General features: G+C 40.2%; 2 protein-coding genes across 2 annotated transcripts; one reads left to right on the forward strand and one right to left on the reverse strand.

The window, feature by feature from the left end:
• Positions 1-27,427: 27,427 nt before the first annotated feature.
• On the reverse strand, positions 27,428-37,210 carry DNAJB9 (DnaJ heat shock protein family (Hsp40) member B9). Its single transcript, XM_072861985.1, has 3 exons — positions 37,054-37,210; positions 32,965-33,192; positions 27,428-31,203 (listed from the first exon to the last, which is right to left on the reverse strand). The coding sequence occupies exons 2-3, from the start codon at positions 33,179-33,181 to the stop codon at positions 30,773-30,775; spliced, it is 648 nt and encodes a 215-aa protein (XP_072718086.1). The 5' UTR covers positions 33,182-33,192; positions 37,054-37,210; the 3' UTR covers positions 27,428-30,772.
• Positions 37,211-37,274: 64 nt separating this feature from the next.
• THAP5 (THAP domain containing 5) lies at positions 37,275-48,979 on the forward strand. The gene is made up of 3 exons (XM_072861981.1): positions 37,275-37,479; positions 41,394-41,583; positions 44,929-48,979. The coding sequence occupies exons 1-3, from the start codon at positions 37,397-37,399 to the stop codon at positions 45,895-45,897; spliced, it is 1,242 nt and encodes a 413-aa protein (XP_072718082.1). The 5' UTR covers positions 37,275-37,396; the 3' UTR covers positions 45,898-48,979.
• The last annotated feature ends 23,110 nt before the right edge of the window (positions 48,980-72,089 follow it).

A 72,089-nucleotide genomic window follows, 5' to 3' on the forward strand; every position in this document is an offset into this window, starting at 1 on the left:
GTTCTGATGCAGAGATTCAAGCAAAGATGTTTATCACAGAAGCTCATCACAGAAGCCTACTGTTTGCAATGGCAGCTAAAGGTGGTAAAATGTATCTAAATAACAAGAGTCAAAAGGTCCAAAGGAACAGAGTAACTAAATCATTCTCTCTTGACTAGTGAGACATGACTGCCACCCCTGCATTTTACCTCCACTTATCTCAGTCTCATTTTTTCTCCTTTATCCTAGTCACTAGAATAGAGGAGAATATTTCTTTCTGAAACTATTTGCTCACTTTAGTATACAACTACAAAAATATTCATAAAGAACAAAGACAAGGACAAGATTTTTGTTCAGACATTACTTATCAAAGTAATAGTCTTATGATATTAGTGGAAATAGGAGCAGTTTGACTCCAGAGATGACCCTATTCATTATATTGTGGTGCAGCCACCAAAACATAGCAAGCATATCTATTATCCTTAGTGCTATGATACTTAAAATTATAGGTAAGACATGTATAAATTAGTTCAATGGTAAATAAAATTGGAGCATTTGTATATTTCTTTTTTTATCCTCTGAAGGGGTCTTTTAGTACTTTACATTGAGAAAATTCAGCTCTGGAAAAAACTAAATCTATTGACCTAAAGGAAACCAGAAATTGTCATCTTTTGCTTTTAGTTGCTTTTCCTACTATAAAATCACTTACAGCAAATTCCACTATCTGATCTACCCAGAACAAGTGAACGCTGCTGGGAGTTCAGCATATTCAGGAGGAACAGAGTCAGTCAAAATTGGCTACGCAGACCTCAAAGGAGAACCTGACCACAAACAGTAATTGCAAAGTTTCGCTGGTTGGTTATTTTTATTGCTACTAAGTATATTACAGAAGATCATGTCAGAAAAGACAGCTTGAGCCATTCAGCCTATCCTCTGCATTCTAAACTTCTCCCTACATCATCCTCACTAACAGCTTGTTATCTAACCCAGGTACCTTCCCTGGCAGTGCTGCAGCCATCCTAGCTGTCGCCTGACTTCTTCCTTCATGCACGACTTCAATGGCACTCTCTGCAACCCCACAGCACCGCGACCGTGGGAAGGGGCAGCACATGTCCCTCGCCATACCTATGAGCCTATAAGCCCCACTTGGAGGTATAGTAAAAATGAAAATGAGACAGATCTCTGCCACGGGGCTCTGCAGTTTGATACCATCACACCCTGAGAGGTGATGCACAGTCCCTTGTGTCCTTCACCTTCTGCCCACACGCACGCTCTTCCCCCATATTCTCACCAGCTGAGCGGAGTAGCTGCCTTTTCCAAGTCAATCTACACATTTCTCCATCCACTAGCTTTAGATCATAGAACAAACATGCTGCCCCAACTGCGAGGATTCATGTTCAGTACATTACACACATGTTGATACAGGAGTTTTACACCACCAAAAATGCAGTTCCCCTTTCAGTACAACCTACAGCATTTGTTTTCCTGGGTGAAGTGAGTAAGCATCAATACATGAAAAGTTATTTAAATATTTTTAGAGATATTTTAAATACCTGTCAGGTTTTATTTTGCTCTTGTTCATTTTCTACAGGTAAAATCAGAGGAATTGAGTTAGCTAAAGTAATGGAAGAAAAGATGCAGAAAAGAATACTGCACATTTTTTAAAACAAACTGAACACTTACATGTCTTACAAAAGTTTTATTGGCCCTCAAATATAATGAAATTACAACTCAGTAATAGTTAATGATTGCTCTCTAATGCAAAACAGATGTGGAAGAGACCTCCAGAGGTTGTCTAGTGCATGTCCAGGCAAGATTAACAATACTCAATGTTTCTAACCCCTGTTTGCATCAAAAGGTTGTGGTGTCCAATACCTTCTTCTAAGGTCCACTGCTTAACAAGGCTAATTAGAGATTTTTTTTCCTGATGTACAGCCAGAAACCCCCTTCCTATCATTTAAAAACCACCACTTCTCCTCTTCATACTAACATACATGGAGACTGTTAATTCCTTTTTTCTTTGTAGTTTCCTTTGCATATTTGAGGAGTGTTACCATGTCACAATCTCTTCTCAGCTTTCTTAACTCTTCCCTCATGGGAATAGTTCCCTGTGAGGGGAACTGCCCCACATTTTCTGTTCTTATTGCTCTATCCTTGACTTATTTTATCCACATCAAGTCACACCTTGGGTATTTTTCAGGCAATGTAGCCAATTTGCCAGTTATTCTGAATTCTAAATACTGTCCACCACGCTTCTTCCAGCTGCTTCCAGTTTACCTTCTGCATATGAAATAAATATACTCTTTAATAATGTCATTGATGGAAGTAGTGACTGACACTGAAAAATTTGAAATATTTTGTCACTTTGACCAGGAACTTTTGGATGTATTTTGTGAGCACAGTTCCCCAGTCCCTTTTTTCATGTCACGGTAATTTTATCAAGACAGGTTTTGCCTAGGGTTTTTTAGAAGAACAGGATATGACAGAGACCCAACCAGCTTACTAAAGTCAGTTGTTTTTTTCTCTATCTCTGCCTTCATAGAAAGAAATTTAGTTGATGTGACATTATTTTTTTTCCAAATCTATTTTGGCTGTTATTTGTAATTTAGCTATTTTCCAAGCTTTTTGATTATTTCTTCTGTAGCCATTCTAGACATTAAAGTTGAGCTGACTGGTCTGTAATTTCCTTTTCTTTTTCACTATGTTTAAAGACAGGTAATATGTTTGCCCTTTCTGGAATGTCATCCTTTCTGAATAAGTTTACAGAATAATAGTTAATGGCTCTGACATTGTTTCTGTTTGTTCTTGAAGAACTCTTGAAGAAGTTTCAAGTCCATTCAGTGTGAAGACACTAACCTATCCAAACATTCAAACATATTGTTTCACCAGTCTGCTGTTCTGGGCTGTACCATCTCAAAGCTGCCCACTTTAAAAGAAATTTGGCCTCTCAGCCAATCTGGAAGTCTCTCCTGTCTAGCAGAGTAGAAGCAAACTGCATATCCAGTGAGCTCCTTCACCAAGACATGTGCAACTTTTACTTCTTGGAGAAACGTTATTTTTAGAAAAAAAGGACCAACTGCTTTACCTCTTTAAAATGATCATCACAGCTGACCCTTGTAAGGACTGTTGTCTTATTCTACTTCTATTGTTAGCAGAGACTTTCACTGGTGTTTATGTCTCCATCTGCTCTTTATATATTCTTAACTGTAAGGCAATATATTTTCCTCCTTTTATCAGCCCAAACTTCTTGAGCCAGCTCTACCCCTGTATATCAATATTGCAGTCATGTGAGTTATTCCCTAAAGCCTCTGCTATGCCAATTAAGTAATAATTTTAATTATGTGCTGCGATTTCTATGCCTGCTTTTCCTAGAGACTCAGTATTAAGCATGTGCATCAATAAAGCCTTCTGTACAGTTTTTCAATATATTAGCTTCTCTATTTTTATTACATTTTTGCATTGCCCTGGCCTGGATACCAGCATCTACACCATGCACTCGTTGGTCTGTTCTAGCTCTCTAAAAGTCCCTGAATGAGAAAACTATTCTGTAAATTCATAAAAATTACATTTTAAATTGAAGGTGGCAGTTACCATAAACTTTAAAGATATGTCAGCCCAATAAGATTTTTGTATTTGCTATAAATAACAGAACACAGACTCATATAGAAATATAGAATTTTGCTTATGCAAAATGAGTGGCATGTCTACTTTAATACAGCAGTCACTTGAACTGTTAAATTCATTTTCCTGAACAGAAAGCCACACTGTTGAGAGGTGGGGGGGGGGGGTGCTGATGCTCAATTTGTTATATTTCTTACTGGCTTCCACAGTGCTAAATCAATTTACACCAGTTCACGTTCTCTTCCTACGTCGCTATCCAATTTGCAGGCAGTCAGACATAAGGATTTTAAGGCATAATGCGTTCTTTACCCAGCAATCTCTTTAGTGTCCACTAGCGCCTGAATAAAAGATGATGTTGCAGGATAGGACACTGTTGTAATTCTATTTCACTTCTTTTTGTTTAATTTTTGACAAGCAATGGTTCCTGATAAAGGCATCCTCTCCACACATTTTTCCTTTAGATTTTAGCTGTAAGATTTTCACTTGAAATAAACCAGCATTATACCAAGGAAAATTCTATAAGTAGTAGCTACAAATGAAACACGGAAAATGAGAGTAAACATACAAAATACCTAGGGCCAAATTCTGCTATCAGTTCTCTTCAGTGAGGTTGGATCAGTACACCAAAAAAAAGATTTACAGCCTCAGGACAGGTTACAAAAAAGAGGCTATGTCAAATTGAAAAAGCTAAACAAAAAGATGAAGGGTTTGATGTTTCTGAAATGGTATTGAAAGTGTTATTGAAGCCATTGGAGTTGTAGGGGTGCTACTAAGAGAAGTGCAAGTCAGCAGCAATGTATTACATAGGCTGCACTGCCAGTATTTATTACATGAAAATACACATTCAAGCTACTTTTACTTGTGTGTCCTCTACACTGATTCCAACCTTATCTTATCAGAGGTCTCCTGTGATTCAACCTAACAACTTTATCCTGCTTTTCTAACTCTTTGTCTTAAGACATTGTGCAAATTATAATAACCCAGATTTTCATACAGCAAAATAATCTTCTTAGTTGATTCTCCACAGGGATTATTTATTCAGCCTTCTTTTCCAGGTCTTGAAATAATGTAGGCAGTAACCTTCTTTCCACTTCTCTTCCACTGAAAAAAATGGTATTTTTTTTAACAAGAGACACCGAGGTCAGTGCTGATCAGAGAAAAATCCTTTTAAAGATTGCATATTATTTATTCAATTTTCAGATTCAGCATACACGTAAGGTATGCAAATTGTGCTATTTAATACTGATCACTCCCTTTTAGAAGGCTCTCTAATCTGCACTGTTATTAAATATAATGGGATTTACTTCAACGAAGTCTAACACTAGGAAGGAAAGTACATGTGGTAAATCCTATTATAGCTAAAGAGATGAGTTGCATTTCCTTGTTTGTTTTTTAATCCTCCTTTGGCAGGAACCGCAAATGTTCAGGTGTTTGGGGTTTTTTTCCTTGATTGTCATTTTTACCACTTGAAAGGAGGGTGAAGGTTGAACATTTACCTTTGAAGTGGGCAAACAGGAATCTCACGACGTTCAACAAAAGGAAGTGCAAAGTCCTGTACCAGGGCATAAACAACCCCAGACACCAGTACAGGCTGGGGACCAACTGGAAAGCAGCTTTGCAGAAAAGGACCTGGGAGTCCTAGCGGGCACAAAGTTGAACATCAACCAGCACTGTAGCCTTGCGGCAAAGAAAGCCAACGGCAACTGGGGCTGCATTAGGAGAAGCATTGCCAGAAGAGTGAGGGAAGTGATCCTTCCCCTCTGCTCAGCACTGGTGAGACACATCTGGAGTACTGGGTCCAACTCGGGGCTCCCCAGTGCAAGAGAGACATGGACATACTGGAGCAAGTCCCGCAAAGGGCCAAGGAGATGATAAAGGGCTTAGAGCATCTGACATACACAAGAGGCTGACAGAGCTGGGACTGTTCAGCCTGAAGAAGGCTCAGGGAGATCCTATCCATGTATATAAATACCTGATGAGGGTAGCAAAGAAGATGGAACCCAGATCCTCCACAGTGGTGCCCAATGACAGGATGAGAGGCAATAGGCACAAAGTGAAATACAGGACATTCCATTTAAGCATAGAAAAAGAAGGGTTCAAGATGATGACAGATTTGATTGGAATATGCTAGAAAGAATTTATAGTGGTTATTGCTGTTTAGCTATTAATTGATAAGCTTCTGTGCTTGCCATGGGGTTTGCTTGCCTTACTGTGTATTAGAGCCTAGTGCTCATTAGTGGCTGCTTTTTGCTTTCATTGCTTGCCGTGCTGCTGTACTGCTGATCATCTTACTCTGCGGTGCCTGGGAATATTTTGATAACAGCAATGGCCATTTGCCTGGGCTGGCAGATGGCCAGGGCATCATGCTGTTTCTGTGCTGCTGTACTGGACAGGCTGGAACTCCAGTGTGAACTCAAGTCAAAGGGACTGTGACGCGTGGATGAGTCCACGTGGGAGCAGGACACCCCAAAGCATCTGTGGCCATGAATAAGTCCACACCAGGTACATCTCAAAGTGTCTGTGGCTGTGGTTATGTCTGTGCCACAGCAGGTATACCTCTGAAGGGATTGTGGCCCAAGGATAAGTCCAGGCTGGAGAGTGTATACCTCAAAGCATCTGTGGCTGTGGATAAGTCCATGCTGCAGCAGGTACACCTTGAAGCATCAGTGGCCGTGCATGAGGTCATTCTGGAGCACCTCAAAGCGTGTGGCCATGGATAAGCCCATGACAGAGCAGGTACACCCCTGGAGGGACTGCAGTCTGTGGATAAATCCAAGCTGGAGCAGGGGCAAGGGGAGGAGTTCATTGCAATGTTAAACCCTATAACCTGGCCCAAAGGGACCAGGGGTGGAGATTGTAATGGAAATACCTTTAAATTGTTGTAACCCACAATTTGAGTTTCATGCTATAGGAATTACTCCAGCAGGAACCACCTAAACTAATGGAGGACAAGCCTTACAAGAAGCAGTGCGAGTGCAGCAGTGACCCAGCCTGAGCTGGCTTTGGTGCCCAGTAAGTCCATGCAACACACCACCTCTCCTGTCCTGAGTGACTACCATAACAGATGGAGCCCAAAGTCATGGACTAAATGAAATCAATGGAAATTTTGTGGATATTTCTGGACATTTTATGGGGTGGTCGATAGTCTAAGGAAATTATATCTGTGTACTATACCAGAGGATGGGAAGGGCGGTGGTGGTTAATGAGGAAGTATTGGATAGTGGGGGACTTGAGCATGATGTAAATGGTGTGAAATAAGGGGTGGAGAATGTGTTGGTTTTGGCTGGGATAGAGTTAATTTTCTTCATAGTAGCTGGTATGGGGCTATGTTTTGGATTTGTGCAGAAAACAGTGTTGGTAATACAGGGATGTTTTAGTTACTGCTAAGCAGTGCTTACACACAGTCAAGGCCTTTTCTGCTTCTCACCCCACCCCACCAGCGAGTAGGCTGGGGGTGCATAAGGACTTGGGAGGGGACACAGCTGGGACAGCTGACCCCAACTGACCAAAGGGATATCCCACACCATATGACGTCATGCCCAGTACGTAAAGCTGGGGGAAGAAGAAGGAAGCGGGGGATGTTTGGAATGATGGCGTTTGTCTTCCCAAGTAACTGTTATGTGTGATGGAGCCCTGCTTTCCTGGAGATGGCTGAACACCTGCCTGCCCATGGGAAGTAGTGAATGAACTCCTTGCTTTGCTTTGCTTGCACATGCGGCTTTTGCTTTACTGATTAAACTGTCTTTATCTCAACCCATGAGTTTTCTTACTTTCACCTTTCTGATTCTCTCCTCCGTCCCACTGGGGGGTGGGAGAATGTGAGCGAGCAGCTGTGTGGTGCTTAGTTGCCAGCTAGAGTTAAACCACAACACCTCCTATTCATCAGATTTTGATCTGTGTAATTTTTCTTTCAGTATTTGGGGGGCTTGGCTCATGTAAGATTAAATCTGTATGATTTCAAACATTGTTGCTCCTAAGAGTGGTTTTTAGACAGTTGTCAAAAGTAGCCTTTATTAATCGTGTGCATACTATCACATACAATAGCTTCCCTGTGGCTTAATTTATAATACAACATATAATATAGCCTTTATATGGAAATCTTGAAACCTTCAAAAATTTTCCTATGTAAATATTAAATTAGGTAAAACATTGTTCCTAGATTATACTCGATACCTGGTATGGTTTCTCAAACAATTTTTGGAGAAGAAATTAATGGAAAATGCAATGCATACATGAATAATGGATACAAACGACTTTAGAAGTAACTCATTTTGCAAAGAAATCACTGGACTGTTGAAGTAGAAATTGATATTTGTATGCAGTACCACAGTATCAGGAGGAAAAAGGGGGGCTTTGGTTCCACTAGCAATACAATCAGAGGCAAAATACCACTTATTTCCCTCTTGGTGCCATTTGCTTCTGTGCTTCTGTCAGCTTCTCTCGAGTCCCTGCAAGCTAAGGGGCCCCCCACAAGTTGGAGCTTTTAGCAGAAGCTCTTGTTGAGTTGGGCGCCTGGGAATTCACCCCCCAGGAGGCACGGGGCACAGTCTCTGCCTCGTAGCACAGCCCACTGTAGCTCTCCACTTTCCACCTGAGAGCAGGAGTGCCCATCCATCTTGGCCCCAACCAGGCCATTTTGACATACCAAAATTTTTGTATGGCAAACATCATACACACTGGAGAACTGTGATGAGGGAAATTCCATGTGTGGCTTACCAGTGGGGGCGGCAATTACCCCCTTGAGGTCTCACTTGTGCTTTTCAGGACAAGGTGTGCAATTGAGTGATCTCAGCTGCCCCTTGAGTCAGGCTCACTCTAAAGCCAATGCTACTCTGGTGCTGATCATGTCACCTTGCCCCACTCTTAAATTGTTGAAAAGACATAGGTTAACCTTAACGTAAAAGCTCTAATGTCAGCTCCATGGTAGCAGGCCCTCTACAGAGGTTTAAAAAGGGACATCTTGCTCTGTTCTTAGTATGTAATAGAAAGAAGCGAATAGAAGAAAGGGGGTAAGACAAGGCAAAAATAAAATAGACATAATTAGTATAAAGAAAAGAAGTAAACTGTGCTGAACTGTGACTTTCTTTCCAGACAGCTCTTCCACCCTGCATTATTAGATCCTGCACAGGAATGATAAAACCAAATAATCCTGTCAGCATCTTCACATGGGAAACCATTCCGGTGTATTCTAAGGTATCAGCTTAATAGCACACACGTTCTCCACTGAGGATTATAACCTCCTGTTGCAAAGGGAATGAACTCTCTCTAATTGTTTTTTCCATGCCTAATTATTACATTCTGTGTGTCTGTGACCCATTAAACTATAGCCCTGGAGATGAAGCTGCTATATATGCATGACAGATGTGTATATACACATGCACACACACACACACATATATATATATGTGCACACAGTTCAGACACTCACATGTATGAAGACATATGATTATTTTACAGTATATACTATACAATGGGATCCCAATACCCCCAGTAGGAAAACTAGTGTTTTGCAAATTTTAATTATTTACCTTTTAAATTGGAACCAGAGAGACCATAGGAATGTATTGGTACCATTTCTATTGCAAACCTCAACGAGGTACCTACATTTTCCAAAATTAGCACTAACACCTGCAGTTTGGAATCTTAATTCCTGCTCTGTAAAGAAGAATCACTGAATTAAAGGCTGTGTTATTGTCATTATTTAGGAATTCATTTCACAAGATAATGTATGGAAAAGACAAAGCAAAAGAGAGCAGGGTGAGATGAGAAGCAGCAGCATTCCCTACGGCACTATTCTGTTCTACTTCTGTTGTCAGTATAGCACACCAGGAAGTTTTCCCTGTATTTGTATTCTCTGTATGTAGCTCCCCACTGATTATCTACCTGGCTTTGGCTAATTGTAACATTAGCAGAATAGAGTGCTTTACTTTGTGTATGTCAGTTGAGAATTACTTAAAAACAGTTTTTAACCAATGACTCATTTCTGAGTGGGCTTCATGATGAGTGGGCTCTGTCAGGAAAGGAGAGGGTGTCACCGTATCTGAAAAGATCCTCTTATCAGCCTGGGACTCTTTGAATACCAACATGCTTGGGCAGAGGCAAAATGACTGGTGAGCTTGGTGGTTTAATTCCTCTTCCTGCAGCAGAAATATGAGTCGCTAATACAGCAGGATCTTTTCCTCCTTTGCAACAATACCGCCATAATTTTGAGTGACAAGTGGAAACGATATTACTGCTACAAATCCCTCTGGGTTATTTAATGGCACTAATCAGAAAATAGCATTCAATAGCTGTTGCATTCCTAAAGTACTCTTTGCCGTTTACCCCAGGATCAGCTGTCATTAGCTCTTGTTAGCAGAAAGCCTACACAAAGAGGGTCTTTAAGGCAGCCAAGGTCCTGCTCAGTCTGATCTCTCTTCTGGCAGTCCCAGAGCTCTGTGTGTGTGCTGAGCACACCATACTCTTCTCACCTCTTCCCTTAGTATATTATTAACCACCCAGCTTCACTGAACAGGAATACTTCCTAGTAGATAAGTATTATCAAAGGGCCAGATGCTTTGCAACCGCTCTGTGGATGGGTCTGTTCCCATGCACTGGACCTGCACACAGGCTGCTCTTTTCCTTGCATTTCCCATATCACAGCAGGAGGCAATGACAACCAGTGAAATGTAACAACATAAAGCAAGCAAATAGGGCATCAGTAGAAATCCTACATCACACAACACAATGTGCCTACATTTTTACTTTGCATAGTTTTAGATAAAGTAGAGGAAAACCCCTATGTGATTAGCATTTTATATACAAGTAGAAGCATATTTAACAAATGAAATAATTTAATAGGTTCATTAAAAAAGCATGGGAATTTGCTGTGAGCCAGACTGAAACACTTTACAATAGTATTTATGATTCTTTTTATATATACTATTCTCTAGGTACAGTTCAAGATTTATCTCTCTTTTAATTTTAAATCCTTTATTTTAAGGGAGGCAAGTGACCACCCTAGGGAAAAAAAAAATAAAATCCCACCTGCTGCTTTGGGTTATATGCCTTCAACCCTGCAACTTGCTTCCTTACAAAAAATTTCCAGAATGTAGCTGTGTTCATAATTTGATATCAGCTTTTTTTAAGATAGACTTTTCACACAAAATTCCAATAAAATTGAATTGTATTTTCTTGCAAAGCTTCCAAGTCAGAGGAAAAAGTGGGTTTAGGAAAAATATTTTGGTAGTTTGAGACTCTCCAGTTTCTAGGGCCAATTCAAGGGACAATGACTATCTCACTTTGGAGGTTCATGGTCAACCCAAAATGTGTTACTTAAGCTTTGGGATGGCTCTAAAACCCAGTCAGGAGAGTAAGTTTGGCAAGTGCATCAAAACTATATTCCTGATTCAAATTGAAACAAAACCATATATTCACCCCTTGTGTACTAAAACTGGATTCTCAGGGATATTCACATAGGTGCCTTACTCTTTGGGCATCCAGATTCTCTATTGCTGCATCGTGGAGGTTCTCAAGAACCTTGTCCTGCTGTTACCATGTCACACAGGCCACTAGGCACAGCGAGGCCTATGTTTTCATCATTCATTGTAAGGAAAACTGTTGAAGTGATAACATTGCTTAATAAATTACTTGAAGATCCAGTGCAAGGCAAAGCAGGAGGGCCTTTAAGTAAGATAAAATCCCTGGATGTCATCAGTAGGACCTACCCTACTGTTTGGGAATGCTTTAAGCAGTAAGTTATTAGATATTACTGGGTCTCCCTCTCTCCCTTTCCACTACTGAGAGGAAAACTGGGCTTAAGTAGCTAGGTCCAACAGAGGATAAGAATAGAAAAGGCAGTTGGGAGTAATTGGTATGACTGCTCTGGAAAATGTTCATATGCTACAGCATTGTCTGCAAACTCATGATATTCTAGCTGTCCATACATGTGAATACATCCTAGGCTCTAAGAAAACCTGTGGTTAGCTTTCTGTGTGAAAATTTGTTGTGCCTTTTTTGGGTTTTTTTTCCCCTATCAGAGATTTTCCTGTTTGACATAGCAAGCCTCTTAATCAATCTGGGATGCTGCCTGGCTGAGACTGTTTGGAAGGTATGGGACAACCACAGATCTGGCAGATCTCTTCGTGGCTGTGGCCTGAGTGATTAATCATGTGGAGTGGTCATTTGGTGAGACTGGGAAGCTTTTCATGATTGATGGATCTGGGCCAGGCTGGAGGAAGCACAAGCTGAGGAGGAACCACATATGATTGATTTGAAATCCCACAATACGGGTTAGGAGATTATGATGCTAGTGACAAATTCCTCCTCCTCCTCAAGCATTTGCTAGCATTTCTACATCAGGAGAAAAAGCAGCGAATGGCAAGTTACCACTGTTTTATAGACATGGCCTCTGATCTTCCTTATGAGGAAGGAAACTTTCATAAGTCTATATGTGGCATTTGTACCAGTGCTACAGTACAGGGATAGATCAGCAAAGAAACCATACCTGTACGTAAGTACATGCTCTCCTCTACACAGATTGATTAGCCCAGAGTATTACTTGGCTCTGGCTAACCAGTTGCAAAACCAGTTGTCAGAGTGAAGGTTTGTGATGCTTGCCTGGCATGAAGGGACATCTAACAGCAGAGAACTGAGAGACCATTCAGCTCTGCCTTTGGCACCTGGGGGCTAATGGTGGAGTGCACACCCAGAGATATGCCAGGACATTGTGCCACAGTCACCTCAAAGCCTGCGTAGCAAAACCAGAGTGTTTGACCACTCTGTGGCACCCTGTGTGGTCCTGTGGAGCTGCAAGTTGCCGCATGAAGCAGAGTGCAAGAGGGCACTGATATATTGGTTGGTCAAGTCACACATACCCATAAAACAACCACAGAGGCAATATGGGAGCAGGAAGGAGGGATTAGGAAAATAAGACATGTCGAACATTCAAATCCATGCTAATTGTCACGGCTCATCACTCACAAGCTCCTAAGCTATTTTGCAGGTCATGTCTTGCCATCACCACGAGTTGAGCCTGTGCTGCTGTTCACTGCTCAGAGCCCTGACTTTGGTATTACCTCCACCAATCCTGCACATAATTTTTCTAATATATCTACAGCACATCTGCGCTCATCACCACTATAAGCACGTACTCTTGATGTTCCTGGCCTGCCTCTCCTTCCATTTCTCATGTCTAAATCTAGCCTCTTAATTCTATCCAGTAAATCTTCCTGCTCCCGTGTCAAGAACCTTGAGCAGATTTTGGCTTTTGACATACTTCTTTCCTCAGAGGGCTTCTCCTCTGAAACAAAGTCTATTACCCCTGACCAAAGCCACAGTCCATAATTTCACACCGACTGGCCATATAACAGCATACCCCCTCCCTGACCAGCTCCCACACCAGGGCTTTCCTCAAAAACAGAAAAAAAGGATGGTGGGCAGGAAAACTGAGTCTAGTTCCCTTTAATCTAAGCCTTCTGCAAGTCAGAGTGCTCCCACAACATAGTGAGGGAAAGCTAGTTTTCGAGACTTTCTCTATTCACCTCTTTCTGCAGACAACAGCATACCAGATGAGTAACAGAGGAGGTGGGTACATAACCAACAGCTGAGTAGCCAAATAAGTAAATAACAAGGCACATGCTTGCAAACATCTGTCTGTCACTGCAAACAAATCGTACTTGCAGAAGGTCAGCTCCCCTTAATGCCTAAACACTGCCTGTGCCTTCCTCTGTAGTAGTTTAGGACTCTGCTCATCAAACTGATCAACTTTCTCATCTCAGCACCAGACTTCTCCCTGGGAATCCTGGATGGTGAAGTTAGGCAGAGAATTTCACCCAGGAGTAGGACACCTAAATACCTTTAAGGATCCAGCCTTGAAGACTGACACCAACTTGGCTGCAGGCAAAGGAATTACACCTGAAACCTTGATTTCAGAGAAAATGAAGACATTTTCCTGTAAAACAGCATATAATTGATCCAACATATATTGTATTTGGGGAACAAAAGTGACAGGCATACATCAGCAGCTGTCACACACTCTTACGTTCAACCTCCCTTCCCCATGCCCTTTCCCCAAAGAGCTTCACTCCACTAACCACTATGCAATGTCAGAACTGTCTGAAACTACATTTCCTGAATATAACAAGCAGATACACGAAAAATCAGCCCCAGTGGATTTTGTTGTTGTTGCTGCTGCTTTTATTTGTGAAAATTCTCAGCATCTAAACTCTGTGCAGACTCTGTGACCTGGAGGCAGAGGAGAGATGGTAATGGAGTAGGTCAACTTTTCTGTTTGTTGCTTTTAAGAAAAAGTTCTAGTGATTATTGAATGGATGAAGTCTAGTTGCCTATGGTTTTTTGTCTTGTGGTTGATTGCAAACTCTGATTAAAGCTTCTCCCAGGGAAGGGGCACTGAGAAGAGCTCTCTCCAGAGTGGGTTCTCTAATATATGAACTCACGCTTCAGCCTTTCCTTTAGTCAGGGCACTTCAAGAGCCTCCAATCTATCTGGCTGCCTATTTCCACAAAATTTATAAGAACATAATTATCTTTGAATTAATCCAACAAATTCAAAAGTTATTGCTAGCAACAGAGAAGCACAGTGTGATTATATAAGGGGCTGGGCTAAACACCACCACAGGCCTTCCCTCCTTCCCTCTCTCATGCACGTACACATACACACATGCAAAGAGGGAAGAAAATGTGTAAAAATGCCTTAACATATGCGAGGGGAGAAATGAACCCTGACAAGGCAGGGTCTCCCCCATCTGTACTCTCAGCCCTGAACCGCAGTGATCTCTGAAGATCTTCCCACCAACCTGCAGGCTGGTGGGAATTGCTTCTGCTGCTGCTTCCCACCCAGTGACTTCCTCCTCGCTGTACTTGAGTGAGGGAAGCATCTCCACTGCAAACAAAACATCCACTGCAACCATTGCTGGAGCAACCTCAGCTGCTACCAGCAGCATCGAGCCCTCAAGGCCAGATCCACAAAGCTGAAGGATCCTCCTGTCAGGAAAAATATACTGTGACCTGGGAAAAGATAAAGAGGATCCTAGAAAGCTTCACTTTATCTTCCCTTGTTTCTTCCTGGTCTGTGTCATTGCAGCTTTGTGTGTATGTAGAGAGAAGTGGAATTAATTTTTTTAAACTAAATCTCTTCTTTTCTTACCGTAAAAATAGGTCAAGCACAAATCTAAAGGATGTTCCTTCAATACATTCTCTGCCATAAATCTAGCTGGTGTTCCATTGTTTGTTGCTGCAGTGTCTACTAATATATTCAATCTCTTTATCGCAAGGGATTTCACTACAGTCCCATTAGTAATTACTCACAAGTTTTAGAGTGCTGTCTCCATCCAGTGGTGAAACGTTAAAAATGCTGCTTTCCTGGAGTTTCAGCTTTTCAGACTTTTGGCAAAACATGAAATACATTATGTCCTGATTTTAAATTGTACCAGTAACTGGATAACGACATTGAAAGACCATATATGAGACCTAAAAATGCCCATTCCATCTGTAACAAAATGCAGTATTTTTTATCATAAAAATCTCAACAGCAAATGCTGTGTGTTTTAGTTCTTATCCTCCTTCAGTTTTCAACTTTCACTTTGGAAGCTGATATTCTTCTGCCAATATAACTGTGTCTGGAGACAAGAAAGCAGAGTCTCACCCACGTCCCTCTCCTGTTCCCCCTCCAGTTTAATACAGCTACATCAATAACCTCCTCTTTGCTAATGTAAGAGAAGAGTGCTTCTGGCAGTTCACATTTTTCAGATGTGGCAGCAGCAGAACTCCACTACGGAGCGTGTGGGATTAGATGAACTAACGGGGCTTTGCCAGCAGAGACTCAGTAATTAGTTTAGCTCCTGCTTCATTGCCTTTCTTATGCCATGTTGACTTTAGCTGCCACGGACAGAAAAGAACAAAACGTAGGCAGAGTCGGCTGTCAGTACCCAAACGCATGCCAGGTTTATTCCTCACTGCAGCAGCTTGTGCTTTAAGTCTTTCAGAGACAGGATGCCCCAGCTTGACTCTTACCTTGCCCTCCAGGAATACAGTCTTGTTGTCCCCCCTCTTTGTTTTTGGCCCGGCCTCAGCAAACATTTGGTCCCAGATTCTCCTCACAGATAAGAAAAAAAATGATGCTGTCTCAGTTGGGCAACAGCAACTTTACCAAAAAATGGTGTGAAAGGTTAATTCAGGCAATAAATGGCCTGTGCCAGGCTCTCCGCAATGTTACAAGGACCTGCTTTTTGTTTTGTTTTGTTTTCCCTAATTGCTTTCAAGTATGACAAGGTCTGGCTGATGTCCAGAAACCAGGAGCAGAAACACAGTGCAACTCCATTTCTAACCCATCTCCTTGGACTACCCTCAAGGCAGCGCTGGCTCAGTTCAGTCTGGGCGTCTTTATATTCTGAGGACGCTGCTGAAGCCTGTGCAGATGCATACGTTCTGTGTGTGCGTGAAGCTGCAGTATGGGATTGGGAAGAAATCAATTTTTTCAATGTTACCTTTCAGCATTTTAAATGCATGTATGGTCCCTTGTTTTTTGAAGGTATCATAGCTCTGAAGTTGATAAAAAGAGTTGGCAGTAAAGCTGTGCCTGAGACGTTTGAAGTTTGCTGCTGAATGCTCAGTTGCTATTCCCATCGGCTGCCAGGTCATACCCTTGATTCCAGAAAGTTTTGAAATTAGTATTGCCAGAAAGTTCAGGAGTGTGTGGACCACCTTCTTGTTTTGGATCAGTTCCTAGGTTACAGCCTTAGCAAACAACTTGATTCATTCAAATAGTCCTAAACCAAACAGGATTGGCAAACTACTAGGCGCACACAAAGTTATGTATGAAAATATGCTGAGAATCTAGTTTTAATCTCTCAATAGGCCAGAGTGCAAATCTGGAAGTACTGAGGATAATTCTCCTTTTATTGTTGAAGTGCTAAGGAAGGCTATTGATTTTTATAGAAGGAAATGTACCTCCCTCAGGAAAAGCATTAGTTTATAATAAAACTAAGAATTAAACAATCTTCCTTTTTATTTCACACAGATTTCTTTAAAACAGATAATCCAGTTCTTTGAAAAGACATGACCTTTTGAAAAAATTTTCTCCAAGTTTCTGGGACTTTTCCATATCTCTTCCTGGCCAGCTGTACACCCACATACAACACCTCCCACCCTGAGGCTCCATTGTCAAGGAAAGCATTCAGGCTGGAATTGGCTGGTTTTGCTGGCTCTTTGAGGAAGACAGTAGATGCTGAAGGACATCTGCACACCTTAAACAGCCAGATGAGGGCACCTGAGACCTGTCTCCTCTGCTCAGGAGAAGTTCTGGAAGTCCAGCAACAGCACTACTGGAGCAAACCTACCCCTAGACAGGGGCTTCTGCTCTTTACTGCTATTTAAGTGGACGCCACATGAGCTGTACTGCCTAAAAAGTATGTTTATTATTTCGTTAAAAAACAATCAGAAAGGAGACAAAATTACTTTCCTTACCATTCAAGGAGAAAAGTATGGTGCCAAGGAGGTGGTTTAATTATTAATCTGAGAGCTACCAGCAAGTACAGGTGGAACGCAGACTCCTTCCTGAACAGTTTGTATTCAGTGGGGACGTGACATCAGGCTCTAGCCCCTCCTTATCACATTTACTGCCACCCTCACCTCCATTTTTCATCTTCTTTAACAGATGCATTCTCCTAAAACCTTACTGTAAGAAGATACTTGTAATCACCTACCTGCATTTCCAGAGAATTACAGTGTTCATAGATGTATACACTCCTGTTGATGAGACAGAAGCTGACTATGATATTCAGCTGATTTATCATTTCCCAACCTTGCTCCCTGTGACTTACAAATCTTCTGGCCCCATCAGCCTGCAATGACCTGAGAGTTCTCCACCATACTTCACACAGGAGTAATTCGGGACAATTTACAATGCCTTTGAGAAAAGGCCCTGAACTGCCCAAACTCTCATCTAAGTCATTCATTGTATTTAAATCCTCCAGTACATGGAATTATTCATGTACCCTTTGTCCAAGGAAAGAAAAATTAGATCATAGAAGTCTTTTCATTGAAAGCTTCCTCTGTCTGTTAAACTAAAACAAGTCAAGGCAGCCATCACCCAATTCTTCACTCTGATTGAAGAGTTTCCAGACTCCCAGTTACTTATAGTGCTATGACAAACCTTGCAGGGCTTTTCTTAAATTTTATCAGTCTTGTTCTGAGTAACCAGAAGAACTAGCAGTCACCACGAATCACTGGATCCTTGCCTAGTTTTGTTTCTCAGTCATCTCTCTTGCTCATTCTTGTAAATAGCTCCAGACTCAAGGATAAGTAGAGTTTACATACCTACCCCCAGCATGCAGAAACTGGTGACCACCACTCTTTCCAGCAAACCTCTTAACCCCTGCTACGGAACCCCTCTAGAAGCCATATTTGATTCCTCCCCTAGTCCAGATGATGACTTTGAGGTTGAGTCTCTTAAAAAGACAGTAAAGAGCAGTCAATAGCAACCCTGAATGAACTTCCAAAGAATCCCTCCCTTGGAGCTGGCTGCATATCTAAAGCAAAGTTTGCTGTCTGTCTTCCAGGTCTGTACTGTGGTCACTGTGCTATTCTGTGCTGAGTAAAAATATTCTGAGCCCTTCCAGTATATCATTAGCTACAGGGTTGGTAAACATTGACTTCCCTCCTGTGCCTAGAGGATTAACTTCTTAGAATTGCAGCTTGTGATAAATAACTGAAACTTAAGGGGAAAAAAACTCTGTTGTCAGAAATCCTTCCTGACACAGCATCATTGAACTGGGAGCTGAGATTTCTCCACCCTCGTTCCAGCTTTCCCAGGTTAGGACATATCCATGTCTCTAGGAACTCAGTTCACCATTGCTCTGCTGCTCTCCCAAAACAAATACTAATTCTGGACAGCAAGGAAGACAGGACAGCCTTTGATCTGACTGCACTCCACATACCTCACAGCTATCCATGGCCGTACCTGTGCTTACGGTTCTGCATCACAGAGGTATAGACTCAGAGAGCAGAGCGTTGCACAGCAACTAGAAGGCCCGACAGCAGCCACGCAGCAGCACAAGGCACTCTCTACGTGTATGCATGTCTGTATATGAGTTTGTATAAGGGCAAGTAAAAAAGAGGGGACAATCTCAGATGTCCCTGAACAATCCTCAGGCTTTATAAACCTAACCAAATAGAAGAGATGATTTACAAAAGGGGATCTGAAGCCAGGGTGTCTTTTCTGAGAAGCTTTTTTATCCATACATTTGGCTTTTCAGGGATAATGTAATAGGTATGTAATTCTAAGAGATACATATGATAAAGACTTCTGGAAATATTTAATACCTTAACTAACTGAGAAAGCTGCAGTTCATCTTAACTGCTGGCCTCTGCAAATTAGCTAAAGTCGTCTTAGGTAAGTAATAGTCCATTGACCAAACCTTCTCAATGACAATCTAACTCCACAAGAAAAGATGAGGAATGCAAATAAGACTCAATTTCTTATGCTTTTCCTTTAAATGTATCTGCCTTTCTTTTATCCTGATCCAATTCCTTAATTCTCTTTAATTCTCATCTGTATAATTCAGATTGTATAATTTATGGTTAGCCATTGATTTTAGAATCTAGCTCTCAGAAGAGCAGGCATAGTAATCTATGTCATAAGAAATTACCAATATGGGTGAAAAAGAGAACAAGACTAAAGTTCTTTCTTCTAATGAAAAAAAACATTAAGTGTGCAGGCAGGATTTGCCCTGAAATACTGCAGTACTGAAAGACAGTTAGGAGTGACAGAAAACAGAACTGAAACCTGAATTCATATGATGAGGCTGTAAGAAATGACTGTTAGAGCTGTATCTGCACAGAGAACATCAGCAGGATGAGCATCAAGCTCAGCAGGAATGCACCTGCAAGACTACACTTGCTAGAAGACATACTAGCAAGCTAGAAGGTGATCACAAAAAGCAACAGAATGATTAACAAACTTAAATATAGTATGGGATTTTAAGAATCTTAAAACATCAGCTCCATTGGGCTGCACTAGCTCAAACCAAAGGTCCTTCAAGTCTTGTACTCTGTCTCCAACCATTCCAATAAGTGAACACCTAGGAAGGCTAGCCTAGGGTAAGCACATTTGGTGTTTTTCCCTTCTGCTCCCCCCATCTCCAAATGTTTTCTGCTCAGGGAATTCCTGAGCTTGAAGAGGTTTATCTGTTTATTAAACCCCAACAGAAAACCCTTCCAAGGTTTGCCCAGTTTCGCCTTGAATGTCTCATAGTCTTGTCACCACCCTATTTTTTTTGCAAGTTCTATACATCTATCTCGTGCATGAAGAACTGCTTGTTTTCTTTATTTTCCTGGAACAGACTGGTCCTTGTAGCCCAAAAAGTAAACAGTCAATCCCTATCCACTATCTCATTACCACTGATGATTCTGTAGGCCTCTGCATATCCCCTATAGCCACCTCTTCTCAAGGCTGAAGAATGCTAATCTGCTCAGTCAATCCTCATATTGAAGCCCTCCATCTAATTATCCTTACTGCCATTTTCCAAATCCCTTCCAGTTGTAACAGAGCATCTTGAAGACAAGAGGATCAGAACTGACCACAGTAGGCAAGGGGTAGGTAAACCATGGATTTATATGGTGATGTAACTACGTGCTCTTTGTTGTTTACTCCCTTCCAAAATCTGTTTTGCTTTGCTCATTGCTCCTAAGCACAGAGCAGATGTTTTCCTGGACCTGTTCCCTATAACTACAATAACTACAAGATATTGTTAATGGTAATGGTCAAAGCTAGGCCCATTATTTTTCATTTTACCCCACAAACATCACTTTACATTCATCTATTTTGACTTCCATTTGCCACTTTATTATTCAGTTATCCAGGCTTCTCAAAAGTTTCTCAAAAACACTCATAAGAAGTGAAGCATCAGAATTACTTGCCATGTAATAAATACAAGATAAATCTGACAGCATCACTGATGTTATTAGTTTCAGTATATTATAAAAGATACACTTGAAAACCCTGTACAGGGAAAACACCTAACTCAAATAACTTTTCCACAATTATTTTCCACAACTATTCCTCAAATGGCAAATCTTGGTTCTTTACTCTTTCAAGATTTTAATATTGGTTTATGTCCACTTTTGCTTCATAGAGCTCTACAGATCAGTTGAGCAAATATGACAGGTTTTGCTCCCCAGGACACCGCTATATTCACAGGAAGTTACAATATTCACTGATATTGCTAATTTATTTATACAAGAAATAACTGTGAAGAGATTACTCTTATAGCTGTTCTTTCACATTTTTAATGCAACAAGATTTTGGAGGCTTCCCCCCCTCCCCCCCAACAGTTCTTTATAACAGTTACAGCAAGAAGAAACACGATCTCTACATAAAGACCAGCATGTCAAAGGATTTCTGAAAAAAACCCACCGCCTTTCCGAGGCAGAATAATCTCCCAGTCACCGTTTTGGGTACACATTTGCTTGCTGGTTTTTGAGATTTGAAATGAAGTAAAACCTTCAAGCACGTTCAGAGGAAACAAGCCTGTATTTCTAGAATGTGTTCGGTGACTAATACATTTTCGGAACCTAGTTGTTGTATTTATTAGCCTTAAAGAATTGTATGGCTTACAAAAATGCACTAAAGGATGGCTTGTTGTTTATTTCATAGGGAAGTACTGTTGTGCGATGTAGCATTTCTGTGGTCCTTCGGCTTCATGGACAGCAAGTAAACAGATTTATGATATTGTTAGAATAGACTGTGGTTCTCATGAGGTGTGACAGCTGTTATTTTATAGTACTTAAGTCAGTGTGAAGTGACAGTCAGCCACCTACTGAAAATGGTACATACAGGCACAAATAATGTGTATCCACATGATTCCTGCAGCATGTAAATGCAATAATGTAGTCATATGCCCTCTTTGCAATGCACTCTCTCTGACACATCGAGACCGCTTATTGGGCAGCTGTGATGCTCCATGACAAATTGTCCATGCTCCATGCTTACCCATTCCTTATGGCAGGATCCACCCTTTTTCAAATGTAGTCTTGTTGCATTTGCAGTTTTTCTCACCCACATCCTTTTTAATACAGACTGATTGAATTACTGGTAAATTCACAGGTGTGAAAATAACCACATGTGTCTTCTCCACTAAAGATCCACCTATGAAAAATTATATTACTATCAACATAAAACAGGGGTAGTTCTGGATCCACCTTCATCACAACAGAAGAAAGATGTTTCAATAGAAGCACTGCATACACAGGACATGCTTTGTAACACAGCCAAAACACATTACCTGATGCAACATGTTAATTTGACTCTGATTCAGGCAGGACCTGATTGAGTAGAGCCAGAATGACTTCATGGTAAGGGTACAAGGTCAGGAGCCAAGAAACCTGACCTCTCCTCGTGGCTCTATCTCAGATTATTTATGTAACCATGGGTAGCAGGCCAAGGCTCAAATGCATGACTGAATTATGAGCATCTAATAAGTTACTGTGTGTCTAAGCAGAGATAACTCACGGTAACTACTTGCATTGTCCTAGCCAGTGAAGGACATGTAAGTTGATCCAAATACCTTGGATCTGCACAGACGTAAGACAGTACTTAGAAACAGTTAACAAAGCTCAGCTGACAAGGGGATAACTTCACGAAGTGTCATATGTTGCTTTTGTTAGGTGCCCATAAGTTGAAATAAATCATGTTTTTAAGCAAGCGTAAAGCTAACTGTGGAGGTCTAAGTGCTCCAGCCACTTCCTTACAGTATCTCATACAGAATCCTGTTTATTTATCATGTGTTAAAAGTTCTGTTTCCCTCAATACAGAAGGAATTTTATAAGAGAAAACAGCTACACTGCTCAAGCTGGTCTACACACTCACCAAGGTGGGTGTTTTTGTTTTGGGTGGGTGGGGGGGGAGGGGAGGAGTTGGGTATTTGTATTTATTTTTAAACTTCAAGGTTATCATATGCAAAGTGCTGATCAGACAAATTCATTCTGCCAGGTAATTTTTTTTTTCCAAAAACATTTGTAGGTTAAATTTATATCAGCAGATTTTATGCAAGATATCATCTGTCAGCACCTGTCTAGCTTTATGCAAGATTGGGTATCATTTGTCCTCCCACAGACAGAATAAAAGCAGAAGACCAGTACAAAACCCCACGCTGGGTACTCAGCTAACTCAACAGGATATGGGGAAAGACAGACAGGAGGAAATTAGGTTGCACTGAAATGGTTTGTACCCTTTCACAAAATGCCATTGGGTTGCAAAACATGTTTCGTATGCACAGACTAAAATGAATTGATAGGGACTTGCAAAGCAAGTAGAAAACATAACTATAGCCATTGCCAAATGGGAAAAGTAGCAGGGCTGGAGTAGAGTAGAGCCCAAGACACCAAAAGAAGAAAAATAAAAGGGGGGGTGGGGTGGTGGTAGTGTAAGAAGAAGAGAGAATCTGTTTCTTGATTTTAATAACATTTCTACCAACAAGCCAGGAGCTCTGCATTCAGCTTCTAGCAGAAGAAAGCTGTATATATGCTCCCTCTGCACAGGTAATTATTTATTTGTACACAAGTGATAACATCTGCATGCTGATCCCAGCAACACACCCAGCACTCCCTCTGCCCTGCCTCCCCACCTGTCTCCAAGTTTGAGCTACCAAGAGGTAGCAAAACCATCAACCCAAGCATGGGTTAGCTGCCTGACAGGCCAAAGACTCATTATTTTAAAACAACTTTCATGTCACCAATTTACATATTAAAGCAGAAAGACTGAATCAAAGTCATTGTTTGGATTCATTAAGGAATTTGGGTGGAAGAGAGTCTATCTTCCTCAGCTGGAGCTCTGCACACTCAGCATTATGATCATGGCATTTCAATGAGTTCCCGTACATCAGGCAGGTGGAGCCTGGAGATCACTGCCCCAGGACAGGCATTTCAGCTCCGATTTATAATTTAATTGAGTTCTCTAAAGTGCCTATTGTTGCATGGCAGAAGAGAAACGTATGTTACTCCTGCCTTGTGGGTATAATACACAACTTTTCATTAGATCACTACCCAAAATCCTGCACATTCAAGGCTAAAAATCTTGCAAGTGCCAGGTGCTAAAGTGAAATGGATTAAAGTCAAGTGGGACCCCTCAGACAAGGCTCACTTCATCTTTCCTATTTCCCATTTAGCATATTCACTTCTGTGCCAGTGGGAGATGAAGAACAGATGATGGCAATATCATCAACAAGTAACCAACTAAAATGTATTCTCTCTCTCATGTCTAGGTAAAATTCTAGTAACAAGTGGTGCCTAACAGGAGGGTTCGATGTGAAACTGGAAACTACAGTTTCAGAAGACAGCAACACAGGTATAGCCCCAGGGTCAGCTGATGTGGACTACACAATATTCTGCCTTGTGGAGCAGGTTGACCTCATCCACCTTGAGCAGCAGATGTTCTGGACGCTGAAACAATACCCTACCCTCCACACCTCAGATTGGGCTGAGGACACCATCCTGCAGCTCATCTATATCCTGCAGCACATCTGTAACACCCCTGAAGTCACTCCAGGACTCATATCTCCATACACTGTCTGCCCCACAGTTCATATTATTAAAACCATGCTCCATTTTGCATTGCAGGAGATTCATGTTTCAGAAGACAAGCTACACCACCAGTACTTGTCACTTGGATCTTCCACAATTCCTGGTCTTTCTCTGGAGCCAGGCCAACTCCCCACCACCACCACCACCACACACTCCCTAGTCAGGCAGCCATACCTGGAGAAAAAGAGGGCCGCATGAATACTTCATCTAGGTCCTGACCAGCAATTTAAACAGAAACACTTTTCACCCTGACTGCTTCCTGGAGAAGTCCCAGGCTAGAGGATGTCATGCTCATGCAGTGAGGGGTGCTGTGAGGCATAAGGAGCTTGGGTGAACCATAACACCAGAGCAATCATTGCAAACATTATTTCCTCCGGTTCCTCTACATCCAGCCTGTAACTGTCCCTGCTTGTGCTTCTAGCTTCCAGATGTATGCTAGCCACAATTCTTCAGCTTAGGACATGGGACATGAGAGCCCTACAAACAACACGCTCATGAAATGAGCTATTGACAGAGGTCCTCTCTACCTTAACTCAGTGCTGGTTTACTGGTTTCCTCATTCCCTTCTCTCCACTCTGGTTTCCTTGTCAAAGTACTCCATGCAGTTAAAAAAAAAACAAAACAAAACACCACACCCCACAAAACACAAGATGATCCATTTCCCTAAACAAACATTCCTCAGCTTAGTCTCACTTGCATCTGCAAGTCAAAAGAGCCTGGGGCAATATTTGCAAAGCCCAAGCATCAGACCCATACAATGGGCACACCCCATGCATCTCCACTGGAGTAGACAGCTCTGAGGTCCTGCTTGCACCCCAATAGCGGCCAGACACCGGCACCCACTGATCACGATTACTGATCAGCACCCCTTTGTAGCTGCCTAGGGCTGGAGAATGGGTGTCAGGCTGAGCAAAGATGGGTCAAGCATCTCCCTCTTTCTCCTCAGGGATACCTCAGAGAAACACAGACTCCCAACCGACCTGCAACACAAGTCAAAATAAATAAATAAAAACCACAGCCTTCCCTTCTCCCCCAGAAAACACATGTATATGTTGATACCAGGTGTACATTCATTCCTTGGTGGACTGCCCCAGAAGAACTGCTTGGAAAAGATGGTCCACCACCTCCAGTTAGTGTCTCAAAGTCTTGGTAGAATACTGCAGCCATCTCTAGTGACCCGAGCTCCTCCACAGCACCTTTTGGCATGACTGCAACGACAGCAGGAATGACACAAGCAGTAACGTTCATTTCAGTGTTACCGTAGTTCTTAAAATAAATGCTGTTGGATCAACCACCACTGCTTAATAGGTAACATGCCCCATATAAAATGTTGTCTTCCACTGTGCCTAAGCTTTGGAGCACCTCACTTCAAAGCAGGTTTGTTGGGGGTTTTGGTTTTTTGTTTTGGTGGGGGGTTTTTTGTTTTTTGTTGTTGTTGTTTTTTGTTTTTAAAAACAAACTGGAACCAAGGTGTCGCGGATGGAGTGAGAGTGCACTTCACTCGCAAGAGAGAAGTAAAAATATAGTTTATTGATACAGAATAGGGAGTTAACAAAGTTCAATGCGACAGTGTTTTAACAAGATTCGATGGCGAGGCACACTTGATTATTTACTGCATAGAGGACAGGGTCAGACAAAACTGTCAGGGAGACCCTCCCGTTGAGTCATGAGGTTCGGAAAGTATCCCCTTGCTTTCTAAACTCCTTCTCAGAGAGGAGTCTAGGTGCGGCTAGATCCAGTCCTAGTCCCAGACTTGGTCAACGGTTTATATCTAAAGGATTATATGTGCGCAGTCAATCCTTTATATCACTTAGCTAAGATTTCAAAGTTTAGCATGCTGTTAGTCACTTACCGAGGATCTGTTGCGGCAAGGAATCTCTCAACCTCGAGGAGTAACCTTGAGAGGCGTCCCTGCTCAAGGGGAGATCCTGGCGTGCAGCCCGCTGCCATGCAGGAGAGCTCAAAGGGCCCTGGGCTGTCCACTATTTAAGGAGTAAGATGATTAACTTATGGTCATATTTGCATATCAGCAAGAGGTTTAGATCCTTGCTTCAAAGCAGCCAATGGCTACTTTGTTGCCATTTGTCCTCAAGGTCCAGGATAACTGGATGCAGCTATCAGGATGACTCCCACTGATGGTTACTGCTTGTGCAGGGAGCTGGGGAGCTGGGGGGGGGGGAGCACACCGCCACACAAGGATGAGTTACAGCCTGAACCCAGAATTGATTCAGACTCATGCTAGGAGTGACTGGCAGTCCACTGATATCACAACTGCTAAGTGGCCTCTACAAAGCTGGTCTCTGTCCAGTCCCTAAAGAAACAGGTGTCCACACTACAGAAGTCAGCAGCATAGCTGTATGAATCACTTACCCAAGGGCAGACTTGTCAGGCTCAACCACATCAGCCACCAGCACCAAATGATCCTCTGAACAGCATTTTATTCTGAAAGGAGTCCCATACACGACACAGTCGAGGAACTCTACACAAGGTTTTTGTTTCAAGTCCAACAGACATTCCTGATGGGAGTTTTCAATTTACAAATAATTTAAAAAACCCCACACCCCTCAGCATGAAAATGTAACACAGGTCTTCCATTGTCTCCAACACATTTAATCCTCAAAATTTGGTTTTGCACTGTTAAGATGGCAGATTTGCTTAGGTTCCAGGGAAGACGGTTCTAATGAGAAATGGCCCCATGAGACATACTGAGTCCCAAAACTTTTATACCCTCCACCTTCTAAGGATGAGGCCCAGAAAACAAGAACTTGCAAGCACAGTCATGGGGTCAACTTTCAAATCAGCACAACATCCTAACCTTGCTTCAGAATCTGCACTGTTCAGTAGCAATCCAGGCCAATTAGCATTGGTCATACTGCTTTCCCACATCTCAGCAGGGTGGTCAGAGCACAGGCAGCAGGTAGAGGCCCAATAGTTCTCAAGGCAGAGGCTTTCTGCCTCTCAGAAAAAGGCCCTTTTGCACAGGTTTTTTGTCTCGGTTTACAGGCATAGTGCCTAAACTCCAAATGATTCTCAACATCTCTAAGAAAAACAGACCAGGTAAAATTAAGTTAATTTTTTTCAGCCCCACTCCCTTCTCCCTGCCAACCCCATCATCCCATTCATGGAAAATGTAGTAGTCCAAATGTTCCATAAAAAACAAGTGCCACACAACCCACTTGAATCCAGCCTCCATCTACATCTTGAAGAACAGGGGGGAAAAAAAGGAAAAAGAAATAAAGACTTCACACACACACAATTTTCACACATTTAATGTAATGGCACCCTAATTAAGTTTACAATACTTTCACCTCCACTAGATACTGTGTTTCAAAAGTATAATGGGAAAAAACAAACATGAAAAAACCCACTTTTTTTTAGAACTCAACCACTTGGAGTTACATATGCATAAATGCCTTTCAAAAAATTGTTAACAATTGTATTTTTCACCCTCACACAACAAAAAAAACAGGTTTTTGCTGGATCTTTTCACAAGATATGGAGATCAAAGATGGCACTTAAACTTCTGAAGTCAGGGGTGTCATAAGGTTATATCAGGACTTCCGCTGGAGAGCCTGCCATGAAGCAAGCACTATAAATAGGAAAAGAATGTGCAAGAGCTCTGAATAAGCGAGAAGTGCAACATGTTTTGCAAGCTTGTGTTCTGATAGCCATGGAACCAAAGACTGCTGGCTGAGGAAAGCCTGCCTGAATTTCTTCAGCTAAAGTCTATTCAAAGCATACCCGTCATAGAAAGTCATATAGATAGCAATACTCTAGGCTCTGCAATACTAGTGACAAGCTCTCCTTTGGACTTTACCTTGGATCAACAACCAAAACAAGCAGAAAGGTCACTTTGAGAAGCCATAGGAATAACAGCAATTATTTGTTGGTTTTCCTATGACAAGTAATTAAGAGAACTAATATGGAAGCAGATAAAAATAGACTAGGCAGAAGTCTTTTTAAGGTACTATCAGCTAGAAAACTAGCAACCCTATCGTTTTATTATCAGTTTCACACTTGGACTTCAAAGAGTCAAGGAAAACAAGTACACTTTGTATGAAAAAAGCCTGGAGCATCCTTAAAGAGGGGAAGCTAACGTAGAAGCAGACAAGGACCCTTGATTTTCACCTAAAAGCTTATCCTGAAAGATGGTGAACGCATACAGTATCTTAAAATATACTTAAATTTTGGGGGTGGCTGTGTTTCCTACAATTTACAGTGCTCATATGAGCTTTTAATCCTCTAATTCAGTATTAGGGAATGGACTGAAGTTCATAACTGGAGAAAACTACCTTTGGAGAAGTCAATCATTTGGTTCTAGTAGGAACTTTAACTATTCCTTCTCCCACGCTTAGGAACTGCTCATTCTGCTGTTTCCAAAGTTGTTTTTTTTTTAACAAAGAAAATATTCACTAGACTAAGAAAGGTATTAACATTTTACCTTTGCATCTTGCTTCTCAAGTTGCCTCCCACCTCTAAGTTCCAGCAGTCATCATCCCTAAAGGACATTCACTAATACTCTCTTATATTTAATACTAAAGGCCACAACCTTCCAAAGTCTTATCAGTGTGAACAACTCTCCTCAAATGCATACAGAAATGCCCTCTAAAAAACTTGATTTTTGCGAGAGAAAGTAATTCAGAATTTTAAGTTAATAATTTGTTCACTTGGATGCCCACATGATATGAAGGAGGCAGATAATTTGATTCATACACAGGACTGATGGAGTATATTAAAGAAAAAATGCAGACATCTACATGAATTACAACTTTTGGTTGAATCATATATTAATTACACAGAAGAAACTAAAAATCTCTACTTACACAGAAAAAGGGTGGAAATAACACAAACACACTCACTCCAGCACTTTTCCTACTATAATAATATTGCACATTCCGATAACGTTGCACAAATTACTGGCTTTTTATAAAGACCATATATGAGGTATTAGTCTATTAATAAATAAAGAACATGGAAAAGGAAAAGCACTTAATGTAATGCAACAATCCATTCCAAATATTTAGTGAATGAAAACTGAACAAGCAATAATACATACCCTTGAGGGGAAGGTTAAAGTTACTTAGCAAATAGGCAGCTTTCAATATCCATCTGAGAAGCGAAGGGTTAAATCTCTTGAGAACAATTTTAGGAACTCAAAGCCTATTTAGAACACTGCTGTTTAAAATGCTCATTTTGCTCATGCAATCAATCTGAAAGGTAAATTTTTATCTCACAGGTCTAAAGGCACAGCAATATGTGGGTGACAGCAATTCTTATTAAGGGGAACCAATTGAATATACTAAACCTGTATTACTAGTTAAAAAATAAACCAGAACTTTTGGGTTGACATCAGTTAGAATATTCAGGGGTTTTATTATGGGGTTTTTTTTTCTTTTTTTAGTTTTAAATAGTTTAGACTGGTTATGGATTTCCATGGTGCTGAAATTGATACCCATTAGCACTGTCCTTGTCATCAGAGTCCAGCACCACAAGGCATTAGATGAATACAACAATTGTAATTTTCAGTTTTACTCTGTGTTTATGATAAGAATTTACCTTTCAAATCACAACACTGAAAAATTGCTGCTGACAGGTAATAAATCTGTCAATCTAAACACAATCTATCTATTTTTTATTTAGACCCTTCCAGAAACACTAGGAATCTGTAAGCAAGCTTATCTTGTTAAGTTCACAAGAGCACAGAGGAGTATTTACGTTTAGTAAACTGAACTACTGAAACTACATTGCACACATGGTAATATAATAAGCATAAAACAAGAGTGTTTTCGGTATGCTCTTCCAAACCTTGTTAAAAGAGATAGTTGTTATTTTGGAAGAAAAAAAAAAAAGACCATGTAAGTAAGTTTGTGTGCACCCAGGAATAGCCCTTAAATAAGTCAAGGGTTATTCAAATCCTAAAATCTTTTCAGACCAATGAAAGGCTATTTGGAAATAAAAGTAATTCCTACACCACTCTCCTAGGTGAAGCACAATCTCAACATATTCTCTCTTGTTATTTTCCAACTTCAAAAAGTGTTTTTTTATTAATACATTTGCGATGCTGGACAGAGTAACAAAGACCCAGGTAAGACATTTCTGCTGCTATTTTGTGTAAATTACCTAATTTGCACACTAAGTCTGTATCAGGTAAAAACCGCAAGTGAAAACTTGGAAAGACATTATTAAAAAAAAAGCAGCACTTCAAAATTAAAGTATCTCCTCTGCTGCAATCCATGCACCAGTAACTCAAACAGTCCTGAATTGACATATATGAAAAAATTATATTACATTTCTGAAATTAAAATATATATCTTGTGTTGAAGTTCAAATTTAGGGAAATTGTTCACTAAATTGAAATACATATAATTTTCTCTGTCACGTGAGATTATTATTCTCCCATTCTAAGTAGTTACCGAGACATTTGCTTCCCAAATACATGTTGTTTCTATTCTGAAGATTAGTTTAATCTAAAACTTCTTTATAGCAGTTAAGTGTTTTTTAGAACAAACAGCTCAGAGAATTTTTTCCATGTTAGCACAAAACCAAGAAAGATTATGAAGATGTTGAAAGAAGAAGAGATGAAAAGAAAGGATACATTATTGTCCGGAACAGTCTGTATACGTGGTAACCATGTTTCCTCGTCTCTGAGTGACAGTCCTACAGTGCTTGCTGGATCCATGAAACCTGGTATCAGTTCGCACTGCATGTCGGTGTGCATTTTCAAAGTCACTAAACGAAAACATTTTTTCCATATTTTCAAACACATCATCAAACAGTCCACCTCCAAAGGAGAACTCTTGGAAAGAACGTCTTTGCCGATTGTGAGCTTCCCGATGACTTCGGAAGTGATTTTCAAAGTGCTTTTTTGACCGTGAGTTTTGACTAAAGAGGTCAAAGTCTTTGAACAGATCGTCAAAGTTGAAATTAAATGACTGGTGGAACGGGCTTCCATTATTTCCTTGTCCTCCATGATGCACAAACTGATCATATTCTCTTCGTTTATTCTCATCTGATAATGTTTCATATGCTATTTCCGTTAAAAAAAAGTTTAAAAAGTTTATTTACATTCCCATTTAAAAAAAAGAAGAAAACAGAAAAACATACACAAAGAACAGCTTTCTCCCACTGCCTCAACAGGACAAATTTCAAGCAAGACTTTCATTTGACATGCAAGCCCAATCAAGTTCAACATTTGTTTAACTCTCTCCAATACAAAGTAAGCTGTTTCAAAATAAATAGCTATTTATAATAATAAATATAGCTACACTATGAGGATAGATTATATCCTAAAAATTTTAAATTCACATAATACACCTTAGTTTAACTAGCAATAAAGATTACTGTTTGTATTTGAAAGAAAGTAGCAATGACACATGCCAATCAGAAAGACTGAAGGAGAGAGGATGAGTTAGGAGCTCTGCCTAACAAAATGAACTGCCTGCTGCATTCCTATCACAGAAACACAGTGCAACGTCTGCAAAACTACTTGCCAGCCAGCCAACAAGTTCAGCTACACCACAGTTACAACTAAGCAACAAGATAAACATCAAGGAGATAAAATAAAGGGAATTAATTTCCCCTATGTCCAAATTCTCAGTTTCTCAAAAGTCCCAACAATAAACCTAGATTTTGTGATTGGGTATACCTGAAATGGAATTAGGCTTCCATCCGCTCTTTAGTCCAGAACTACAGCTACTGGTGTTCCAAGGCAGAAACTATGACAGATAATACAGCCATTCTGATAAAATGGAAGCGTTTAAATTACTTAATGTTCTTATCTGTCAAAGGCTTGCAACTATTACTTAAGAGTTCCCAATTCCTTCTGTAATAGGTGCTAACAACTGCAGTTAAGTATCTAACAAGACTGCCCCTGCCTTTCACTGTATTAAAGAACTTTCCTGCAGACAAGGTAAAACCCAGAAAGCTCTTATTAGCTTAGTTAGGAGAACTACACAAATGTCATAACAGAGTGTACAGGGAGCAGAAGTGGGAACACCTTATTTTTCAGCAAGCCTTTTTCTATTCTAGATTATTCGCTTCCACCATTGTATTCTATCACAAAACACTTATGAATGGTGCATTCCTAGGATCACAGGATAATTCAGGTTGGAAGTGACCTCAGAAGACCTCTAGTCTAGCCTCCTGCTCAAAGTAGTTAGGTCAGCAGTGGTCAGTTATAAGATCAGACTAGGTTACTCAGGGCTTTATCCACTCATTCCTGAAAAGTCTCCAAGGATGGAGATTATTATACCAACCTCTCTAAGCAACCTGTTCCAACACTGGCCTATCCTCAAGGTGAAAAAGTTTTTCCTTACAACCACTATGAACCTCTTGCACCTGTTTCTTGTACTCCCATCATGAACCACTGAAGCACCTTGCAGTGGTTTTTTTGATAAACTCCCCATAGTTACTGGAAGGTTGCCGTTAGGTCCCCCTGAAGCCCTAGTAATCCTGAGCTGGATCTTACTAAATGGATCAAAAGATAAGAATTAACTTCCTAGGGCTAAAGTTGACCGACTGCCAAGTATTTTTTTGTGACAAAAGGCATAAGCCAAAAAGCCTAATAAGTGGGAAAGCATAAACTGTGTAAAAAGCCTGCCTGTGTGCAAGGACACAGAAACAAGTCGATATTGATATTGGACATTTGACACCATAGAAGTAGAATTAAGAAAAAAAATATATTTTTACCTCTTATTCAGTAAAAACAGAAGTATACTTAAGTTACCACATTTGCTCACAGATATAGGCCATGTATCGAATTATTAAGGCTAAGGTTAGCATGTATTACCTTCAGCAATTTCTCTAAATTTTGCTTCTGCACCAGGACTCTTATTTTTGTCTGGGTGGTACTTCATAGCCAGCTTGTGAAATGCCTTCTTGATCTGGCGGTCAGATGCATTTTTTGGAACTCCTAAGATATCATAATAGCTCTCTGTAGCCAGTATTAATTCAGTTATCATTAAAATGCAGAGAGCAAATGTGAAGACAGATTGTGTAGTTGCCATTTCTCTGGTTCCTGGAAAGAAAAAGAAATATACTTGAAGAACACGCTATTTCAGATTCCACAACAACTTAAAGGTACAACTATAAGCTGAAAGAGGAAGACTTGTATGTGTTTCAGGACTCAGTGACAGACATGTAAGCACTTTGTTTCATACGTGTCAACAAACTCCATTCCCCTAGTTTCATAATCACAGAATATGTAAACGAAAAATACTGCAAATTCACATTTCATGTGCATCACAAGCACGCTTTGGTGTTCATCTTTGTTTTACACCTATGCTTATCTGGACATTCTCCCACAGAGCTGTTGAAGTAAATATACCATATGTTTCACTGTATCAAACAGTTCATGCTGGCATCCTGAACTCGCTTGAAACTAATCGTTGAGTTCTGGGACCATAAACACAGCAGCTCTAAATTAAGTGCAGGTTGCAAAAACCCACTCAGTACTGGAAGACCAATTCACTGATTAGCTTGTGCAACAAGAGCCTGAAAACACAACTAGCCTAGAGATCAACTGTGAGGTGCAGGAAGACAAGACTGTTGTACGCTCATGCTCAGCTTCAGAAGGTCATTTAACTGACTTAAGGAGAACATGATAAAGAGTAAAACACTCATTTACAGTACAGAGTTCAGTCAAGTAGGGCACATTTTCCTTTACTTTACAATGGGCTGGGCTTAACTTACTTTCATATTAGATTGTACTATAAAGAAAAACACCTACCATATTTTTGATATCAAAGAATTCATCTGACAAATACCACTGCATATAAAGGTTTACCTATGAAACTTTCAATGTCTGAACTGAACTCAAAAAAGAAGTCTTCTATACAAGACAAGCAGCTTCAACAATAATTAAAAGTTTTAACTATTTCTTTCAGAAACATACTTGTCAAAAAGTTACATATTAAAACAAACTGATGCTAGAACTCAGGGAAAAAGCTGTGGCATAAGCAAGTCATAAGAAAAATCACTTCGACGTAGCCACATGATCTTTCATGATTTTTATGAAAGACAGGGTGAACTCCTCCTACCAGAAGAAGAGCTCAAATGATTTTCCAAGGCCTGTGCATATTATATTTAAAACACAGAGTATAGAAACATGAATGTTCAAAGGCAGAATGCCGGCTGTCACCTAACCAGCAGGATGTACGACAAGGCTCTGAACATGCCAGAATTGACATGTCCCCATTCACCAGATTACACTGATTTGAGTGTACTGTAAGTACAACTCAAAGAGATGAATGGTATTACTTTCCTGAAAGTTGAATAAACTAACCTTGCAGTGCGAATACCATTAAAGTTAGAATACTTTCAGATGGTATGTGGTCCAAACATTTGTCATGCAGAGTTCAAAACCTTTGCATATCAAGTACATAAGAGAATTAAGCCTTTAATAGAAAGTCCATACCCTCTAAAGAAAATTAACACCCAAGCACCAAAAATGGAAAAAAATACCATTTTTAATAGGTAAGTCAGGGGGCTAAAATGAATGTTGTGAGGCAAGAGCAGAAAGCTCGTAAGATTAACGTACCCATGCCCTCTTAAGCATTTATTTGGCTAGCAGCCTGCATGATATCAAGTGTTAAGGAGCAGCAGTTGAAACAAACTGTATTTTGATCAGTGTACTTAGATACCAAACAGACAGTTCTCTTCAGTATTCTTTATGCATGATACCAGACAAATTTTTAGTACAAGCCCTTCCAAGGCTTTTCCACATATTTTCTCTCACAACTTCACGAACCTGAAACTTTGACACTTTGCACTAAGAACTACACACATGTACATCCTTCCACACTTTTGGGGCTTTCTTCCTGTTTGTGCTTTATAGATACGGATTTACATCTCATCTCACATGTGAGATTGATTTTATTTTACTTCATTTCCCCACACCTGCATCATGCTTGTATAATCACCTGCTGCACTCTCTTTAGGCTAACCTCCCTGCTTCTGCTATTAAACACTGAAAAGAGCTAAAAAGAGCAGTTTATACCTTCATTAAGAGCCAAATCCTCTTTTATAACTCCCAAGCTCATCACAGCCTGAGAACATCAAGTCACTCCTTTAAAGTCTTCTGCTCTGCCTATCTCAACTTCTATTATTCTTGATAATGAATTACACCTAAGTTTTCCTTTTTCTACAGTTTTACATTAGGATTTCTGTAATGCAGTTCTATGCTATACTGCCCTTAAGTTTTATCTGAATTTCTAAAGCATATTAAAAAAATCAGTACTTAAGTTTCACTATTTTTTAAATAATGTAGACAGATTTAATGCTGCCCTCGAACAACTCAATGAAACTCAAATATAAGAATAAAACAAAATTTAAATGAAAATCAAATACAAATGAAACTCCAATAAGGAGCATTTTAAACTTATAAAATTATCACAAAGACATAGTAAGTCTTATATTTAGACACAATCATCAATTATCGAATTTACTTTTTAGAAAACACCTATTTTATATGCTGTCAGCATCTTAGTGTTGCCACTGTTAACTAAGATGTTAAATGCCTGACCTCCACCCAGCCACCCCAACTATTTTTACAATCCCTTTCAAAATAAAGTTTCTTTTAAACACTTATTCTGCTTATGTCTCTTCTCCTTCTGTTTCTCAATCAAAAAGGGACAGATAAGTTTCACTTTCTACGCTATGCACAGTAGTTGCTTAAAACTCATTCCAGAATTCATTAAGTTCTGTATACTTCTTGACATTAAGCTCACACCACAAAACAGTCCCTCCTAACAATTATGAAGAACTACATTTTATTTGAGTACATCTAGCAATAAAGTTAGAGATTTTATTAATGCAGATTAACTATCTAACTCTATTGGATAAGTAGTTACAGATCTCAACTACTATTAAGCTTGGTATAAGAAGTATACTGTCTAATGTTTATCAAAAGTATTATTGAGGTGATAACACTCAATTGCTTCTCTGTCAGTTTATCAACATTTATCAATAGCTGCATGATGAAGTGGTATTTAAGGACAACGTACTTGGAACAAAATATGTCATATAGAAAATAAGGAGCTGCTTCTATCTTGCAATGCAAATGCCCTATGCCATCCCTCTTTGAAAGTAATTAGCAAAGATCTTAGATAAATGCTTATATTCACGAAGTCTCACATACTCAGAAAATCCACAGCATCACTACTGCTCTGATTACATGAATTGTGATGCGCTATACAGTGGAATCCTGATGTCATATAATTATTTTTGCAAGCGATTTATTACTAGTAAAAAAGTTACCAAAGTTTGCCATTGGTTCTCATATCACGACTACCCGATGAGTAAGCAAGTCTCATAGTCCACAACCTGCTACAAGAAAGTCTGTCAAACTCCGAGGCTTGTACTTTTCTTGGCCTCTCCTACGCTGACCGGAAAGCAAATCCAGGGAAAGGCTCCTGAATCTTGCTCTGGAGAACAGGGAAACGAGACAGAGCCTCCCCTGGCATCATCCTCCCTAACCAGACCTCTAATGAACCTCGCTAGAGCTGTACCACAAAGCAAGGCCGAGCCAGAGCTCGGCAGATTATATCAGCGACACTAAGCGACACTGTCCCACCTCCAAGACGGACAGGCTTGGTAAAGACCACAGCAGATGGGCCTAGCGAGAAGCGAGAGCCCAGAGGAGCCCAAAGGGCAAATAAATCCACCAGACCGAGTCCCAGTGTCCCCACTTTCCCACATCCCCCAGCGTCCCCGTCCCCCTCCCCCAGCGGCCCCAGCGCGCCCTAACCTCTCCGGCCCCTCCGCGTCCGCCTTCCCTCCCGCTACCTAAACACCCCTCTGCCTTCCCCAGCGGCCCAGGCCCTTCGCCGCCGCCCCTCTCCCCGTCGGGGAAAGGCCGGGTCCCCGCCGCGCCCCTTACCTCAGCGCTCGCTCGCCGCCGCCAGCACAGAGGCCGCTGCCCCTCAGCGCCCCGCGCGCCGCTCCCGCCCAACCGCCGCCAGCGCTCGCGCAGACCTTCCCCCCGCGCCCCGACAGCGGTTCCTACACGAAGCGCTGCGCCATTGGCCGCTCGGACCCACGTGACGCGGCGCACGCGGACGGCCACCGCTGCAGCTGCCGCCGCTGGGCGGGGCTTCTTCCCCTGACGCGAGGGGCGGTGGGAGGAGGCGGCGGCGGCCGTTGTCTCCGTGACTCCCGCCCCCCGGGTCCCGCTGCCGCCGCGCGGATGGTTCCGCCCCGCGGCGGGGCCGCTCCGCTCCGCCATGCCGCGGTACTGCGCCGCGTCCTGCTGCAAGAACCGAGGGGGCCAGAGCGCCAGGGACCAGCGCAAGCTGAGCTTCTACCCGTGAGTGGCCGGGGGGAGGGATGGGCTCTGGGTGAGGGCTGGCCCCGGGGATGGCGAACGCCAGAGGGGCCAGCCCCGAGTGAGGCGAGGCCCGCAGCAGCCCCTCAGGAGCCGGGGGGATAAATGGCCGAAAAGCTAACTTTAGGGGCTGGCAGTCGCCTTTGAACCCTGCCTGGTCCCCAGTGGCTGGAGGGAAATAACGCTCTCGTCTCTGGGGAGGAAAGGTGTAGGGAAAAAGGCTCGAGAGGCTGAGTATTTAATCACACCCCCCCGCGAAGACGCCGGTACTTGCTGGGGGGGGAGAGGTACAGCAGCGTCGAAGGGCTCTTCAGTAGGTACAGAGGATTCATGAAGTGAAAACCAAAGAGATTCGACTAAAAACCAAAATTTGCGCTTGTAACCATGAGGCTGTTCAGCTGTTAGAGCCGAGTGGCACCGGTTACCCCGTTTTTTTCAAGCGTGGCTGCCTTTGTGGAAGGGGTGTTTCAGCAGGGCAGGCATTAGTGGAGGCATTGGCTTAATGGTGAAGGAGCTGAGTTTCCTGTATCTGACAGCTGGCAAGCTAAGTGAAGGGCCTAACAGGGTAGGAAAGGAAGCATATATTGATTCTTTAAAATTCAGTATTGCCTGCGCTGTGAACAGAGGCATTGCTGATTTGTTTGGAGGTAGCTGAGCTAGCTGGAAGCTAACTAGCTCGCTTGCCAAAAACCAGTTCATGGTGGCTGCATAGTACTATCTGGCCACCTGATTGATTAGTCACCATCCCAGGCCCACAGTAACGTCTGTACTGTTGCAGTGAGTTCAAAACAGTGTTTCTCAACCCTGAGAGGAGCACAGTGCAAGTAACTAAATATTAATGTATTTTTGTTGAATAAAAGTATGATAGGCATTTGTCAACAGAAGGAATTTTGTATCATTTAAGAAAAACTTGAAGAATAAATGTCACAGCTAGCCTCAAAGTCAGTTTTGGTAAAATTTATATCTCAAACTAAGTAGGCAGTTTGTTTCAGTTGCTGAGTAGTCATTCCAAGATCAGGAAGGCTATGTAGGAAGACCCACAGGAAGACTGCTTTGAAAGGGATTTTAGTTTAGATTGAAGGAAAGCTCTTTTTCCCAGCATGTCTCTTAATATGTGATTCATCATAAAACAATCATGAAAATGAGGGGAAATAAATTATTTATATTGCTTTAGAGAATGTGAGTGCCACATGGATGATCAAAACAAGTTTGAGTGCTGATACATATTTATATTCAAATGTATGGCATCAGTGTAAAGATGATTGCAAAAACACAGCTGTTTTATCTAGCCATTGAATTGTGCTGCATTATGAGTATTGTGGTCCTTTAGAAGGGGCGCTGAGATTTGATTTATAGAGATCTCTTGCCCTACATTAGCAACTACTACTGATTTGAACTGCAGGTTTTAATCCATTGCCTCTTACCACCCCAAAGAAGTCCTCTGCTGCTCTGTGATTTTGGGTCTGAGCCCCTTCTGAACTTTTTAACTGTCACCTAATCTCAGCTGGCCTAACTGCCCTTCTTTGTTTTATTTCTTCACATCTCTGACTTGTGCAGCGGTGGCAGCTCCTGAATAAATTCTATTCACTTCCTCTTCCATTTTCCTTTTTTTGTGTCTTGTTTACACCAGAGAGCAGATTCTGATGATGAGTAGGGGGGTATTGAGAGCAGGAGCAGGTTTTGGCAAAGTTGCCCTTGAGCTAAAATAATAAATTTATCTGCCAGACATTGTCTTTTGCTACAGATTATTTAGTTTTCCATCTGAAGCAGGCTGACTGTGGGGAAGGCAGAGAGTGCTGTGTTCCAAGGGTAATGGCAGTGGAAGCAAATGTTCTCAAGCCCTTCTTGGAGAGGGTGTGATTGGTGACATGACCTTCAATTGAAAGAAGCCATCCTCTTACTTGAGAGCCTTCTTTGGACCTATGTAGTAACATCCCAGGCTAAGCTCTATTACTCCTGGGGCATGCTGTATATATAATGCTGCTATTGGGTGTACACAATCTAAGTACGCAGGATTTGAAAAGGCTGAACCTCTAACCTGTCCTTGAGAGGTTATTGTGTTCTTGCTAGCATTACTCCTTGCATTCCTGCAGACACTCAGAGCCAGATGCATCAAAAGCTTGCTCTGTTTCCTTGGTAACTTCAAAACTTAAATGGCAACAAATTCAAAAGATTGGGGAAGGGGTGAAGACATGCACATTTATCCTGTGAATCTCAGGTATCTTTCTCTCAAAATCAGCTAAGTTTGCAGTTTTGGAACACCATGGGCCTGCATAAGCGAGTCATTGCCATGTATGGCTTTTGGGGGAAACCTGCACCTTCAGGAGTTTGAGGGTAGGATCTAGGGTTTGCCAAGAAGTAGCCCAACTGACTGGTGTCTTTTGTAGCATTCAGGTGACACTGGGCACTCCAGGTTCTCTCCCCAGCTTCTGTTGTGTGGGAATACCTCACTGCAGAAGCAAACTTTTTATGCATTGAAGTTCCATTAACAGATGGTAATAAACAATACCAAAAGAACTGATTGTTAATTAAAAGGAAAAAAGAGCTAAAGGAAGAGAAATGGGGTTAGGAATGCTCCATTTCTATTTAGGGACTAAAACAAAATGTCTCTTGTAAAGACTCTATTGGCACTTGTTCACATCTGGATGTTTCTGTTGTCCATCATACTGCCAACATCTAATAGTTTTTACATTCTACAGTTATGATCAGGTCAGGTTTAATGACCACCTGAATCTATCTCTTGCAGTTTCATATACCCAAAAGCAGGGATTTTTTTTTTTAATTATTATTGCTCATGATTCTAAGGAATATTGCTTTAACAGTAGTCATTTAACAGTGCTCAGAATTCAAGTTATGGTTTATGTATTGTGTGTGGTTATATGCTATAGTCAAAAGAAACTTGGTATGCACCAGAGAAATCTGTGAGCACATTTCAAATACCCTGATATCTGTCTGGTAAGAGATGAGAGCCGAGAGTGGTCTGAATGTTCATGTTGCCGTTACCGTAATTGCTTGACTGTACATGCATTATAATGAGCCTTTAATTTGTGTATCGCGATTCATTGAGTAAATTACATATCTTCGCCCACTTTCTTTTAATTTAGTTCTCTTTCCCATGTATTTTGTCTGACCGTTTGCATATATTTTCAAAATTGATTTATCTTTTTTCTATGAACGTGTACACTCTTCATTTTCCTTTTCAAGTAGGTTAGACAGTTGAAAAGTTAGTTATGGATTACATAATGTTGTGTGGGCTCTCAACGCTGTAAGAAAGCTTAATTGCTGAAACACAAAATATAGAAAAGCTTTGCATTTGTGTGTATTACTTTTTGAACAGCATTTAAATCCTGCACTGGAAATATTCACATTTCCAAGTTAGCAGATAATCCAAAGTATGACATATATTAAGAGGTACTCTGTTAAACAAAAAATAGTAACAAAAGGTTTTGTTACTCATTGTGTCTAGTAAGACAAAAAAGCTCCACAAATACAATTTCTAAAATGAGGACCAGACCTAACTTTTTTAAAATTAAGTCAGAGTATTTCATCTGACTTCAGCAGAACTACTTTCTGAGCAAGTGTTGCAGGATCAAGCCTTTTAAAATATCTTGGCCATGGGTTCTGAAGCCCTTGGCCAGCAGAAATCAACAGAAATTCTGCTGCTGAACTCTGGAGCAAATACTCAACTAGAAATAATTCGGATAATTATTGGATTACCATGTAAGTGACATCCTGATTAGCATTTCATATTTAAAATTTTTTAAAAAGGATTATTTTAATCTTTTTGTAAGGAAAGACTAACTTGTAAGGAACAATGAGATATTCTTTATTTGAAAAGAAGAAAGAAAAAAATAAGGTTTTTGTGTTTTTGTTTTTTTCAACTGCTTTAAAAAAAGATTCCCACTTCATGATAAAGAGAGACTTGAGAAATGGCTGCGGAATATGAAACGAGATGCATGGACTCCAAGTAAGCACCAGCTTCTGTGCAGTGATCATTTTACTCCCGATTCCCTTGATGTGCGATGGGGTATACGATACTTGAAACATACTGCTGTACCAACAATTTTCTCTTCCCCAGGTGATGAGGTAATGTATTCCTGTCTTTTTTTATTGTAAAGCTGACCAACTATTTATGTAATACACATGTTCTAATTATCTGTAATATATTCATATTTTATTTTAAAAATAGAATTCTCATCCATCAAAATATTTTGTCAACAGGACTGACACAAAATGAGCATGTGATTCTATAGTGTAAAGGAAGAACAACTTCCCATGCTTTGACTGGAGGTTCAATATCTTTCTTAACTTGAAATTACAGAAGAATTTCCTATAGGAAATTTTCAATGGGAAAATAAATTTCCTATGAGAATATTATGATTCTAAATATTTTTTCCTGTGCAATTACTCTTAATTAATATTTTAATGTCCTTTCATTAACTGTACATAGACACTGGCTTTTGAATGTATTAGTTTCAAATTACACATTTCTCTTTCCTGTCCCTAACTTTTCTAACACCTAAGAACTCAGGAGTGTAGGCTGCTAAAGATATCCCGCAAAGACCATCCCATTTTGTCTTTCACAGAGTTGTACTATTGTTTACATAAAAATACTGTGCTACACAGGCACCTAATCTTGATCAAAAGTACGCTAATTCTCTTCTGGCACATAACTATCTTCCTCTGGATCATCATGTTGGAGGTGGGAGAAATGGAAGGACTGGAATTAAGGCTAAATTGCTGAAACTGAAATGTGTGGCTAATTAATTTTACAAAACAATTTATTTTTAGTCATGAAGTTCTCTGTCTTCTTGGATAGCTGCAAGTGTTGTCCAGACTGCTTTTGACTCTATAGAGTGAAAAGCAATCTTGATAAATCTCTCAAATATAAAAATAGAAAATCTTTCAATTTATATTAAATTGAAATATCTTTCTTTCCAACACCCCCACCCGCTTCAATATATCCCTCATTTCCCTGTGCTGTTACTGTAACAGGAAGCCCTAGCTTTGGAACTGGACTTGCTGTCCTGTGCTTCTGTGCAATTACAGATAAACTATGTGATTTCCCCCTAAAGAACAGTCAGCTTTTCCCCACCTCTTCATTCTCTCTTGTTTTGCGTGTGACCATAGACCAGTCATAGTATACCTACAAAGATGGACAGTAGAGTTATGAAGGTAACAAACATACCAATGGCTTTTCTAAATTATTTTTGCATCAGCAATGTATTTCTGGGAAATCCCAGACAGATTTATCCAGTTTGGAAAAAGAATATTCTATGCTTCCTTTCAATGTATCCATCACTTCCCTGCTATCAAAAGAAAAGAGATGCCAGTTCTTCATATCCATGATACTGTGAAGTTGCTTTCCTGGGGTCTCACTTCTCTCTCTGGCATTATTTTATTTAATCTCGTGCTTCTGACTGCACTTTTCTAAACATCAAGTCATATCCTGTCAGTGCCCACCTCAGCAAATCGACAATATCCATTGACTTGTCCACTGGTTCTGTAGTTGCCCCAAACCCAAATTTTCTACATAGACCGAATATTCACAAAGACATGGGAAAGAGCTCTCCTTATTCCCAAGAAGAATCCCTTGTTAGTGTGTTCCTGAGTTAATGTAGAGGAACAAGAAGCTAAGGTCCCAAGCTGCCTTTCAGTACTTGTCTATAAACCCTTGGTTTGGAAAACTGAGAGCGAAGACTTGCAATATTTGCGTATTGTTCACCACCACCTTGCTTTATGTATTACGGAGCAAGTGACGGATATCTTCCCAGAAATGCTTAATGATTCTTCAGGAAACATTTCATATTATTTGTTCTTCTAAATAAAGAATGTTTGTGTCTCAAGAGCAGTGTTAGTTGCCTGCATTTCAATATCAGTAACCATTCTACATTAGTTTGCAAGGATTTTTATTTTGAAGACTGTAGTAAGAGTGTGAGGGCAGGGACCAATGGACAAGGAAGCTTTTCAATGAAAGTAAAGGTCTTTCTTCAAGCAGCTCTGTCCTAAGAGGTGTTTTGGTGCCTTTCCTTCAGCCTTAATGGCAGTTCTGATAGGCAAGGATTTGGGGGACATGTCCCTAATTTATTTCATAAGAGATTTTTCTAGTTAAAAGATTTAGTCTGAGAAGGCCTTTTTCAGCTGCTGGTAGAACAGAGAAAGGGAAATACTTCATTCTGTCAAAATCCCTAAGATTGATGTGATGTTAAGTATCACCTTTGAAAAGATAAAGGTAACCAAATGAATTCTGCTTTTGGATACATTTTTCAGTCCTTTTAAGACTGAAGTTTCATATAAAATCGAATTACAAAGTTTAATGTATTTAGGATACTTCAGACTACATACATACTTTTATGAACATACACTTTGAAATTATCTTTTCCATCATAATCTGTTTTTTCAGCCACCGCCCCCCCCTTTTTTTTTGCCTGGCCTATATTTAGTTAGCAAAGTTAAAGTTGCTTCTTGTTCTGTATGTTTCTTCTGGGCATTTTTGGTTTTGTTTTTTAGTCCACAGGCCTAACATGAGTACAAGTTCAGCAGCTTGGTCTCTTCATAATCAAGCCTACTAGAAAAAAATAAGACACTCACTGTTAGTGTATTTTTGTTTCACTGACTGCCATACCAAAAAGCTTGTTTGGATACTGATCTTAAATCTAATCATGTGGTGATATAGTTTATGTGGAGGAGGGGAAAAGAAGGTGGCTAAAAAAGGATAAGCTTGAAACTGCCCCTCTTTCAGTAACAACTTCTGTTTTAAGTCCTGTTAAAATTGTATCCTTCTGCTAAGATTTCTATCCATCCAAAAAAAAGTTCTCCATTTTTATGAATTGCGAAGTTTAGTTGTCAGAATTGACTTGCTCATTTAAAAATCAGCCTATGTGATTGTGCATGAATATGTTGCACTATTCTGCGAGCCTGTGTTCACAATCTTTTTTTGTTGTTCTTAAATTCTCTGGGGTAGACCGCATGACTAAAAATTTGCTGTATCTTTCTAAAACGACTGTGTTGCATCTTTAATGCAAAAATCTTGTATTGTGTATATTTTATATGCATATATTTAATACAATGTTTCAGGTGGTAATAGGAGATACTAGCAAGTCTTTGTCAGACAGATTTGTGTAGCCACTTCTCTTCCAGTGCTTTTAAAGTTATTATGACTTGTGTAAATCAGTAAAGTTCCTTAGAGTTTGAAAAAGAAAAAAAAATGCCTTTAGAGCTTTAAAATAGTATTTTAACATTTAGGACCTGAAGCAAAGTTATGGAAGATGCTTATATGAATTTTCAGGTTTCTGGTGTAATTTTTAAACAGTGCTCATCTAAATTACTCCTTATGCAGTACCATGCTATAGAATGAGATTTTCCGAATTTTTTAATACTCAAGTGATTTCCTAGTTACAAGGTGGTTGTTTTTGTTTTTTTTCCCTCCAGGAAAAAGGTTCTTCTCAGAACAGCCCACAAGAGATAGAGAGAGAAGACCCAGAAGAAACAAATACAAATGTAGTGTCAGAGAAAGCATCTGTATCACTTGAACCTTGTACAACAAAGAAAAATCCTGTAATTGCAGAAAATGTAGATGAAAAAGTAGAAGTAGTTTGCTCAACTGCATTGAGTAAACCTTTACAAATTCAAAAACTGCAGCTTCAAAACGGAGAAGACTTTCAGGCAGACAGTGTCATTCTTGATAATTCATCTAAGCAGCATATACATCAACCTAATCCTGTTTTAATGTCAGCAGCAGTCCAGAGCATGAAAGCTACCAGTGTTCACACCTCTGTAGAGGATCCAGTAGGTTGTACAGCTACAGTCTTGCAATTTACAGCCCCTGACTACTTGAATTCATCTCTGAAACTGAAAAATGCTTTAGGTTCAATTACTGACTATGCAATTGAAAATCCTAATTCTCATGTTGTAGGCTGCTCTGTTGAAGTACAGCCAGCAAGTGAAAATGCAGTTTTACTGAGTACAGTCACACAAACTATTGAACAGTTCAGTGGGAGTGAAGAATCTGTCATTGCTGTTATTGTGCCAGCCGAGAGTCCAGAAAAGCCTGAAATAGTAAATAGTTCTTTCCTGCCTATTAAGCAAGAGTTTCTTGACACAGAGGAGACAGAAACAGTTAAATCTGTGTATATGAATGCATATGGTGGAAGTGAAGTGTTACAAACTGAGCATTCATACTGCAAACAAGACGTAGACAGAGATCACCTTTGGCAAAAAATTTCAAAGCTCCACTCTAAGATAACTCTACTTGAAATGCAGGAGATAAAAACTTTGAAGAGACTCAGGTCCTTGGAAGCTCTTATTGGACAACTGAAGCAAGAAAACCTGCTTTCTGAAGAAAAGCTGAAGATTGTGGAAAACTGCTTTACAACACTTGAAGTGACTATGATACAGTAAAGGCTTTCGATGATTGTTCTAAAATATCTTTTTAGCCTCTTTGACTGTTGTTTTGGACAAATTAACTTTTGTTTCAGTCATGGTATTTTAAACATCTAATGCAAATTGTGTGAATAGCAAATACTCTTTAAAATGTTACATCAGCCACTACCAAAGCTAGGTGGTAGAATATTGCCTATAAAACATGACTTGCAAGTAAGCTTTAAAAAAAAAAATATGTTAAAGTTTTGTTAAAAAATATATGAATTGAATCAATAAAGATAAGTTAAACCTTTCTAGCTGCAGGCTCCTCTGAAACATGCAACTCCTGCATTTGGGGCAGCAGTAGAATGGACAGAATAAGCATGTAGTATGGACAATTATAAAACTGTTGTTGGGAAAAAAAAAAAGGCATCCCAGTGCTCTTTCAAATGAGTAATGAGGTATGTAATACACATTGTCCAGTGAGGCCACAATTATTCTTTAATCTTCTGTTCATCTAACATTTGTTCTGATAGTGTTTTGTACACTTTGACCTTATTAAAATTGTTTCTGCAATAAAAGGTGTTTCCTTTTATTTAGTTCTAGAAACAAAAATTCTTTAGGAATATTGTTACAGTGAACAGGTCCATCTCTTTTTTTTGGATGCTTCAGCTGAAATGGAAAGAACCATCGTAAATAGTGATATTTTTGCTGGTTAGTAAAAGGGAAAGCTCTAACTATTCAGTGAGTGTGATCTGCTCAGCATTGATCCTCTTACAATCTATAGCTGGGTAATGCATATACCCTTAATAATACACTGAAGAAAACAATCCTTTGCCAAGCAAATTGCTAGTGAAAGTAGCAGAATCTGGCTCATTATTTTTCTATATCTTACTCTTCAATAAATGGAATTACAAGACTAAAAATCCGCTCCTCTGTATTGATTTTGTTACCTGTTTGTAGTGCACAGGATACAACTACAGTAGAAAGATACTGACAGTTCATTTTGAGGGAAATTAATTTGCTTAAATACTTTCTGCTTATTCTGTCTGCCTGCCACCCCTTAGATCTAGAGTTCACTGTACAGTCTAGTACAGCGAACTAGTACTAGATCATCTAGTCCCAACTGTACATCGCAGTTGGACTAGATGATCATTGTAAGTCCCTTCCAACTGAACTAGTCTAGTCTATTCTACAATTATTTGAGGGACTTGGATGTATTTTCCTATATTCAAAAGTGTGTCACCACCACCAGTTCAGTCTAGGACTGGAGCAAATTGGTTCCTTTGCAGTCTGTTACCTGTATTCTCTGTCAGACACATTCTAAACTGTTCTGGTAATCTTTTCATAAGGAATTGAGGATCAAGCAACACTAATTACAAAGCTGGCCTCCAACAAGTTGCAAACTAGTCAAATTTCAGAAAATTTCTGAGACTCGGAGCAGCTGCCTAGAAGTTGGTCTATTAAAGCACAGTGATGTAAGAGGTTAGTCTGTATCAGTAACCACTGTAATAGGCTTGTTTGGTCCTTCAACTTGTTAGCTTCTTGCAGGCTCTAAGCACAGGACATGCTTGGGAAACTTCCTAAAGAAGATAAACGTAAGTTATAATATGATGAATTATTTACTGGGACTCTGTGACACATTCATTTTTTTCCCCCTTATTAGAGACTGCTGTCCCTGTAACAAAAGAACATGCCTGTTCTGCCTTGTGTGCTCTGAAATCACAAAGGGTGTCCTGTAGCCACTAGAAACATTGCTGCTATGGTCCAATCTTGTGAACGTTGTCCAGGTGGCCTCTCTGAACTGCACATTTTGTAATTTTTAATAAAGAGATCTTTCAAAGTCATTTACAAAATGCTATATGAAATTGCTAAATGATTTGGCAGTTTTAGAAATTTCATGAATGTCACTAAAAATCCTCTCCTAACGCTGTATATTTTAAGACTTACCACCCAGTTCAAAAGTTCACTGTAGGTCTTGAGTGGCAATGAGAACTCGGACATGGCAAAAGAGTTACGACACTTTAAGCTGTTGTCTCAGCAAAGCTCTATTCCTGAAGAAAATGGGTTTTTTTTAACACGGTATTTACATTTCTGATATATTTTTGCCTTTACTAACAGTTCCCAGTATTAAAATTGAGAACGTTATTTGTGGCATAGATTTCTTTAAACCTGGGAAAAAACAAATGCTTAATTTTCCTTTTTTCATGGTATTTCTTGGGACTATAGCAGAAAAACTCAGTAACTCTACAATCCTATCACCAAGTCTACAAATTTCCCTGCTATAGGGTGATTTGGTCCAATGTGCCTAGGGTGGACATAACAGGCCCTCTGCCTTTCTTCTTTACATGCAGCTTTTTGTGCCAAATAGGTCATTATTAAGGCCTACAATTAGCACTCTCACCTGGGCCTATTACCTAACTGTTGCCTGAAGTAACACCTGCTCTCTTATCAAGCAGGATATTACAGCTGTTAAGCAAACGTGTCTAACAATTGACGTTAAATAATATGACAGTTTATTAACCTGGTGTTTTCAAGTAGAGCTTTACAAGTTCAGGTATAGGTTTACCAGTTTTCCTTAATTCTAAATTTGACATGTGATTGCTCTCAGTGTGTCAGATTATAGTGTGTCCGTCCCATCTCGGTATGTCTGTTCCATCCAGGTTCATGGTTTCTGCAGCAGCCAGCATCACCAACTTAAAAAAAAAAAAAAAGCCAGAGATTGCCTGAAAACAAAATGATCTTGTACGTAGCATTTCTCAGGACCAGTCTTGTAGCGATGAAGAGGTTGAAACTCCAAAAAGCAGTTTGAAGGTAGACCAGAATCCATGCTGTGTTTTGTAGGTAACTGTTGCAAACTTATTCCAATAAATTAATTTGGGCAGAGAACTTTTGTATTCATTTAAAAATATTTAATATTATAGCCAGATATTGTTGCTTACAGGAAAATATGGCTAGGTCCTTTGCTTCAATGATATTCTGACACTGAATTACTCGGGCTAATTATGATGAGGAAGGAAAAATACCATGTTGGAAATTGCTACACCCCATTGAATTAGATGCCACATGTACATGTTGTTTTCAGTGTTTCCTAATCATAAAGCTGTACAGCCTTTGCACACAATTGTATTTCACTAAATAAATTTCATTTTTCAAAGGTGCTATATTATTCCTTGAGATCCAGTGGAAACTGCTTTTGTGCAGTTGCAGCCCAGCATCAAAGTAGTACACTGAATCATCATTCCTTCTGTAATGTATTAGGCTTATCTTGATCAAAGTTAAATGTTCTTATTCGTCTTTTCAATAATTTTGCATTTGCATCAACTTTTTTAAAAAACTTTTGACTGCCTGTTTCCACTGATGTAATTAATTACTTCAACACTTTACAGATTTAACAGATGTGGACTGTTTTCTTAATTCACCTGTAGAAATGCTAAGCTGTATTTCTCTTCCACTGGCTACGGTAGGAATTTGGCATTTGGCTTTCTTCTAGATCTTCATTTAAATTCCACCAATTTTATTAAACTTATCTACAAGCAATGTAGTTGCATCTGGAACAAACTGGTGCCCATTTCCCCTGGTTTTCCATCTTCTTTACAAGGTGGAGTGTGAAGTTTTATTTAGCTCATTCAGAATGCAGTGCCAGCTACAGGGGACTTTTTCTTTCTCCAAGACTCATCAAGTACCTGGGACTTCTGTATGATCCTGCATCAGTGGTACAAATATTGACTGCACTCTTGCATGCTTCACAAGCATTCGTTAGAAGTCTGTCTAGATCTCTCATTAGATGTCTTTGATATCTTTTTACTCTCCTTTACTGCAGTGAAGTTGTAATTATTCTTCCTTTCCACTTAAACTCTGAGACTTGGCTCCTACATTAGAAAAACCAGCAGCAGACGTGGGCTCACTCAAAATGCCATCTTTGTAATAATTCGTTTTCTCTGTCCTCTTCTGTTTTGCCCTTGCTCTGTTTTGCTAGTCTACGATGACGGGTGCTCTGGGCCGGTGCCATGGGGTCCAGCTGTGCCCACCTCGGCCACGGACAGTCACCCTCCTGTGAAGGGATCCCCCACCTGACTGCAGTGCGGCTGGGCTCTGATGACACCATTCACAAATTCATGCTAGATGCTGCGTTCTCATCAGTAAACTTGAAGCTACATGTCGCATTTTAAAAATTACACTTCCCTCCATCTCCCAACTTCTTCTGTAATAGATTAATTTCCTTCAGACCTAACCACACTTTGGTCCAAACTGCCTTGGGTACAACTTGGTGCCTCCCCTCACTGGATGATGCTGCTTAACTGCAGGCTAATGCCATGCAAATCCTGCACCCAGTGCTGCCTTAGCAAAGCCCTAGGCACAGCCTAGCCCAGCCCTTCCATGTCGCAGTGAGATGGTGTAACACCCAGGGACCCCATCACATCGCCAGGTGAGGGCTCATGCCAGCAGGGGTTGCCTGCACGCTGTGGATTCCTACATCCACAATTAGTTAATTGCGTCAATGACAGTGGTAGACTGCTTGGCAGGATGTATTATTTCTAAACACATTGAGGAAAGTGCTGAAATTCCAGATGTTTTGCACTTTGTCATGACCATAGGGCAATGAAACCGAGAGCCTGCTTTTGTGAGACGTTGTATCTGCCCAATGAGAGGTACCAGCAAAGGCTCACCTGCTTTTTGGGCAAACCCAGGAGACACTGGTGAGCAGCAGGCTGACAATTTTTTAACTACCCAGGCACAACTAGAAAAAGTCCACACCCAGCCTCGAGAAAAGGCTTAAGGCGTAGGTTAGCGCTGAGTGACTCAGGCTGTTCCCCTTCTGCAAACTCCACAAGCAAGAAGCCTCGTGCCATGCCGTAAGGCTGGATCTCCCCGGTGGCACCTGCACACTGGGGCCTTGTGAGAGATGCTCAGGGTCGTGCGTGGGGTTGGAGGAAGGAGTGAGTTTTGGCGTTTAGGGTTGTTGCCTGGAGAAAGTGCCTTCCTGTGGGGCATCTCTTGGCACTGCCGAGGCAGCATCAGCTGCAGCAGGTGCTGCCCCTTTCTTTGGGATCCCACATGCCAGGCACAGCTCGAAGCTACAGGGAAAACCCAGTAATGCAATGGAAATGCATGAATTACCAGCACCAAGACAAGAGAGAAGAGAAACAGAGAAAGAGAAAAGGACAAATTAAACAAATGGACTTAGATTTGGACAAAAAGTAGCTTTTTCTTTTCTCATTTGCTAAAGAATTTTATGACTTACTAACACAAGCTGGTTTACATTTCTGCAATCTCAGGTGGATCACTGGTTTATTTTCTCCTTCAATGAAATCAGTGTAACGGCTTTCAATTTACCAGACTGTTTACTGCTGCAGAGAAGATGTGAGTTTCTGCCAAAATATTTTCCACAAATAATAATACCTCTAAACAGCTTTTTCCAGTAAATATACCTCTTGGCATTATTAAATATTATGGAGTACATTACAGAAAGTCTATCACTGTTTAAATATCTGCCTTTCCTGCAAAGGACACTTGGAATGGCATTTTTTAAACATAAAAGCAATTTAGAAGCCTGTGTCTCATCCATTCAAAAAGGTTAAGCTGTATAGATGCTTTTGGAATATATATATAAAAAAATATTATCTATTGCACATCTCTAAAAACAGCAGTGCTCCCTAAAAACAGCAGGTGGTGCTACTGGATCGCTCTGTAGAAGTCAGACTAAAGACGTGCCTTTTATTTTTATTCTGCTGTTGTTGAAACCTCTGCAAGCAGATTAACTATGCGGGGGGGTGGCAGTCCTTATATTTCAAATGTATCTTTAATAAAGAAGGGTAGTATCTGAACAAAACAGTATGACTAATTGTCTTCAATCTTACAGAAATAAAGCTTCAGACAAGAAGAAACTCATTTATATTCTGAGCATAAAACATGAAATTCAAGAGCCTGTGCTCAAGTGAGTGGCAAAAGAAGATGTATTCGCTGTCCTTACGTGGAGCATGATTGCATTCCTCATTTGTTGAAGTGGGTCAGTGATTAAAGTTTGAATCCCATAAACAGGTTAGCATTGCTTAATTGCATATTTATCAGGATAATGGTGTGAGTGTTTAATCACACCCTTCATCAAGGGTGTCTGGTCTACTACTCACATACTGCAGCCATGGTTTTGAAACTGGGAAGATAAGTGCACAACAGCTTTATGTGTGGCATAATCCCCTCTAAAAATGTCGTGGGACAGACTTTGCTCTGAGAATACACAACTTCAGTTGATACGAACAACATTGGAGTAGGAGAACGCTGGTCCGGCACATGCAAGCAAGTTTCTTCTTGCTTATTCCAGTGTTACTTTCAAAATACAATGGATAATAGGGCATCACAGTACAGGTTAGAGGTATCCATGTGATTTTCTGAATGAATGGAACAGGGCTGCGTAACAGTGGCATGGCAAAGCCAGATGGTGAAGAGAGCCATGTCAAGGTAAATGGTGGCTTCAGAGGCATAAATTAGCCTCACGGCTGGTGGGGGACAAGTCATCTCACCTCACTCTGGATGTCTCCATCATGAGGTGCACCTCAGCTAAGCAACATTTGGTATGAAGAAGAAGAAATGAACTGAGGAAAAGTCTGTTTATCTACTGAATATGGCCAGGGGGATGTTCTAGACAAATATTTCAGATTTAGATAAGTATGTTATAAATACCTGAAGTTACCTAAACTGAATCTCACCTTCTGTTTCAAAAGGTAAATCACTTCTAGTTCTCAGACAGGGATAAGTTAGGAAGACTAAATGCTAATATAAAGGAGCTTGGCACCATCGTCCTTCCAAATTGTGCCTTAATTTCCTGTACAGCCAGTGACAAGAGGAAGATCTTTCAAAGCTTCTAGAGGGGATTCTGCTCAGATATTTCATTGTTATAGTTAGAGCCTTTTTTTCTGAAGATTTTTGAAAGGCACTTCTATCTCTGTGAGAAATTTGGACCAATAGGAGAACTGATTCACCAGGTGCCTGGCGTAGGCAGAGTACATCCGAGGCACAATTCTCTGTGCTGCAGAACATCCTCACAAGGTGCACATCAGACTTAAGAGCGCTGCACTGCTTCATGAATAGCATAAATTGGTAGTAGTCAGACACACTTGCCCTCTTATAGCCCCTTGGGACTGAAAACAACCTTGTGGCTGCTATAGCTTCCCCCTGGAGTGGTGGCAAACACTACGAAGAGGTCTTTTTCAGCCATGTCTGCTTAGGTAAGCACATTATAGATCATAAATACCAGCAGTCTGACCTTCGGTCTGAGTCAATAGACTATGAGACCACATAAGAATAGGCTTCAGGAGCTCTCAATGACCAGAATAGCTACTGTTTGGAGATGGGGGATAATAAAGACATGAGAGAGAGAGTTTCACAGCATGCAAAATACATCAAGCCCTTTAGAGCTTATACTTACCAGCAGATGTTATTAAACTTACATCAAAGCTCTTTTTTCAGTGTTTTATGCAGTGAGCAATCCTGTGCCATGTAAAGCTGGTTTTGGCTAGAGGGCAGTTATGGAGCAGTGACCCCATATTGCCTCAGTGCCTACTGACAGACTATGAATACGCTCACAACACTGAATTAGCCTCCCCAGGCCTGGTTCCAGCGGACTGACCAGGCATTTTCAGGAAAGAGTGGGTGTTCTGCTGCCACTAGGTAAGGGCGAGTACAACAGCAGGCTCTCTTTTCAAGTCAGAGCCCCAACCAACATCTGCAGAAAGGCACCCACACCTCACTACCAGTGCAGCAGCAGCTCTCCACAACTCAGTTATCTGTGTAGACCCTTAAAAATGGGGGGACTCGCCCCCAGCGGGCTCAGCACCCCACCTGGTACAGAAAGACTGAATTTTCCCGCTGTGGGGAGAGCAAATATTCATGGTTTGGCAGAGAGGACATCAGATTTGAACTGAATCATCACTCAGCCCTCCAGCAGGGACTTGACGAAGAAGCAAAACGTCGACTGATGTTGGCTTTTATCCTGGTTTTCCTCCCCCTTAGTGTAGTGAAAGACGGACCAAAAAACCAAGCTCCTGAGACTTACTGGGGTAGGAAATGCTGCAATAAGAAAAAGATGCAGATGATGAGCACAAAACTACGTTTCGTTTATGGAGATTAATTAGAAGTAATAACAAGTCCCAGTTAGATTTTTAATTTAAAATATATTAGAGACTGACACGTATCTGGGAGCTGCTACAGAAACATGAGTTCAGCCACAGTTGTATTTGAGATGAGAAATTTCACAACTTTTAAACATATAATTCAGCATAATGAGATCACAGTCATAAATCCAAATGAAATTGTATTTTACATCTTTCGCATTAAAACCATCAATTTACTTCTTCAAGTATCCATTTTGTGAGATTTCAATAAAAACATTTATACATTTTTTTATTTGCGTAGCTTCAGATATTTTATTCTGTATTTAACATCTGAAATTAATTTACAGCTTTATCCACAGTTTTTGGTGCGTACTGAGGGATTGCAGCCACTCTTTGCTTATCTTTATTTGTTGTTTTTGTTCACCTTTTACACTGATCTCATTTCAGGACTTCGGGAACACAGCTTCCTATTGCAAAATCCCTCACCAAACTGCCAGGTGCCTGCTGCTTGTAACAGGCATTGCTTTCAGCGTACCTCTCTTTGTCTTACCCCAAGCTCACACATTAAAATTATGGGGTATGGACATGCACATGGCTTATTACACTGAAATCCTCAGCTTCCTTTGACTGCACCTTGGCTGGTAAGGTGAATTATCTTCCACCAGCTAATGTAAATATGTTAGGTGGTGTCTTTTGTAATGAACAGGATATCTTTTTAACCTACTTCATTTAAAATAAACTCTTCATTATGTCTGCAAGGGTTTTGCTAATAATAATCCTCCACTGTGGGGTCTGCAGTTCCAGCTCCCCCACTGTTTATAGCAGATCATATATGGGAATGGCAGAATAAAAAGCAAAGAATAAAAAATAAAAACACAACTATGGATCTTTTCTATTTATTTAATCTGTTTCTTTGACAAATACAGATTTTGAAAATTGACGCATTTCCCTTCTCCATCAACAGCTGTAGAAATAATATAATAGTGGAAATCATTGGTCTAGTCCCCAGCATAAGAGACCTAAAAGCTGGAAAGCTTTTGGGAGTCACTGTGAGAACTGCCTGTTCTAAACACCTGCAGGTTTGTTTAATTTTCTAGGTACTAGTTACATACTCCAGGAAAAAATAGTTTGGCAGTTAAAGAAATATGATGAGCTTCCTGAATGATGTCTTAGCTAGCCATGAAAATTTTTCTTTGGGTTACATAAGCATGTTTAAGAACAATAAAAAATATGACTGTATAATATAAGTTTCATTGTAGATTAACTGATGCAGTGAGTGTCATTAATTGATATGAACACAATGCAGAACTGATGTGAACTGATAGGGAGGCAGGGGACTTTTACTCTCTCTCACACATGTGCACACCCACAAAACACTCAAGATACTGTACTTGCCTTAAAATAAGAAAATTTTGAAATAATGTTGCTAGAACAAGTCCCAGATATATTACTACCTTTTCCCTCTGAGCATAAAACCCCAAAATATTATTGCTTCCCAGCATTTATGGTAAAAATGCATTTTATTCTTTCTACAACAATTTTTAACAGTGGAACATGAAGCAGTAATGAAATGTTATATGACAGAATAATGTGTCCTGCCTTTTCTTGCAGGACTGTCTCTAACACTATGCAATGTTTGATATCACTTTTTTATGTTACCTCAAAATTTGACAGGATTAATAGCCTTCTGGGAAATTCCCTTTACTGCATTCTAATGAGCAAATTGATGGCTTTTGAAACAGAAACAAGTTATCTTTTAGACAAGCTATAGCTGTGAATGGCCAATTTGAAATTGTCAGCAACAGTGCATGTTTCTGCAGCTCTCTAGAGAAAAAGCAGAAGCCAATAATGTTTAAGAACTGCAGGGACATTAAAAGCATTAAGTGCCTGTTCATTTTGCTTTTCTTCCCAGCAGATTTGTGATTTTCAAGGGATCTGAGTGAAGACTATAAACAAAAGTAGAGTAATGAATTTTTAAAGTTTAAATCAATCCTGATATTCTTTGTTCACCACACAGACCATTTCCTGTCCTTTACAGCAAAAGTCCATTTCTGTTACGAAAGAAATTCCCCAAGCCAGGCTCAGGCAGGCTGTGTTGGATCCCACAAACAACGTGAAGATATACCGGAGACCTAATCGGACGTATGCAACTTATCACTGCTGTTCCTAATGCATGGCCCTGTAACATCTCCCTTATGTAAAATAAGGACTAAAAATTTCCGCTGCCCTTTCCCCCAGCCCCCTCACACAGAGTAAGGTGTAGGTAATGCCAAACATATAGTTTTTCATACTGTTGCCCTTTCCTCAACTATTTGTATTTCTCAAGAAACTAAAGACTAAAGTTTGTATTCTTAAAGGTATCTAGTTGGTATATGTCATGCTGCTTTTTCAAATCTGGACACTAATCTTTTTTATTCCCAGTGGATCCAGGATGCTTGGCCGGAGGCAGGGAGTGGTGTGCCAAGGCTGGTGGTCTGTGCCGGTGGCCTGGAGCCACAGCAGCCACCCCAGGCACGCCTGGCCCTGCAACCTGCCCCCCGCCCCCCGGAAGGGAGAGCAATACCTGCAAAGAAAAGGTAACACAATTTATACAGCCTCGGGGCTGGGAAGATGCTACAAACACTAGAAGAGAGAGCTAGTACCTTTGTCATCTGACACGATGTAATATCAAAGCACTTGAGTGCTGTGGTCATGAAAGGCCTACATAGATCTGAAACAACAAAGGAACTGGCCTCTACATTCAGTGCTTCCTCTGAAAAACGCTACCCCCTCTTCTCCCTGCAAATATAGCACAGACTGCGTTCCCCCATGAAACAAAATTCCCAGTGAAGTCGTTATGCCCCAGAAGCTGCCTCCCAGCCAACTGCCTTCCATGCTTGTTGCAAAGGGCTTCGGAGCAACCCCAACGAAGGACGAATATTTGCACTCTGACAAGTTTGGTGTCACATCCGCTGCTGAAAAGAAGTCGCTGTAAAGTAGCCCCTAAAGGAAGAAATGCAAACCTTCCCTTCCAGAGCGAAAACATTTTATTCATTTGAAAAGTGAGAACAGTAACCTACCATAAATACCATATGCAAAATGCATCTCTATCAGAACAGGAATCCTGGCAAAGATAACCCGCAAGTTTTGCACCATTTACAAGCTACATTATTCCTTTATTGCCAACTGCTTACTTTTAGAGCAGCTCCACAAAAACCCCATGTACAACATGCGTGTTGGCATTTCACTTTTCCTTAGTCTTTTTTTAAAACCCCTAAATAGGTAATATTTTCCTTCTACATGTAATCATTAATAATAAATATTAAGATGATTTAATTTCATGCATAACACATTTCTGTTCTAAATGTTTGATGCAAAGGGAAACAATACTCTTAAAACTGATGAAAAGCATTGTAACTGAAAACATTTATTTAAGACTTGAGCCAACACACAAACCTAATTTGAAAAACGTAAGAGAAGACAAACTAACTCGTGATCCTGAAGGGACTACAAAACATGCCATAAAAATACTTTAAAAGTGGTTTAAGAGAGAGAGAGAGCCAAAGTAACACAAAATATCAAACATTGATCCAAATTCCATCTCCCATGACCCATCACAACCACAGCACAACTACCCACTGGCTTAATTTTCATTACTATTACGAAGGGAACATATGTCTCTGGGGGTGATGGGCCCTGCAAACATACCCACTAATGAATCTAATAGAAGAATCAACGAGCAAGTAAAAGAAAGATTATTTTACTATCCCTATTCTATAGATCTAGAGCCATGCACGGAGGTGGATCCCCTTGGGAAAGTTGGGAAAAGACTCCAGAGCTTCCAAATGCCAGTCTAGTATCTCAGCCACAAATCACAAAACCACAAAATCCCAGAAGAGTTGGTTCTACCAGGCCTCTGGAGGTCACTTAATGTGGCTTCCCTCTCAAAGAAGCTCTGCCTCTCCTACCTGATGCAATGGGACTCTCCAAGCTGGGCAGCTCCCCGCCAAGAGCAGAGAGAGGACAGGGGCCCCGGGTACTGGCATGGCCCGCGGTACCACACCGAAACTCTCTCTGTTCCACAGACCAACACCGCATGAAACAAAAGGCAGGTGTTCCTAGTTATAATTTCTGAATATAATATTGGCACAAAAGAATGTTTGTGTTCACACAAGAGTGTATAGACCAGGCAATCATTATTTTTTGGTGGAAGACTTTAAAATTACTTTTTTAAAAATATCCTTTGGTTTTGCTACTGGTGCGAATTTGTCATCAAGGAAAAAGAAAATAACATGGAACAAGAATGACAATGGTTTCATCTGTGTCCCAGCTCTACTACTTTAAGGCTTCAAAAAAAAGTCATTTTGATTTTAAGGTGGCATGCAGAGTTCTGCCTCTGCTGGGTGAGGAGAGCATCACAATGATGCAAAACACATCAGAATCAATGGAAAGGCTCCCACACACTGTCCTGTACCTGCTCCAGTTAGGGGGAAATGCAAAGAGAAAATGTGCTCTATTCTTTGACCCAGCTTCTCAGAATTAGTACAAATACTTTGGCACTAGCAGTTTATTTTTGCTAACACATAGATAGTTACTGCTTTATAATTTTTTTACAATTCCTTTGTAAATCTTCCCATTGCCATATTTAGCAAGAAAATGAATGAAAAGTAGGTGAAAGGCTGGAGGACAAGGGGGCAGCAGAGTCTCTTGCAGGCTTTGAAGTTACAATGGCATTAGAGACATCCCAGTAAGATTAAGGTAAAACTAGGAACATCCATTTGAGTCAGTGGCAGTGGAACAGAGTAATCCTCCCAAAGCCCTGCTTTGTTTTCAGATTGTGCTGCTGATCCTGACAGAGAAATATCAATGGGAGAGTAAAAAGGGGCCTGAATATCAGTTTATATTCTTTGGAGTAAACGGTGTCATTCCTACTTCTGATAGCATCCCCCAGGGCTGCCTCTAAACCCTGCCTTTATCTGCCCATTTCCTAATTTAATCACAGAAGTCAATCACCAAAATCTCCACCAATGATTTGTAAGTATATCTGGATATATATTTATGTACAGGTTGAAGTTTGTTTCCTCGAGAGTAAAAATGCCAAGAAATATAAAACCAAAAAGCCAACCTGCCACTACCACTTTCCAGACTTCATTATGTATTTTGACATACTCCTGTGTTTTAAGGCAGTCTCAGCATATTCTGATTAAAAGTGTGAAAACATGTTCTCAGGGGGAAAAAATAAAAAGGTCAGATCCTTTCCCCAGGGAAATTGAAACTAATTAGCACAGTTTTTGCCCAGAAATGACTGAAACATACTAGAGAACTTAAATGATGAAAAGAAAAAAGATCTTGTCATTGATAAAGCCTCTTACTTCCCATATGCCATTCCAATTATTTCATTGGGTCACACACCCACAGCTATTAATAACTTTGAAACTTGATTTTAAAGGAAATAGCCAATTTTAGCAGCATGGATGTTATAATATGCAAGCTGTCTTGTTTGACAGCCTGAGCTACCCTTATGATGCCTGCTAGGCTGCAAATAGACCCTGTTTTCCACACAAAGAGCCTTTCTGCTTGAGCAGCTCCCCTCAGACGTCACCACCAGCAGCACAACACGATTTCCAAGTGAGCAGCTGCCAAGCTCATCAACAAGACATGGTAATACTCAAGCACAAGGAGCAGACAGGAGCTTACCACCTCCAGCAGACTAAGGGATCTGGGCTGGGATGATGTGGCTAGGGTTTAGCTTTTGACTATTTGCAAACCCCCGGGAAATGGTGTTTCAGTGGGCACTAATTATATGACCTCTTTTGGTTTGTGTTTTCATTGAGAACAAATTGCCTTGCAGATACCTTTTCCCCTTCTGTAAGCTTTCGCTTATTTTCTAGTGTCTTCCCCTATTCTTTGCCATCAATATTTAAGTGTAAATCAAGTTTATACCATGATGGAGGGTACCTAGGGAATACCCTTGGGATGCTGTTTTCTCCACCATCTCAAAAATGCTTTCCAGGATCAAATAGGAGTTGCCGACTTGCTAAATCTTATGACTACTACATTTCCAACTAATCTTCTTATTTGATTCCCCAGCTGTCGTCATACTCAATGGGATTTAAATTTTGTAGCAACTTGCTTATCTTTGAAGTCAGTGTTATCCCTTCATAAAATCCTTTGTGTGCCAAAGCTTAGGGGAGCCACTTTTTAGCGTGGTCAGCTTTTGCAGCTCCTATAGGCAACCTAGATAGTCCTAGCTAACCACTGTAGCTAGGATCATGTTAATTCTGCTCTGGGGATCAAACATGCCGTTCAGCAGCCCAGCTGAGCAGGAAAGGCTAAAATGAAAACAGTTTTGGACACTGCTGACAGCCAGCAATATTTTTCAGAACCAAGGGGAAATGAGGATCCCTTTTGACTAACTGGACTGAGGTCATTCTGATCTCATTCAACAGTCTGAACTAATTTACTTATTTGTCTCAGAGTTCCTAAAAAAAAATCCACTACATTCAGATAGCACTTTTAAGCATTATGGGGCCTTACGCTTGTTTTAGGGTAACACACGTGCTGTAGGACTAGAAAATAAACAACAGTTTATTTAATGTATTTTCATTCTAACGTCTAAAGGCAGATTTGGTATTGAAAGAGTTACTTTGTTTATCAGTCTGGCTTACAACCAAACAGTTTCACAGCTGCTAATCAGACTAGAGCAGCTGCCACCTTCAGAAGAACATGAGTGTGCCAGGATGTCTGCTGCTTGCTTTGTAATTTCCCAGTACAGCTCCATGGGCTGCCGAGTCCTTCCTCTTGCATCTGAATCTTGTGGCCAACAAATAACAATTTTCAGAAATGAGAGTTTGTAGATCTTCAGTGCTATCCACCTGGAAAGAGGATGTTTTGAAGCATTTTATAAGTTTTTCTATTAATTCCAGCACCCAAGTTTTCTCCATCCCTGAAGAGCCACAGCACTCGCTGGGCAGCAGCACCTGGAAGGCAGAAGCCCAAAGAGGGATCCAGCCCTTGTCATCTGCACATGGAAGGGAGAAGACCGCCAATGGAGACCTGCTCCTGGTGGTGTAATAAGCCATATGGGTTATTTTCACATGGGTCAAGCCTTGCTCTTGAGTTTAACCTGGCCCATTTGTTTCTCCCTCTAAAAAGTAGGAGATGCTCAGATATTATGCTGGCCATGGAAGTCCATACTGGGGAATGGTTGTCAAATCTGCAGCGTATGGTACATTTTGATTTTACAGGTGTCATGCCATCAAGGCAGATTACAACCACCAAATACATAGACACATACTATAGAGGAAAACAGGAGATTACTGATATTTTTTATTAAATTTTCTGTAGAGCAGGCATTCTCTTCCATATCTCACAAATGTCTGAAATAACCAAAAAGAGGTAGTGTTTCCTGCAATGGGTGGAACCTTTTCAGAACAGGCAGTTTCATGAAACTTGGCCAGAGGACACTGTGGGTGCAACTAGTCTACTTGGCTCAAGAGGAGACTGATGATGAATTGGAAAGACACCTGCTGGGCACCTTTCTACTGCTTAGACTCACTGAGTAAGCAAAACACACCCAGGAGGGTAGGTGGGAAGTGTCATATACATTTGCCATGCTCTTGCACTTATGACCACTGTCGGAGACAGAATGCCAGGCGTCATGGACCTTTTGGCCTGAGCTGCTACAATCATTTGATGTTCTGACATTAATTTATGCTAATTATGGTAATTTTTAAATTATTATTCAAATATAAGGCATTTGAAAGGACTTTGCATACATTGATACTAATAATTATTAATAATGCATTGTTAATTACATTTAAGAATGACTTCAGTGGGACCATTCATGACAATACATACAAACGTGGAAAGAATATTTGCAGGACAAAACTTTTGGGCATTTGCCATGTCTTCCATGCTTTTTAATGAGAAAAAATAACCTTGCTTGATAAGTGTTGTGTGATAGCAATAATTCTGAAGCTGCTTTGTTAAGGAGCCATAAAACATAGCTTTTTTTTCTGCAGAAATAAAAATTCAGTCTTGATCTCACATGCTTTAGAATATGGGAAAAGAGAGTTCTTTGTGCACAGAACTAAACCCGTTGTATTGTCATAAAGTCTCCTCAAACTGCCAAAACAAATATCTCTTGAAACTTGAATCAAACTACAGGCAAAGAAAAAAATTGATGCCATGAAATTGAACATTAATAAGCTCATATCTATGTAGTCTGCTTCAGCACTTCCCATGTAACTTTAACAAATGTGCATCCACTAGGATTAAGATTTTCTCTCTCCCATAGGGTACACTCTTGTCAATTTTCCATTTATATTTTGCTTTCAGGGAACAAAGTCAGTAAACTAAAATATCATTTTAAGTTTCCTATAGTGACTTGTAAATTCCAAGCTGTGTTTTTACTACCCTTTGCTGATACAGTCTATCATGAGACTGGAAGATATTAAAGACTATTAGCTAATCAAAACTATTTCTATGATAAAATTCAATCTCCCCAGGACAAAAGGTTGCTCTTTCTTCCCAAATCTAAAACAGTGCCAATACAGACCATGAATTAGTCATTCTCGGGAAGAAGGTAGCCCCTAATATCTGCTTTAGCTGATTCCTTTTCCTAACCTTCATTTTATACTGACAGTAATCTTGAAGCTATCAATTACAGGCATAAAGAAAGTGAATTGATTCTCATAAGAACGGGACCATCACCTACTTTTACCTTCCAACCCCAAACCACAAAAAAACAACCAGAAAAGTTTGCACCATCACCACCAAGCATTGCTCGAACACCCACCTCCCACCATAGCCAGCTATGCTGGGCATGAAGGCGACTGGCAGCGTGCCGGATTCCCTCCTGACCCTTCTCTGTTCCTGAACAGCTTCATCATCTCAGTACAATTTTCACCACCTTTCAGCAGCAAATGCAAATGGCCCTGCTCTCTCACGCCTGTGGGTCTCTTCGTGTGCCCATCAGCTGCAGGACGTGGTACGGTGAGGGAGCATAGCTCCGGGTAACCCAGTGCAAAGGCAGCAGACTTTCCATGCCATCTGCATTCACACTCTCAGGGTTTCTCAGCTGCAGTTTCTGTCTCTCCCATACTTGGTTAAACTCCTTTTCTTCATTCTTTACTTTAAATATAGCTTTTTAAAGGGCTGTACAAAATTGGAACAAAGCAAAAAAGTAAAAGTCGTAATGCTTTTTCTCGATTTATTCTCTTCATTTCTTCCTGTCTGATCACTCACCAGCAGTTTTTGCCATTTGCAAGGAAAGGTTGGGCTTTTGCTTTGCACCTTGATATCTCATCTTTGAATTTTTAGCCATTGGTTTATGCAACATAAAATGATCTTGGAAATATTTTTCCAATAATTTACTTTGGCCATAACATGTAATCTTTTAATAAAATGTCCTATGTTCCCATGTTTTGAAGTCTGGATAAGTATTTTTCAGCTTTGAGGTGAGTCTTCATTTCAAGCTGTGGAAACCATATCGTATCTTAAAGAGATACAGCCAAAGGTTGTCGTTTCAATGAACGCTTTCTTTGATGCTCTGAAGTGATGACAGGAGCTGCCTTCGATCTACCATCCTTGAAAGGGTGGCACAGCAGCCACTTCTTATTCAAGTTAAAATGAGAAAGTTACTCTTTGTTCAGTAATTAAACAGTAGAAGCTACCACCCAAGTGATTGACAAACTAGCTTTATTTGGCAAAACAGAAGGTGAAGCAAGTGCGTAAAGATGTTTCTATGGGATCAATTGAAAAAAAAAAAACCAACAACACAGAAAACGGCCTCTTGCTGCTCCTCCCATCTACGTTGGAGGAAAGACACTGCTGGCTGCATTTCTGTAGATAAAGAGGGTTGTGCTGAAGAAATACATGAATCTTCCAAGAATTTATCCTCCAAGGAAAACCTTGCTAGCAAGGCCCTGAATATTTTGCTCCAAGTGGCAGCGCTTTCATCAGTCATGCAGAGCTGACTGCATTTTGCAAGAAGAGAGACCACTGGGGCTATGTTTCTAAACATCACCAAAAAAGTTTATTTTCTCTGTGAGGAAGCAGAGAGGGAGTTTTTACACGGCTGTATTGATTTTTACAGCATAGTCATTTTCCTCCACAGAACACCCCAACAGAATAAAAGTATGTTTAAAACAATGCAGAAGTGCCATATTAACTTGATGCGCTGATGATAATATTCTACATAATATACCTGCGAACACACACAGGAAAATGAGATATCAAAACTCAAATGAGAATTCCAAGAATTGTAGCACAACATATGCCTGGCCTACATTTTAATTTCTCCTATTTTTACCTAGCTATGGCCAAAGTGATTTGGTAGCGATTCTCTTAACAATGTGACCATCTGGACCTTTTAGACCTAAGATGAAATGTATACCAAGCAGACAAGGGCCAAAGACGACAGAGGGAAGCAATCTAATACAGTGGGTAAAAACAACTTTATCTTATGCATTTGCTTGCTTGCTTGCTTGAAGTTTGTAAAAATGTTAAGTAGGGTTTTTAATAGGGAAAATCTTGATTGTTAGAAACTTCTAAAATTTTTTAAAAAATCTTGATAAAATGCCATGTTATCTTTAGCTATAGTAATGTGCAGATTTTAGGCATGGGAACCAGCTTGTTCTATCCAGTCTGCCCACGGTCTGCATGGGAAGCTGCCAGCGAAGGGGCACCTGAGGAATATTGCAAATTACCAAGAGTAAGTTCCTCACCCAGGGGTCGTAGACTCCTAAAGGACATGCTGGTGTCCTTTCTTTGATGAAGCTCAAAAATATAGGGGATAAATCGAGGGGGGGAAATGCACAGAAGCTTCACAGCTGTCCTCATGTCTGCGTTACTTTCCTCTTTCTTTTGTTTTCCACTTTGTTTTCTTTTTCTGCCAAAAGAGAATAGATCTTCTGGCTCATAACCTGATATGTTACAGTTATATCAAGCTATTCATTCTACCAAAAGCAGTATGTGGGTCTAATCGGAGTGAGCAGCAAATCTCTGCAGAGGAGATTTCTTTGTTTCCCACCAGAGTCTTGTGTTTCTGGGACACAGTTCAGCGGCTGGACATGTGGATGCGGCTTAGCATTCACCCTGGGAGTTCCAGTATTTGATTTGCACATATCTCTACACAGGCTGATTTTGGCAACGCAAACACACATATTAGAACAAGAAAAAAAGCTGGTTCAAAACACCTCTCCAGAATGTGTAATAATCTGTTTTGCAATTTTTTGTTCCCACTCACAGATTTTTAACATCCTGGAAATGGGTTCTAACAGTTCAACTTTTAAGAGACATAGCGAGTGCCCTTTATTAACTCAGCATATTTCAATGGGGGTTTTTTTGTTTTTTATAATAGTTTTCTCCAATGTTTTACCTTGCAAAATAACAGCAGCTGCTAATAAATGTAGTCAGCTGATTAAATTAAATTCTGCTTTTTGCACTCTCAGATCTCTAATCCTCTAGAGGCAAATCAAGTACCGTATTCAGAGGCCATGTGGATTCTCTCACCAAACAGGGCTCAACAAGATACTGTTCCTTATTATACCTATTCAGTGCTAGCATAGGCACAGTACTTTGAGTCACATAGGAGGTTAAGGTAGTAATGTCATGTGCCCTGGATTTCTGTTTGACAATTTGTCATCAAAACAAATTGCTGCAAATACCCTAAAAGCATTTTATATATAAAAGCATTTGATCAGATTTGTATCCAGGCAACAGTTGTAAGCTTCTAGATAAATTGCCTATTACTCATTGCTTGTAAATTAGTTACAGCTAATTTCTCCTAGCAAATGAGGTCTGCATAGGCCTGATAAAGCCAAATGATTAAGGCGTGGTTTAGGAAAGCCGATAGAACAAGTATAGTTTTGCCAGTCTCTGGCCCTGGTTTTCCTGTGGATTATGAATCTGAGAAGGACCTTGGAGTGATTCTTAGCATTGTTGCAGATTCTGACCATTGCAGAGTTGCTGACGAGGCTGCATGTTTCTTTTCTGTGGATGGAAATGCTGCCTATTTGCACTCCTATCAAGTATAATGATAATATAAACAAAGCATAAACTAGCCGAAAAAGCATCCCAATAGAAAAGAAGTAACAAGGTGAGCACAGGCCCCCATGGCTGCAAGAAGATGCCCCACTGACCCCAAAACCTGCCGCTGGCTACGGGCGCGTAATGGCAGAGTTCATTTTTTTGTCATAAACTGACCACAGTTATCTCTAGCTTCAGGATCTGGTTTGTGGCAGATGCCTTCAGAACTTAATATAACCCACAGCAGTTTAGAAACCACTGCTCTGCTTACAGACCAGTTGCTGGACTTTGTGGTCACATCTATACTGGTAAGTAAAATGGAGTGGGAGCTGCTCCTTGGTTCTGAGACAAACGGTACGGCACAGCACAGGTATACAGCTAAACCCTCTGATCCTCTTAAACAAAGCAGTTATACTAGCATTATAGAGAGAGTAATATTAATATATTATCATATTATCTATAATTAATATTAAGACATTGATACACTATTACATTTTATATAATATATCTATATAGAACATATAATACATTATCTACATAGTAATTAATAATATTAGTCTATTATTATATTAAACAAATGCATTAATATTTATGCATTATACAAATATATATTATTTATTTAAATATATTCTAGATGATAAATTAATGTGATAAGATTAATATTATGCATACATTTTAATATGTTAATGTGGCTGTTTGGGAATGGTCTCTGGCTTGTGCTAACCACCCCAAGCCCAGGGACTGCTTGGGAAGCACTAGCTGCCTGAGGCCAGAACTGGGCCAAAGTCTGTGCAAATGTTTTAGCAGATGGTGAGCACATACCAGAGCTCAGCCCCGGCCCTGTTAATGTACTAACACGCACAAAGTCTATAATGCCTTCAGCCTTAGACAAATTCCTTATAAAAGACAGATCCTCAGTTTAATCCTATTGGATTGGTACGGCTTTCAGGACACCAGCCACTGCCAGAGGTGGAGGCATTGCCTGGACATGTGGGTCTGGAAAGAGAGGCAGAGATGAGGCTTCTCCAAGTCACCCCATATAGCGGCTCTGGGGCACAAATGGCATGAACAGCACCAGGGGTGAAGCATGGCACATCTCCCGTGCCTCCTGCCTAGGGAAAGTAAGGGTGAGGATGCTTACCCCACGGCTAAGCCTGAAACACAGTCACTGCCTTATTTGTGGAAAGCAGGTCAGCTCACTCATATCAACAGCCTATCTCGAAGACCTGCCACAATCAGTTTTTTTAAAGGAAGGTGCAGGAAGCCATGTAGCAGGCAGACAACAGCTTGAAATCAGAATCCTCTTGTCTGGGGCTGGTGAATGTGCATTTGACGCTATTAGAATTTCAAAATACCTGAGAAGGAGCAACGTAGTGCTTGTGCATGTTTTCAGCCCTTTTTTTTAGCTCTTGTGCTTAGATGCTTTCAACTGTAAGCTCTCTAGGAGATTTTTTTAATATTGAAAAATGCTAATTTGTAGAAACTTTTGACAAAAACAAACTTCCATGACAACTAATCCACTTCAATTCACATTAAAATGAACTCATGAAGGATGGCAAGAATGTGCCTTTAGAGCACTGGGAATCTATTTATCTCTTTGCTTCCCTTCTGAATTAATATGCATTAATATGCACAATGTAATCTAACAGTGCATACCTTCTCTATTTGCAAACATTTGCCCATTGCAATTATTCAGGTATAATTCATTTAGATATAATCTATACTTATAATCCCAGATAAAAACTGTCGAACAGGAACTGTAAAGTTTATAGTAAGCTGTTAAAATACAGGAAAAATATTCACTCACACACACATATTGTCCCACAGTAGCTCTGATTGTAATTAAGGCCTTTTAGTGTTCAATTAGAGCAATCTGTTTTTTAAAAGCTTTATTTTCTTTCAACCTTTCAAGGTGTTACACCTTTTTTTGTCATCTCCTACTAGTTTTGTACAGGGCTGTAATAGAAAAATATCTTGATTTTTACAAAGGCACTTTTAAATATACCCCAGGTCTTGTTCCTGAATGAGAGTTGACTTCTATATTCTCTTCCAAGCCAATCTTCTCAGTTATGCAACAGATACTTGCATCTAAGTCCTCCAGTCAGAAGTATTTCCATTGGCCTTAGTAGGATTTGGATCAAGCTTTAAGTAAGAAGACAGGAATAGATTTTCTATATAAATTGTCTCTTCACCCTTCTTTTGTGACCCAGTGAACACATGCATAACAGAACCAATTCACCTGTCTCCTTCCTTAATACCGCTGACGGTTAATACGCACAAGAATGTCATTGAGCCATTGCTCGTGGGGTACTGTATTCTAGAAAGGGGGACTATCAACACAAGCCAGCAGAGAGACCTAGATTTAAAAAAACAACATGCATAATTCACCTTCTTAATCAGTGATACAGCAGTGCCATGTTTCTGGAAGCTCCCAAGAGCAAAAGCAAAATCTTCCTCCTGATTTCTTCCATTGGTTTTAATGGGACAAGAATCCCTTCCCAGCTGCAGACTACTATTTTAAAGCTACTTTGGATATTTTTCCTAGGTGGAAATGATAGATTAGAAATACCACTTCTACTTTTTACTTGCTACCTCTCCCAGACAGTGAAACTTGGTTTCCTGTTATATATATTTATAGATAGCTAATGCATATGTAGGGACATCTTTACCAGAAACATTGACTCAGTTGATTAGCTTACCAGCTGTTACTGCTTACCATGAATGTTCAACTTCCCCCATTTGGATATCTATCCTGAAAGCTAGATTTGCCAAACAAGAGAGAGAAAGTAAAAATAATTGCTTAGTTAAATAAGCTATAATAGTTGTTTAACTAAATAAAATCCATTGTGCTTTGGAAGAAAAATATTTCCTGCTCTCGCATCCTTCTGTTTTAGTTCTTTCCACTCTGCTTAGACACATATCTATCAGCTGTGTTTTCTTCCTTTGTTACAGATTACTTCTGTTGATATCATTAGTTTGCCCTTCTGATTTGGCAGTGTATCTGTAGGGCTTCTATGGTGGTTATTAAGCTTCTTTAGAAAATCCCTTCACTTAAGCCTCTTCACAAAAATAAGAGAAGTGACATATATATGGATGCTGGTTTTTCCCCTCAGATATTCTTTAGGAGACAAAAAAGACATTTTCATCTTTATTCCGATAGCCAAGGCAAGAAAACAAAAGAAGGGTAATTATAGGTGTGAGCTCCAGGCATCAAACTACTCACCAAGGAATAGTCAGTGCTGTTGATTTCACATGTGCAAAAAAGCATTTTTGCTACAAAGGTCTTATTCCTAAATCTGTCAATATACTTCCAAGGAGCATATTGTTTGCTTTTGAAACAGATTAAAGATGGTAGGCTTTGAGGAGGAGGTGAGGAAGCTGCGGAGGAATGTTAGGACAGTTGACCTTGAAATTCACATTTCAGGATTTTCAGATACTCACTCCATACTTTAACATATGAAGTGTGACATTCTAACCTCCCTTTGCCATTCTTCTTTTTTTTTTCCTGATTTCAGCATACACAGAGAAACAACTCTACCAAAATGTTATTTCCAGCCTCTGCAACTTTCTTGAAAGTCTAGCATAAATAACATATTAAAGCCCAGGCTGCTGTATTTAAAACATTGCATGAGAGCCTCAGGTAAGTTTCTAGTTCCCATATTTTCACCAAAAAGCATGCTAAAATTACTCAAGCATGCACTAAATATTTAAAACAAAGCCAAACAACTCCACCTCCCAATATATATTTGTTCATTGGCTTAAAATCATGCTGCATTGCTTTAGAAGAACCTGTGATTCACTTCATGTTTTAAACTGGCAGCATTATGAGTACTACACCTCTACAAACAGTGAAATAAATCAGTAGCAAAAAAATGACTAAAGCAGCCCCCTTCAGCAGTATACCACAGTATGGATTTTTGTAGCTGGCCATAAGTCCTGAGTAGAGCTAGCACCCTCCTCAGGCTTGCAAAGAAGGGCAGAAAGAAACATCAACGCTGATATTTAGCTCCTCATTATTTATGAAGAAAATTCTGGAAGGCTTTCAGTCTTATCATAACTTTGGGACATGGTTATGGGGTGTGCAAGCAGCTGTGCAACCACATTGAGCCTGGCTTTGAAGGTCTCAGTCATGAGGATACGAGGAAGAAGTGAATGCTGGAAGCTGGCTGGGAAGGAGGCCTGTTTATTTATCTTCTTAGCCAGACTTTCCCAGGATCCCTGAAGCATCTACCTCCTTAGGGTTGACAGGGAAAATGCCTCTAGATTGAGTAGTCCTAATCTTCTGTTTGCGTTAAGTCACAGACAACCCTTTCACTATGGTTTTGAATGGGGGATAGACAAACCCTGAAGCCTAGCCAGAAAGGAACTATGGAAGCTGTTCCTTAACCAGAGAGGAGTTTTAGTGCATTTTCTGGGTGGAGTTTTTCAGCAAGTTCTCACTAAACTGAGACCCTTGCAAGTGTCTTGTCTCTCCTATTAAATGTTCTGCCCAACCAACAGAATTAAGTCTTAGATATCTAAACAAATATGAAACTAAATTTAATAAAACTGCTCTTGACTGCATTCTCTTCAGATTATTAAAATTGCCCAAGACAACAACTTGGGCTAGAGTAAGGGAATGATTGTTAAATGTATTATTTCTAAAGATTAAGTGGCAGCTATGGATAGTTCATTATCACTAGACTAAATTGGTCTCACTTGGAAGACATCCCAATAAATCAGTTGTCTTAGATTAGCCAATTACAATTAAGTGGAGAAATGGCACCTTCAAATAAATACAGAAAGTGAATTAAGTATAACCTCAATGGGTAGCTGTACCTTTAAAAGACTCTTGTAGAAGGTATTCAGGTGAGTTAAGGACATTGAATGAACTACACTTCTGTTCAACCTTTAGCTGTTAGCGATCACTGAACCCATGATCAGGAGTTTCAGGCACATAATGTAACAGGAATAAAATGGAGACAATTCCCTAAGTGGAAGGTTAGAACAAGTAAAGCCTCTGCAGAAGTGAAGCTTTATGGTATACTGAAGACATTTAAAGAGGCCTTCAATATACATTTTAAAAAAAGACATTAAAAATGCCTGAGAAGCCACTGAAGTTTTAGCCATTCTTCATTCAACCAGACAGAAGGAACTAAACACTAATTCCCCTATATCTGAGTAGTTTGACACATGTGGTGTTGTATGCCATAACAGTGTCTGGGCCTAGAGTAGGCTGAGGTGGGGGTTGTAATGCTATCAATATTTGTGTTAAACGCAGTATTTCAGTAAAAACATAAGGCAGGGGACCAAATAGAACAAGATTCAGGATGTGTGTTAAAGAGTAGTTCTTCAGCAGCAATGGAGATGTTCTCAACAAAGCACAGAGTAAAGCTGAAAGAAGGAGCCCATGAGCTGTGTTTCATTCTACTTGCCCTGAAGTAGAGTTAGAAGACAAGATGAATAGGTTAAGTTCTCATTAAGTTGCAGAGTAATTCCTTATTTTTTCTGCAATGGAGAATTCTTGTATCTTTGAGTGGAATGACCTGCAGTTCTTTCCCTGTACAAACCTAGTGCTGGTAATAGTACTAGTAACTAGCAACATTTCTACTGTCTTATTTCCCTGTTCAAATAATATCAGCACACACACTTATGCATTAGAAAAGGACCTTTGTGGACCTGCTACTTACATTGCTGAACACTGTAGGAGAATTTTGAGTAAATGGACTAAAACTTCCAGCAGGAATAAATGGACTCTACTGTGCACAGGGTCACTCTTAAATGCTGTGTGATTTGTGCGTTTGAAGCCTCACAATCGGAGCAGAAAGCTGAACCTAAGTGTCCCCCTTCCTGAACAAGTATTCTCACCATTAGACTACCATTTCAGAACCAGACACTACTAATGGCCCACCAGATAAGCCAGCCTTTGGCACATTTGAAAAGGAAAGAAACTAAATATTGGCTCTGTTCAGTTCTCTGGAGGAAAAAAAAGGAAAAAAAAAAAAAAAAAGAAGAGAACCATCTCCAACAGAAGACTCAGCTTTGGAGACAAAATCACAGAATAGAAGAATTTTAGGTCTACCTCTTTCCTGAGTATGTGTTTGTTGGCTTGTGTGGGCCTTGACACCT

This window comes from Ciconia boyciana, chromosome 1 (assembly GCF_034638445.1).
Source record: "Ciconia boyciana chromosome 1, ASM3463844v1, whole genome shotgun sequence".
Classification (NCBI taxonomy): domain Eukaryota; kingdom Metazoa; phylum Chordata; class Aves; order Ciconiiformes; family Ciconiidae; genus Ciconia; species Ciconia boyciana.

What these genes read in the sequence shown, in the direction of transcription:
- DNAJB9 (XM_072861985.1), bottom strand. Translation starts at nt 33,181, where the DNA reads ATGGCAACTACACAATCTGTCTTCACATTTGCTCTCTGCATTTTAATG. An exon ending in ATTTAGAGAAATTGCTGAAG is followed by an intron (nt 31,204 to 32,964) that starts GTAATACATGCT and finishes TAACGGAAATAG; the next exon opens with CATATGAAACATTATCAGAT.
- THAP5 (XM_072861981.1), top strand. Translation starts at nt 37,397, where the DNA reads ATGCCGCGGTACTGCGCCGCGTCCTGCTGCAAGAACCGAGGGGGCCAG. An exon ending in CGCAAGCTGAGCTTCTACCC is followed by an intron (nt 37,480 to 41,393) that starts GTGAGTGGCCGG and finishes CTTTAAAAAAAG; the next exon opens with ATTCCCACTTCATGATAAAG. An exon ending in TCTCTTCCCCAGGTGATGAG is followed by an intron (nt 41,584 to 44,928) that starts GTAATGTATTCC and finishes TTTTCCCTCCAG; the next exon opens with GAAAAAGGTTCTTCTCAGAA.